The sequence below is a fragment of the Toxorhynchites rutilus genome, chromosome 3, assembly GCF_029784135.1.
Source record: "Toxorhynchites rutilus septentrionalis strain SRP chromosome 3, ASM2978413v1, whole genome shotgun sequence".
Classification (NCBI taxonomy): Eukaryota; Metazoa; Arthropoda; class Insecta; order Diptera; family Culicidae; genus Toxorhynchites; species Toxorhynchites rutilus.
In genome coordinates, this window is record NC_073746.1 from 19,786,314 (window position 1) to 19,858,402 (window position 72,089).

The 72,089-nt window shown below is 38.7% G+C and overlaps 2 protein-coding genes and 1 non-coding gene across 4 annotated transcripts; 1 reads left to right on the forward strand and 2 right to left on the reverse strand.

The window, feature by feature from the left end:
• Positions 1-4,752: 4,752 nt before the first annotated feature.
• Positions 4,753-48,731, reverse strand: LOC129779881 (zinc finger protein 79-like). Of its 2 annotated transcripts, none has more exons than XM_055787626.1 (5): positions 47,805-48,729; positions 18,890-19,172; positions 18,364-18,824; positions 13,950-14,115; positions 4,753-5,536 (listed from the first exon to the last, which is right to left on the reverse strand). In XM_055787626.1, exons 1-5 carry the CDS (start codon positions 47,994-47,996, stop codon positions 5,265-5,267), a joined length of 1,374 nt encoding a protein of 457 aa, XP_055643601.1. In that variant the 5' UTR covers positions 47,997-48,729; the 3' UTR covers positions 4,753-5,264. The 2 variants fall into 2 exon arrangements, with proteins under 2 accessions (XP_055643601.1, XP_055643602.1); XM_055787627.1 differs by having other exon boundaries at positions 5,401-5,536; positions 13,946-14,115; positions 47,805-48,731.
• On the reverse strand, positions 33,517-33,662 carry LOC129780693 (U4 spliceosomal RNA). The gene has a single exon (XR_008744003.1). It is a non-coding gene; the product is annotated as a U4 spliceosomal RNA (small nuclear RNA).
• An 18,743-nt stretch (positions 48,732-67,474) lies between the features above and the next one.
• Positions 67,475-68,731, forward strand: LOC129779884 (putative steroid dehydrogenase 4). Its single transcript, XM_055787630.1, has 4 exons — positions 67,475-67,650; positions 67,716-67,952; positions 68,009-68,457; positions 68,520-68,731. Exons 1-4 carry the CDS (start codon positions 67,488-67,490, stop codon positions 68,619-68,621), a joined length of 951 nt encoding a protein of 316 aa, XP_055643605.1. The 5' UTR covers positions 67,475-67,487; the 3' UTR covers positions 68,622-68,731.
• The last annotated feature ends 3,358 nt before the right edge of the window (positions 68,732-72,089 follow it).

Consider the following 72,089-nt stretch of genomic DNA (forward strand, 5'->3'; position numbering starts at 1 on the left):
TACAAATGAAACACAAATTTCTGCATTACTCGAGAATTAATCAAGCAAATGAAACCAAATTTGGCATGTGGAGGTTTTAGGATGCAATAAATGTTTCTATGGTGTTAAGATACTCCTTCCCCCTCTCTTAGAGGGGGCTGCCGTACAAATGAAACACAAATTTTTGCATTACCCGAGAATTGATCAAGCAAATTAAACCAAATTAGGCATATGGAAACTTTAGGGTGCAATGAATGTTTCTATGGTGGTTAGATACCCCTCCCCCCTCTCTTAGGGGTGGCTGCCATACAAATAAAACACAAATTTCTGCATTACTCGAGAATTAATCAAGTAAATGGGCGGGACGAAGTTTGCCGGGTTAGCTAGTAAAACATATTTGCCATTAAACATTGTTGTATTTATTGAAGAAAATATTTTAAATGGTTCGGAAAGTTCGTACCACCATTGCTGATGAATAAATCAAGACGTTGATCAAGAGTAATCCTCAGTATACGACAAATGAATTAGCAAATTCAATAAAGATATCTAAATTCATCATCGCATTAGCTGAAGCTTGGTTACGTATATCGAGACGATGTGTGGGTTCCACCGAATTTTAATGATGCCTTCAATGGATTGTATATCAATTTGCGGCTCTCTTTATAAATGTAACGAAAATGCCGTTTTGAAACAAATCATCTACGTGATAGACGTCGTCTTTCCATCAGGCCAACGCCAAAATGCATGCCTCGATAAATTACACAATAAATTATTTTGAAGTCATGGTAGGAGATCCTATATCACCATTTCTCAAACTAACCGGTTATTACTCCCTCAACACTATCACAGGTTCAGGTCTCTACAAAATTCATTCAAGGGCATGAACTTCGATTATATGGACAGCATAAAAAATACCTTGAACAGTTTTCGACAAGAAAGCAAACATGATCTGGTAGGATAGAATCTTAAAGCTGCATGAAATTTGAGGATTATGGTATTGATTCAGTAATTGACAACGGGAGGGAAAAAATCCACTGGAAGATGCAGAACCTGCAGAACAGTTACTACCTATGTTTGTAAAGGAGACGTAAGCGACAAAATGAGAAAAATCGACTTTTTCGCCATTTTGCATTCTACGCTATGTATTACGTTTGCTCAACATGCAAACAAACATTTTTTGTTTGAAAACATTTGAGCAATTTTGAAAAAACGTTTCCAAAAAATCACTGTTTGTTCGCATAACAGACGTAGTTCCATGCAGCTTTCATACATCGTTCGAAAATCAACAATTGTCAGTATTATGCAGTCTTCCATGTTTCACAAAAAACACTGCGTCCGGAATAAACATGTCCACGCTGCTGTTCACAGTTTTGTGTTTGAGTACAAACATGATTTTTTCGTACCTATGTTAGAAAATGTGACATGTTTGTATTCGTGGTATGTTTGGACATACGATGTTGAATCCCAATGTTTCACATGATGTTCGAACATGGTGTACAGTTTCTCTTGCATTTTCACCCCAAGCACCGGCAGTGCGTAGAGTAGAAGAAACGAATCGGACACCACACCACCACCACTCAACGCGTGGTGTGTTGGTATGTTGACATGGAAAAAATGCTTTCCTTTCATGACAATGGGTGCTTCATCAAAAATATTGGGCAAATAAAATAAACCTCTTTTTCTGTTCTGAACAAAATAAACATCGATTGATATGAGAGTTTTTTCACATTTGATATCATTATTTAGTACACGCATCAATTTATATATTGAATTCATGTAACATTCGCTATTATTAGTCATTTGAACAAGTACTAAAATTGAATTATTCAGCAGTGACATGTTAGGCGTGACGCTAACCACTCGACCACGGGAGCAACAATTTTGGCTGGATCTTTGAATACAAATGGCCAATACTGCTTGTTCGCGACGATCGCGACCCGAGCTATAAAACGAGCGGAGAAGAGGAGAAGAAAGGATGATGCAATCGCATGGACACATAGCATATGTAGTGCAGTGTAAGTGAAGCTTTTAGTTTTTTTCCTTCATTCAGTTTGTGATAACATCGAGAAATTAATGGTGTGTTGTAGCCGCTGAAATTTCTCTGCTGGTTCTGCTATGTGCCGCTGAAGGTTGCATCTAAAACTAATTTTTGGGTATTTATTTTTTGGTCAGCATTTGTACGACGTCGCCCGCTATGCAGTCGGCTCCCCAGACTTTAATTGCCAACATGCACGCAAAAAAAGAAAGAAAGCTTCTTTCTATTCAGAGAATGTTTTCTTTGAACGAAACCGAGGATTATTTAATCAGACTTGCAAAATGTGCATGAACGATCTATAAACTTTTACTTAGTCGCGGCAATAACACACTCTTTACAGATACACGGGCCGAAGGTTGTGCAGTCCACTGATGATTCAACAAGAGTCAAAGGTTGTAACGCTCATGACAACTCTACACGAGCTGATGATTGCGCCGGCTAGTGACCATTCTATCCTGGATTCCTCGAGGCGAGAAAGACGCACCACGCTAGATATGGGGTGCAGACTAGGGGGTCGTTGCTGATTAACGGTCAGCTGCATCCCAATAGGAAGTATCCCATATCGGGCACACGTACAGAGCACTGAAGCACTGAGCACTGAGCAACATCCAAATTATGAGAACACTTGTAATACTAACCTCGAGCCCACCGCGAGTAATTTACTAACATAATTGTAAGCAAACATTGTCAAAATATTGAACTCCCGGCCCCGTTAGGCTGACGCCATATGAGCCTTAATAAAAATAAGGTACACCGGGGCAAGTTGAAATTCGGGGTAAGTTAAAACGGAAATCATAACTTTAACTAGGAATGATGGATTGACGCGATAAAAATCTATAAAGTAAACATTATCTTTCAGCCCATCTTATGACAGCCATTATCAGAATATAGAAATGTATTAACGCAATCCGCGCCTTTGTTTACTCTTACTTGATCCGTGAAATCAAAACAAACATTTTTTGCGCGCTGACTGAATCGGTCCAAAAACACAATTTTTCTATAAAGTCATCTGTTATACCTTGTACATGCTGCAAACAGATTTCAATTTAGTGATCTAGCGATTTTTTAAGATAACTTTCAAGTTGAACTTCCAAAAAATCGTTCCAACTTGCCCCGGTGTACCTTATATATTTTGGTGCATGAACTTATAGCCTCTTAGTTCGTGCAATTTTTGAAATGCGAACTAAATTTCAAGTTCGTTTCTGTGAAAAAGTATTCTACGAAGAAATGTTTTGGGATGAATAATTTCTTTCCGTGTATGAAAAGAAACGAAACGAAAGCAATGAATACTGCGACATCGGGTGATATGTTTGTACATGATGTTCTTGAATTATAAACATCGTGTTTGTTTTCACATGTCTATGTTTATGTATCATTGTTCGTGTTGGGGATAGACACTCAACACTAGCGAGAAACATGTTTTGGGATGAATAATTTCTTTCCGTGTATGAAAAGAAACGAAACGAAAGCAATGAATACTGCGACATCGGGTGATATGTTTGTACATGATGTTCTTGAATTATAAACATCGTGTTTGTTTTCACATGTCTATGTTTATGTATCATTGTTCGTGTTGGGGATAGACACTCAACACTAGCGAGAAACATGTTCGAATTCAAACAAAAACATGGAATTTTCACATCGCGTGGACATGTGTAAGTGTTTTTCGGAAGACTGGTATTATGTGCTATAAGCTACATCTACATGTGAATCACATTCTTTGTGGAGTCCAAACATGCCTGTCATAGTGTATTACTACTTAGTGTTTCCTAATAGATGAATATAAGAACCATTGAAACACTGCTCATATAATTACTATTTTCTGTACACTGCAGTGTGATGAACAAAGAGAAGCAATTATGTTTTTCAATGTTATAATTACCCGAATTTCTGCATTTGAATCTTCAAGTAGATAATGAAACAATCAGATCAGTAGTTAAGTTTAAATAATCTTGGTTTTTAGTATGATAACTCCTCGGATTCGACATCGAATTATTCCACATACTCAGCATTTACTCATACTCATGTAAGTCACTCCTCCATCTTTATGCGATTGATCGTAATATCGGTAAATCATGTTGCTAAAATTACCAACATTGCAGATTGCCTTTACAAATTCAATTAATTGAACAAACACGAACCTGCTGTTCTTATCATATACCAGAGTATTCAGGAAAAAAGTACTCCAGATATTTCACTAAATTTCTTCCAAACCTTCTTGATTTTATCCGATAACAACTGAAACTACCGACGGAGACGTTTTGACTGTTATCGAAAATGTAAACACTAACGCAACAGACAGGTCAGGAATGAATCGAGTCATTTTTAATATCCTGTTCTAAAATAAAGAGATTTGTGGTAGTGGGATAGTGGTAGTCAAAAGAGAGAAGGTCTCAACCATAAGACGGGACGTCCAGTATTGTAACGATCCCACGATGCGATTATTCTGATTATTTTTCGGATGGTCTTGATCACATGTGAACACTTTAAAAAAAAACATTTTTTCGATGCGGCACGAAATTATGCACGATTAATATCGATTTAGTACCAACCTGAAATATATCTCAATCGTGCGTCAGAAGTGGAATTATAAGCTGCAAATGCTTTAATCTTAGCACCGAAATTCAGAAAATAAAATACTTACCTGCTCCAGACGAAAGACCAGACAACAATGAGCACTGAGGTTGGTAGAAATGAAGGATATTTCTCAATGATTGGACAATAATCAACGCCATGTGTAATATTTCGACAGTTACTGTACAGTTTAATTTATTATCATAAAAATCTCTTTCTCTCTCAGATGCTGATACTGGGATTAATCACAAAACTTAGTAGTTCATTTGTTCCTGTTTTTCCTTAAATTCTTTTGATTTCAAAGTCAGATCTATTTACAGCAGTGCGCCCGGCGACTATATAAAAACACAAATATATCTCCTCTCTTTCTCCGACACGAAAAAGGCTTGGAAAGATCAACGCTCCACATTAGAAAATTAATGTACACGAAATAAAATAATAAAAACCGCGACTCAGGTGAAAAACTAAACGTCGAAGTGCCCTATATTTACAAGTGCAAGTAGTTAGCAGCGCCACACCGTGTGCACTGTTGCTCGCAAGCTCCCTCCCATCTCCCCCTCTCCAATGTTAAGTGAGTGATGATTAGTGAGTGCAACTTTTTTTTAGTTATCTGCCTCTCGCTCTCTCTCTCTCTCTCTCTCTCTCTCCGGTGGAACCCGTTCAACGGATCAAGGGCTCAGCCAACGCCCGACAGCATCTGCTTGGTGTAGTTGGAGAACAGCAGATGTTTGGAGAAATTCAGCCGCTCCTCGGCCTTCTCGAACGCGAGCGCCGGACTCGATTCTTCGCCCTCGCTGTGGCTCCCCTCCTGGCTGCCCGGTCCCCCTCGCTGGGGGGATTCACCCTCGTGCCCGTTCGGGTTCTCCTCGTGGGTCTTCATGTGCGCCTTCAGGTTGCAGGCCAGCGCGAAGGATTTGTTGCACACCTCGCAGACGTGCGGCTTGTCACCTGGAAGGAGAGCGGAAGAAGAAGAAGATTGGAATGTGTTAGCAGCGCATTTGGCCTAGATTTGCAATTGTAATGGGCGGCGAGGTGCCCTCGCGCACTGGCAACAATAACGACATAATAAAAGCGTTATAATAAATTATCATTTGCCCGAGCGTCGGTCCGTTCGGTTGGGTTCGAAAAACGGGACGTCCCGGACGTTGCTCCTAGGATGTTCCCATGTTTACAAGTGCTAGAACATGATCCCCGATGATAACTTCAATCCATCATCCGCGTGCCACAACAGGAAGCGGGGATAGGGATCGTGACAGCAGCAGCACCAGCGCTGCTGACCATTGTGTGTCAACAATGAATGGCCCCGATGGCGGGCGATTCTCAGGTTACCACACCGCAACAGCGGCGTGTGGAAATGCGACGACGGAAATTTATGACCGATGATACGGAAAATGATGGTGATTTATAAGTGTTTTATTAATTCCCGGTGAGCCATTCTTTCGCGAGGAGCAAGCGAAGGGCTTTTTTTTGTCGCCCTGCGACATCCCGAGCAACAACGCGTCCGGGATGCATTCGACCGGTGATAGCTCAGCCCCAGAAAGTGAAGATTTTATGAACTGAAGGATGACCGCAAACATTGTTGTTTTTAAATGTTATTGGATTGGTCAATATGTTTTATCGTTCGATAAAAGCCTCGTTATTATGTTCGTAGTTTTAGTTATGAGAGATTCCATTTGAATTCTGTTTTTCTATTTTTTTTGTATTTTTTTCATTTGGCTCAAATTTTCCAGACGCTTTCTTTATGACCAAAAAAGACAATTTATATCACCGGTTTTCTATTTTGGCTCTAGCCTTTCTTTTGAGAAGCACCTAAATGAAAATAGATTGAGATTTTTTTTTAAATATAACTCAAAAACGTTTATTCCGATTGATTTTGAGTCTTCCACAATGTTTTGTTTAACTCAATTTTCTAAAAAAAAAGCATTTGATTTTCTATATATATCCAATATTAAATCGGACAATTAATGAAGTTTTTGGACAGTGCTCCAAAATGGAGAAATAATGGATAAAAAGATGATTTTTTTAAATTGTTGAAATGTTTTTGTAATTGTTTTAGACACGATTTTATGGAAGTACGCATAATTTGCAGTCAAAAATGTGTGCAACAAAATTTTGCCAACGGTTTCTGAGATACAGTTATTTTAAAATAAAATTTACTGGAAATTCTCAACTTTTGGTAGTTTTCGAATGTTCTTCGAGTCTTTTTAATCAAGAGGTAAATTTTCCTAAGAGACGTTTTACTGCAATACATCAATTAATTAGGTGATGTGGTTAATTTTTATAGTATAACTAGCTAACCCGGCAAACTTCGTCCCGCCCATTTACTTGATTAATTCTCGAGTAATGCAGAAATTTGTGTTTTATTTGTATGGCAGCCACCCCTAAGAGAGGGGGGAGGGGTATCTAACCACCATAGAAACATTCATTGCACCCTAAAGTTTCCATATGCCTAATTTGGTTTAATTTGCTTGATTAATTCTCGGGTAATGCAAAAATTTGTGTTTCATTTGTACGGCAGCCCCCTCTAAGAGAGGGGGAAGGAGTATCTTAACACCATAGAAACATTTATTGCATCCTAAAACCTCCACATGCCAAATTTGGTTTCATTTGCTTGATTAATTCTCGAGTAATGCAGAAATTTGTGTTTCATTTGTATGGCAGCCCCCCCTTTAAGTGGGGGAAGGACTGTCTAATCATCATAGAAACATTTATTGCACCCTAAAACTTTCACATGCCAACTTTGGTTTCGTTTGATTGATTAATTTCCGAGTAATGCAAAAAATTGTGTTTCATTTGTATGGCAGCCCCCCCTTAGAGAGGGGGAAGGAGTATCTTATCACCATAGAAACATTTATTGCATCCTAAAACCTCCACATGCCAAATTTGGTTTCATTTGCTTGATTAATTCTCGAGTAATGCAGAAATTTGTGTTTCATTTGTATGGCAGCCCCCCCTTTGAGTGGGGGAAGGACTGTCTAACCATCATAGAAACATTTATTGCACCCTAAAACTTTCACATGCCAACTTTGGTTTCGTTTGCTTGGTTAATTTCCGAGTAATGCAAAAATTTGTGTTTCATTTGTATGGCAGCCCCCCCTTAGAGAGGGGGGAGGGGTCTCAAAATATCACGAAAACCTTCCCCGGCCCCAAAAACCCCTACATACCAATTTTCATGTCGATCGGTTCAGTAGTTTCCGAGTCTATAAGAATCAGACAGACAGACAGACATCACTCCATTTTTATATATATAGATTTAAAAGTATAAACGCATCAATCCTGAGGATAATTTTTTAAATCTGTTGATCCGTTCCCGCGTTAAATCGTGTCATACGGACACCAAATTATTTTTATTTATTTAAGATATATGCATATTCTACCTGATAATCTACAATTATATTCAAAATAACAAAACTTGAATTTTAGTGTCAATTCCATTTGAAGAAATTAACTCTTTTTTATCGATCTCACTTTCTCACTGCAGTATATATGTGTAGCTAATTTTACCGATTTTTTCTTTTTATTTTGAATATTTTAATTTGGATGGAGACAAACACAATAATATATAGACGATTCAAATCTGATCAGCCATTCTCCTTATTTTATATATAAGATATTAATTCTTTTTTTTTTCGAAAAGAATTGTCTCAGAAATTAATGTTTTGATGTTTGAATTGTTTTGGATGTTGCAGTACATAACAAATATTAGATATTGCAAAGTGCATTAATACGAAAAAAAAGGCGGACAAATATATTCAATGTTCATAAAATAATAAAATCACGAATAAAAGGCAATCAATTTGTGAAATATATTTAAAACGATTTGATATATAGAAACATGTTCAGATCGAAAATAATAACTTGATGATGAGGGGAGCAATTCTGGTTAACAAAACCCGAAAAACATTCGAAACCGAAAATTTTTTTTGACCTTTAATAACTTTATTTCTGTTACAAATTTTATGTTAAAATCACTGTGTCGAAAAAACGGTAACATTTAGCAAATTTTTTCTTTGCACCTATTTGGCTGCAAAAAGTTCGAACTTTCATAAAACCGTATATAAAACCAAATACAAGAAACATTCTAATAAATTTTTAAAAATTCAACTCTATCAAAAAATAATATTTTTTGTCTATTATTTCTCCATTTAGGCGCACTGTTCAACAAATTTCATTAGTAGTCCGCTGCAATGTTTGATATTCATTAAAAGAAATATCAAAAACTCCTTTTTTGAGAAAACTAAACTTGAAGCGTTATTTTCAAAATACAGTGACGTCTCAATTATATCACGCGAAAAAATTTTTACAGATATTTTTTTAACCAAAAATTTTTTTTCTCCAATAATTACGATTCATTTTTTTTTTCGTGCAATGCGCAAAATTTATAGAAAAACATTTATTACATTATTTTTATTCAACAGAATATAACAAAACTATTGTTGCAGCGTTTTTCCCATAGAAATTTCCAGTATTTTTGAAAAGCCAAACTGAGACTAAAATTATAACTCGAAAACTATAATACCTACAAAATTCTGGTCAAAAGATGAAATTAAATTAAAATCACTTTTACAGGGAAAAAGTTTTTCTAACGATTTCTTTCCATGATTTCCAATCCTAATTTTGTTTATACATTTTGTTTAAACAGCGATGTAGTATATTCGACATAGTTTTAGATGTTATCGGAACATGAACTTTTGTCGAAGACGTTAACTTTCTATCTTCTATAGTTTCTGGAATATAAGGCATTTTTGTATGGAGACTTCTGAAAAAATAATATTTTATTCGTTACATTTTTGTGTGTAAATCTTCGCGTTTGACATGTTCTTGACATGTTCCTAAATAGAAAAAAGTTAGCAGAGCATGTAAATTGCAATAATTTATGTATGAAAATGTTACAAATTAAACATATTTTTTTAAGAACATAATATTTCAAAGAAAAACATGAAAAAGTTGTCATTCTAAAAAGTTTTTTCCTGTAAAATTGCCCATCTTCCGATATATGGGTAACTTGTTGGTAATTATATGGACGATTTATATCAATTTTTTTAGAATTTAAAAAAATGAGAAGTATATTTTTTTGAATGATTTTTTTTCTAAAATTTATTTGATTTTTTTAATAAAAGCATAAATAATTTTCTTTATTTCATTTTATGACTTTTGTAGGTCTGAGAGATTTTTTTGTGAGAAATTATGAGTTTTTTTTTCATTTTTTTCGAAAAATCCTAATTTCAAAACTATATGATCTACAAAATATTGGTTAAAGAATGAAATATAAATAATAGCAAACAATTTTTCGAAAAAAAAATATTGGGTTATGAATTTTTGTAAGAAATCAAGAAAGAAATTATGGGCCTTTTCAAAAAGTAGTCAAATTTTTTTTTTTGAAGATTTCAAGTATGCAAAGAGGACGAATCATTGAGGGTTCTTCGGTTAAATGTTATTATGAAAGTTATCCGGTTTCTGTCAGCTTTGATTTCTTGTGACACGGTTGAGTTAATGCGGTTCATTTTGCGTTTGGTATAAAACAGGAAGCTTGTGCGTGACCTGAAAATGATTGTTGTCTTTATAATTCATTTTCTGTTTTACGTTTGTATACAGCGCGTTCTTCAGTGTGTTCAGTCAAGTAATTTTCGGCCTATAATTGGTCACTTCCTATAAAATTCAAATAGTTGGACACCGCTGAAAACAAGCCTCATTATTCAAATTTACTACCGATTTTTCCGTCTCACACTTTTGTTCATTAGTTTGTCTCGATTAATCGCTATACAGAAAAAAAATTCATAAAAGATATCGAAAAAAAGTATCTATTAATAGAACAAAACTAACTCACATAATGAAAATATTATGAGGCGCTTCCAAAAGAAATATGTGATTTACGCTACAAATTCCACAATAAGAAAATTTTCCGTGAACACAAGAATGCTTAAAACATTTTTTATCTTCTTAAATCTCATGTTTTGTCCAAAAATAACAAATCGAACTTTTCATATTACAGCGCGGACTCGATTATATACAGTCCGATTTCTTTTCACTGTATATAATCGAGTAAAAAAAACATTTTTCTTATTTGTTTTTTTTCATGCATGTATTTTTTTGTTCATTGAAATTAGAAGAAGAATTTAATTTTTGATTCATACCCTCAAAGTCAGAAAACATCTTTATCACATGAAGAAAATATTTTTTCCAGAATCTTTCAAGTGGTGATAGATGATCATATTTGATGGAAAAACTCCTTCTACGCATATGTTCGAATTTCAACAATGACAGAGTTATAGAACTTTTTGTTTGTTTCGAACTCTGTTGCCTCAAACTGACTCTACATTAAAAAGTACGTTGCGTAAGCCAATTCTGCTGCTTTCATTTGAAAGATAAGAAAATTTAGTACAGGATATAGTAGTGAAACATCTAAATTAGTGTATTTAAATAACATTTTGGAAGTGAAAAATTTAAAAGTTACTAATTTTTAATGCTTGATTATTAATGTTATCGAAAAAAATCATATTGAACTTGATTCTTCTATCAATCAAATTAAAGCTCTCAAACCACTCTACAATTCGTTCTTTGACGCCCACCTTCTATCTTTCTTAATTTCGCTGCAATATCGATATAAACATTTCCTGGTGAAAATTCAAACAAAACCTTCAAAAATCGCGATGTTTACCCCACTCTACTTATAATAGCCACTTAATTTTCACCTTAACGTTAAAAGGTTACATTTTTTCTTGAAATAAGGCATATTTGAACTATAAAAAAAAATGTTTTTTTTTTGAGACTGTATATAATCGGGTCCAAAATTGTATATAATCGAATCACATAACACATAATCGAATCTGTATATAATCGAGTCCGACCTGTATTTCTCATTTTCCGACAAACGTAACAAAAGCGAAACATTTTCTGTGATCAATTCAAGATATCACATAAGACGTTAATGTAAAATAAAAATAAAATATTTTTTCCACATAGCCCCAATAATAATCTAAAACATTGCGGAAGACACCAAATCAATCGGATCAACCGTTTCTGAGTTATATTTTTTTGATCATTTCTAAGCAATCTTTGTTTAGATCTAGAGACAAAATGGCGATAAAAAAAATACAAAATCGTCATTTGCGGTGAAGCGACTCTTTTACAAAAAAAAAAATAAATAAAAGGAATTACTTTTCAAATGAACAAAATGAATAAAATTTATGAAAATAATCGTCATTTGCGGTGAAACAGCTCTTTTACAACAAAAAAAAAAAAGAATCACTTTTCGAATGAACAGAATAAACAAAATGAACAAAATTGTCATTTGCGGTGAAACGACTCTTTCACAAAAAAGGAATCACTTTTCGAATGAACAAAATTTATGAAAAAAAAAAACATCATTTGCGGCTCTTTTGCAAAAAAAAATCACTTTTCGAATGAATAAAATGAACAAAATTTATTTAAAAAATCGGTATTTTAGGTGGAACGGCTAGAAAAAAAGGAATCACTTTTCGAATATACAAGTGTTATGTTTTAATGCTACTGTCCACACACTCATGTACCAAGTTCTGTTAGCTTTGTTTGAGAGAATCATTTCAGTCATGGCTGAAATACTTCAATAGTTACAATGCATTGAACGATTCCAAAAATAGAATGGAGCCCAGATTCAGTTGCCATCAGATCCGCCACCTCATGGCGAGATCAAGATCGCACCAAGGCTTCCCATATTGAACCGTGATGTGCCATCTTTTGGTACACACGATGATAGGCTTCTGGCAGCGGGCGGTAAATTGCTACTGACTTTTTCTGTGGCTCACCTCGTGCGCGAAACTGCACTGTCATAATCAACACGCTTCATTCACTTGATTCACTCCTAGAATTGCAGCTATCATCTATCTTGCACTGGCCAGGGGCATTCGAAAACGCTTCTGGATTTACCTTCGGATGCCCCACCACCCACGTGGAAAAGACGGGAATCATCATCGATGATGAATCACGCCTCAGCATGCGATAGTCGTGCGAGATTGGAAAATAAACCGTAAAATTCATCCCGAAAAAAGAAACGATCATCCTCTGAAAGCAAAAGCCTCAACGCCGAGATCGATCGCTGGCCCACGAACACCTTTCGCGGTATTTACAATAAAATGTGATGATGATAGTAATAATAGCCGATACTTTCAATTGGCCGTGACTTTAGAGATTTGCTTTTTCCTCAGTTCATTTCATCTTCGCTCCGTTCGACTGTGTGCAATTCAACTATTTGAAATTGATCGGAAATGGCTTTCATTATTCCGCGCTTTGAAGAGAGCCCTGGGATCAACTCGTGCGGTCTCGTGCGAACCATGGCGCGAACTCGGCTCGAACTATGGATAATCGATCCTGTACGGTTCAATTTTCCGCTCCATTAGGGCCCCCAAAATTTGTTATTGAATCTCCGAGTCGCATTCCGGATTTGCTTCGCGCAAGAGACCCATCAAACTTCAGGCTTCCACACAAAAGATCGATCACACAAAGATGGAACCTCTTTCCCACGACACAATCTGCCGCAACCCATTTAAAATCGAAGCGCAGATTTATTCCTACTTCCTCAATTAACGATGGCATAAAAATTGGAAACACTTATCATATTCTCATGGCAGTAAAAGTATTTCCCAACGTATTCATCTGCGTTTGTCTGATTCCTTTTTTTTTTAACTTTCCTCCCTCTGTTTTCAGACAACAGGAGGACAATCGAAAAACAAAACAAAAAAAGACCCCTCAAAGGAGGCAGATCAAACGGGCACGATAAATTCAGAAAACCACTTGACTCGAAGAGACAGGAGTCAGGTATCCTTTTCATTTCGCCTCTCGGTTTGTGGTCTCTCCCCCTCTTTTCTGTGGCTCAACAACACAGGCCACAGGTTGCATATGCCCTCGTCCTCTGTCTCGTTCTCAATAAATTGGTTTATTGGTTTTGTATTTCTGTATCGTATCGACTGGCGGCTCGCTTTCTCTCCCTTCTCTATCTCTATTCCGTATATAAATTATCCAAACGGACCTTATCGAAAGCCAAATGTTCGTTTACACGCAATATTTTTCCCCGCGCTCAAAAAGAACAAATGAAAGGCAGTGCGCAACATGTGCAACATGTCCTTCAAAGAAGAAGCCTCCTGACGGGGACGCTTCTCAATCCTAATTGGAAGGAGAACCCCGCTGGAAACAGGTGATCCGTTTTGGCCCTCGCCAACGGAACATAAAAATTTTCCCCCTAATATTTTTCATTCAAAATTGACCACGCTCGAGACAAAGATAGGCAACAGCAACGGCAACGAAGAAGAAAAAAAGGCGCGAAACGGAAATGTAACGATTTTCCATCGTTACATCGTGTGTGTAACAAAAAGAGAAACTTACTTACCGGTGTGCAGGAAGAGGTGATTTTTCAGGTTGGTCTGTTTGGAGAAGCCTCGGGAGCAGATGTGACACTTGAAGGGCCACGAACCGTTGTGGACATACATGTGGGACTTGAGATCGCCCGGCGTCGGGAAGGACTTCGAGCAGAGGCTGCACTTGTGGGGTTTGTCCTGTGTGTGTTTTTTTTTTTGTGGTGGGAGAAAAATGAAAGAGATTCGTTAGTGATGATTTTTTATTTGTACATTGAAATATATAAGGAAAAATTATGTATCGTGAAACTATGGAAACTGTTGATTGTCATTTCATTTAAGCGCGATGATTTTCACATCTCTACCCTTCTCATCATCCCAAGTACTTATTGAAATAACGGAAACGATTTTTATATTTTATATTTTTAATGTTTTTTTTAATATTTTTTAATGATTTTCGCAATAGTCTACTGTTGGGTTAAGACTTCAAAAATTTTATTTCATTAATGTCATTTTTGGAAAGTTGAGTTTTGTTTACATATCATAACATTCTTTCCGAAAAGTATACAGTGTAAAGTGTTTTGAGATATATTTTTCCTGATCGCTATTTTTTCGCCGATTTTTCCAGTCTTAGAAAATTGTCACGTTTTGAATTACAAGATCAATTTTTGATTGTTTTACAGCAAATGAAACGTATGTATATGGAAATTACGCTGTCGACACCAAAGAGAGCCAAATAATAACAAACGGATTTGAACGTGTTGACTGACATAGATTAATAAAGTGAAAAAGTGTAGCTTTAGTTAGGCTTGGGTTTGTACAGCTGTCTGGACTCATAACATTGGAAAACTACTAGCGGGAATCCAATGGAACAGGATCTCCCTTGTAAGTTCTCAACTAACACTGGTGAAGATATTAGATTCAATCCCGAAAAAACTAAGGGTTCTTCGGAACTTTGCGTTCTCCCAAACAATTTTGTATAGGAAAGCAGTTATTGAACCAAATATACCATCATATTACAACAATTATCATTGTTTTTCTTCTATAGCAGCAGAGAAGAGAAGAGGAACTTGAAAGAAAAAAGCGACAATGATTCGTGGTAAGAAAATGTGTGGTAAGAAACAGTGAAAAAATTGACAGATGGTGTGGAAGTTATAACTTGTTGTAGATTTTATGTCTCCGCTTTTTCGTTCTCCACCATCCATTTTCATTTTTATCACATACTGTTACGAGCAGATCAATTGAATCTTGGTCCCTACGTCAGTTGATAGCTCGAATGAAGGAGCGGCTATTCAATCGAATCAAAAGGCGATTCATCAGAAAGATGAGATTCCATTTGATATGTCGATCCTTGAAATAAGCTCAATGGTTTGAAAGTTAAGAAATAAAATTAATGATTTCTTTTTTTTCAATCAACAATTCAAATGAAATCTTATTCTTCTATGAATCAGCTTCAATATGTCATTCAACAAACTCAGAAATTTAGGACCATAGAAAAACTTTAATCATAAAACCAAGAAAATTTGGGACTTAATTTTCCACAATTCGTTCTTTCACAACAAATTTCTATCTAGTCGTAATTTTAAACCTCTCAAATTGAATGCCAAAATGATAGGTTAAAGAACGAAAGTCAAGAATTTTTTTTTTTGAGATTCAATGTTTTTTTTTTTGAAATTCAAACGAAGAGATCTCATATGTCCAAATTATAAGGATAAATAGTGAAATTTATACTGTATTTATGGAAGACTAAAGCAGAAGTTTATGTGTTTTGATCATTTTTATGTATTAAATATTGGGGGGTTTTCCTAACCACATTAGAGACCTGTTCGCTTACTAAGCGATCGATCGTGAGTACAAAACTCAGGTCCCTCAATTGACCATCTTTGTGTTTCATTGGAGATCGATTCACGATCGGAGGCCTGACCCCTCTCTACATTCACACACGCTCTGTTACTTGCAGCAAGGAACATCAGGATGTTTGTGTTATTAATAACACAACAATCAAATCAACCGTTTTTGCTGTCTTACGGAACTGAACAGTGGAACAGAAGGAATACTCTTCGCTACATGTTACAGCTCATGAGCCTAAATGAAATGGGATTGAAATGTATGGAATATCAATCAGATAGTGACTAAGTTAATCTCCTGCAATACCGCTCATAATATGAACAAAACAAAGAAAAAAATCGATCTGTGATTATTTTTATGATTTGCAATGAAATACCGGCGTATAATACGTAGTCCTAATTCTTACTAAACCTTTGCACATTAAAATTTTCTAATATTTCCACCAAAACTCATCAGTATAATATGAAACTTTCAAAAGTTTTCAAGAGTTTTCTCCACTTGCAAAAAAAACGTGTTACACTCATTACATCGAACACATATTTGATACGAAAAAGCTAATTTTCAATCATAATTTTTTGTATTAAGAATATTTTTAATCCCCCTGCAAATTTATTATCTTGATGCATCAAAGTTCGGACACTTAAGCGCTTACAATGATAACGAATTCCACAAAATCATGTTATGATTGTTTAAAATTTGTAAATTTATTTATTGCGCGTCTCGATTTGCAATCCGGACACTTTTTTATTCATGATTTCCTTTGTTTCCGGACACATTATTATTCTATTGCAATTTTAAACCAAATCTCAATAATGAACAAAAGTAATGTATTTTATACAGCAAACGTTGTTCCGCCATATAAATTATTTCTGGTGAATACTTTGTTGTTGAATAAAAAATAACTGATGCATTGTAAGTGTGCGATGAAGCGGACGCAGTGCCATTTGTCATTTTTGTGAATATTGTGATATAAAATGTATCGAAGAGTAATCAGAGATATTTTTTTCGTGAAAAAAAATTAAATCTGATTGATTTTTTGGTCTGTTTATTGATGTTCTGTTAAGTCGCTTTCACACATTTTTTTTATTGCTGCTGTCCATTTTTTCTTGAATTGCCCTATGCTTTGCATTTGACTGTAACATTCTTCTTGAGAATCCCTTTCACAATTGCCAGTCAGTTGTCCGGAACTGTGGGAAGTTCAGTGGATTGATATATTTTTCTTGGCGAATTGGATATTGCCACGTGAAAAACCCGGACAAACTAAGAATTCACGTAGTGTGCAGATGCTAATTCTGGCCAAAAATGAGCAGAGATTGTATTCTTCTTATAGATTGATTTACTTTCCATGAAGAAAATAGACCACCCTCTGAAAAAAAAATTCGAGTGATTATTACAGAGTGAGGAAAAATCGTACTTGACAGATGCTAAAATGAGCATACCTGTGTTAATGTAAACCTTGAATCGTTACGACAAACGTTAACAACTTCGTTTGAAACTGTTCGCGTATGGGGTCACAATGAGGCCAATCCGCTGTATATTACTATAGTCGGGCTTCACGAGCAAGAAACACGTCCAGTATGTATCACTTGGATATTGAAAATGTCGGCATAAACAGTTCTTGGTGCTATAAAAGGATACAATGAACATGGAAACTTTGAGGATAGTTCAAAAAGAGGCAGAGAGAGAACTGCGAGGACTAGGAAGTCAGTCTAAACAAATGCAAAATCTTTGAGAACCGACCCGAATTCAGACAGATTTTGTGGTTTTAGAATTGGGTTCTCGTATGTTTTCTAAGAACCATTACCTAAATGATAGTGAGCCAATCGGTGTCGAAAATAGAACAATTTGTGAGAGGATTTTGGCGTACTTGACCTCCAAAACGATGCACAGTTCTCCTGATTGAAGGGTAGGCAACGAACAGTTTTACCGCACTGAAAATGTCATCAAAATTTTTACCGAAAAAATGCTATTGTTTCTAAAGAAACCAAACTTTTTACACGTACCTACCGAAGAAGCACTTTCATTGTTAAATTCCACAAGCAAACAATTACTACCAGCTGCACTTTTCTCTTGAATAACAATTATGCAATAAAACTGTTTAGTAAAAAAAAACACATAAATCAAACAATCAAAATGCTGAGTAAGGTACACTAGTCAAGAAGACAATACACCTACTTCTATGGGCAGATATAGATCCGTATATAGGCCAAAGTGATCTCCTTACTCTGAGTGAATATGTGCGTCTCAAGTAATTGAAGGGTTAAATCGACACTAAGTTCGTTACTAATCCGTACGCATACAAAATTACGACATTCAGCGATTGGAATCAAGAAAATCAACATTCCAATCACCGCTTCGAAGCGATCCAGTTGTGACCACCGAAAGAGTCAACAAAATAAATCACCCACCAGATTTCACCGCCCACGCCACGGCACGCACAAACAAATAAAGCCATAAGGTTCAAATCACGACGCGTGCGTTTTGTGTAACCAGCGAGACCCAGCTCCCGAATAACAAACCCCGCTAGTGACACTGATTAATGACAATTGATTCCCAACGGCCCCAACTCCCCATGTCCAATGTGGCGCGAGGAGGCCTTACCTTAATGTGCGTCATCCGGTGGTAGTACAGATTGGAGCTGGCGGTGAACCGCTTGCCGCACACCTGACACTGGTGGGGCTTCTCGCCGCTGTGGATCCGCACGTGGGTGTTGAGCGAGCTCGAGGTGCTGAATCCTTTCCCGCAGACGCCACAGACGTGGGGCTTCTCGCCGGTGTGCGTTCGCATGTGCCTCTTCAGCAGACTAGGACGATCGAAGGCCTTGCCGCAGACCTCGCACGGTAGCATGGCCCGTTCGCCCCGCGAGGGTCGCGCCTTCGGCGAGCTACGGGAGGGCGGTGCGAGTACACTCTCCAGATCGCCCCCACTCGTACTGGCCCCGGACGAGATTGAAATCGAACTGTCGCCCGAGACGGACTTGCGCTCGTCCTCGGTGCCGGAGGGGGGTGAGATCGGTAGCATCACGCGGGACAGTAGCGAGGTGGACAGATCGAGCGGGGAATCTATGTGCGGAAGGGCAGAAGTTTAGCGATTGATTCAAGGGCTGATTGGGCTGAGCGGAACTCACCTTCCAGAATGGAGTCCATCGTCTGCCGGTAGAGCTGGCTCCGCATCCGGATGAAGAACAGCTCCTCGGGTCCCTCGGGGAGGTAGTACACCACCAGCTCCTGGTGGGACGGGATGGGTTTGACGATTTCATAAATCGGCTCTCCTTTGACCTTGGCGCAGACCACGTTCACCTGGGGTCCGTACGTTTCCGACACCCGCAGGAAACGAATCCAGTTGCAGTGGCGCACTCGCCTCCCGTTCGCGGTGGTGATTTCGTCGTACAACCCGAAACGGTGGCGAATCTGTTCGAGAGAGAAAAGGAGGAGAGAAACAAATCTGATTAGTAACCTTTCGCTGGAAAACATGCAACCCAATGGGAGCTCATAAATTGAGATGTGCTTTGGATTGCCAAACCGAGGAAAGGAGCATGGTTCAACGGGGAAAATTTATTGGCTGATACCATTTCGAGTCGCTGACTGGATCGTTTGCATGTCCAACCCGGGGAAAAGTATGTGACATGGAAAAATAGTTACATTCAATTCAAATTTTCTCCCGTTCCCGGGGGCTGCCGCAATCTGTTACCACCATAAAAATGGACACACGAACGCGCCACCGCCACCACCGTTTGGCATGCTTTCCGCTGACTTTGGCAGATTGACTGGAAAATGGCAGCGAGATTGTTGCACCGGCTGCTGCTGCAACGGGTGTTGACACCCTGGACACCTGAATCAACCGAAAAGTAACACGCCCAGACCCCAGCGACACGTCAATTTCACGCCTTGTTAGGCAGGCGCACAACTCGGGTGTTTGATTGGCTGTAACAACGGTAATGCGCGCACCCCTCGCTGGAAGCCGAAGCGTGACTTATGAAAAACCACCGAAGCGCTAAACCGCTGCGGTCGGCGGCGCTGTTAGACGCTCGTTTTTTTCAGGTGGGGGAACACAGCAAAGTGGGTGTGAAGCAACAGTTTTCACCGTCCAGAGAGAGAGGGGGACGATTATCGTGTGGCTGTCATCGTGTAATTTAATAGTGATGTTAATTGGGGTCGATCATTAATTTGACCATAAAACACCATTTCCGGATTCATTTGAAAGGTACCTCAATAATTTCTAGTTTTGGGGGAAAAAGCATCATAATATATGATTTCCCGCACAAACAAAAAAAAAGGGTCACTGGAGGGTTGTGTCCGAGACACGACCGCATAGCTGACGTATGATTCCGTAAGGCTTTCTGTTGCTGATTTTGAATATGTTTGAAAAGTTACATCGTTAAACTCTTTGAAAATGATTTGGTAGCCCTGAAAAGGGCCGTTTTGTTTGGTTGTTGCGTATTGTTTGTTCACTCAACCAGTGTTACAAAAGAATGATGATACCAGAAGGATAGCGATTAGTCGTTGGACAGTGCGTATCACGATAGAAGATGTCGAAGTGAAATGCGATTTGATGATAGCCGCCCTTTGTGGCCCTGGACAAGATGGCTCCTGTGTTCAGTGTGGATGAAACAATGGAAAAACTCACCAATGTAATATTAAATTATTATCATTACGAACACAATTATCAACTATTCTCACCTCAAAAACATGTTACTTTATTATAAAAAAAAACACATACTTGAAATGGAAAAAGTAGTTTACTTTCATAATTTCAACTTTCTGAGTGTGTTTATTCAACCCATTGCCATTTTCACTTCAAAACCAACGGAACACGATGCTATATGCTTCAGTGCGAATTTCAATTGAACTAACAATACCTAATACAGTATGTAGAACATACGGGAAATCACTCTATCGAATATTCCTTCTCTTTTTTCTCACAGCGAAAAAGACAGCTTAAATCGGACGATTCGTTCTCGAGCGCGAACATACCAGGGTTACCATATCTAGAGAACAATCTGTATTTCTACAGATTTTTAAGACTTTTTGAAACCAAGCATCTGTAGATACAGGTTACAGATATTTTGTGGTTCCATACAGAATTTACTGATTTTTTCAAAATAACGTTCCAATTATTTCATTCATATTAAGTTGGGGGAATAGTAATCCATTATTTTAGGGTGAAATTCAAAACTATTTTGATAATGCTTCGGATGGTCCGATTTGGGTCAAATATACACCGTTTTGTAGGAAAATATGTTACCATTCTAAAGGTTACTTCATAATGTGCCTATCATAGAGCTCTTGGTCCGTATTAGCGAAAAACCATAGCAATAGATTTTAACAATCTTCTCTTGATCCTAATTTCATATCACTCTGGAAATTTTCCAATGCGAGAAAAAGGTGATACTCGTTTGGTGCCAGGTAAATAGCAGCCAGAGCTGTCGATTGTATATTTGAATGCGGCTGGTTTATCCACTCATTTCGATCACATTTCTCTCAGCATATATGACATAAAACCTCTAGCGGTGGTAATTGTTGAAACACATTTGACTGATGATGTTAATCTATGTTTATACTCTCTTCTTGGATACCAGATGATAAATTGCATATCACATTCGAAACATACTGGTGGTGTTACCATATATGTGAAAAATGGACATTTGGTAGAGTTAGTTAAAAACGATAAGAAAAATGGAAATTGGTTCCTTGCAATAAAAATTAGAGCAGGAAATCAGAAGTTACTTGTTGGCGGCGTGTATCATTCTCCTAGTTTCAGTGATAACGAATTTTTGAGATTACTTGAGCATGAATGGCTTTCAGATGCGATGAATGATGGTATCGAAAATATAATTTGTGGTGATTTCAATATAAATTATAACAGTATGTACGAGAGTCGTGAGTTGAGACGAGTGGCAGATGTGTGCGGTTTGAAGCAGTACGTTGTACAAGACACCCGAGTAACACAACTAAGTAGCACAGAGATTGATTTAGTTTTTTCTAATCATGAAAACTGCGTGGCAAACGTTTTACATGATTATAGAATTTCAGATCATGAGACTATTTGTGTTAAACCAGGTAGCAATTTTGTTCCAGACACTCAAAATGAGCATGTTTCGATTAAATCATGGGATCGTTATAATCAGGCGAGTCTTTGCAATTTATTAAGACAAAGTTTGTCTATTTCCTCTACTGTCGGAGGCGATATTCATGGTGAAGCGAGAACATTTGATGAAATCTTAGAAAAAAGTGTATCGCAACTAATAGATATCAAAATCGTTACAACACATCCAGTAAACAGCTGGTATTCCAATCATCTGGCTAATCTAAAGTGTCGCCGTGATAGATTGTGTGGTAAGCATAGGCAAGATAGAACAACGCGAAACTGGAATAATTATGTTGCTGCTAGAAATCTATATTCGAGGGCGCTGAGAGAGGCAAAAAATACAATGTTTCAAGAAGAATTGGAATTAAATAAATATGACGGAAGAAAATTATGGAAAACAATTAAAAAACAACTGAATTCCAAGACGACGAAACCGAATATAATGAACTTTGATGACATAGAAATAACAGGCGAACAAGAAATTGCAAATCGATTGAATGAGTATTTTGTTGATAGCGTGATTGAAATACATGAAAGCATTCCTCCATGTCAGACAGTGTTGGTGTCGAATGTGTGTCAGTTGTCAGCGTTAGTGTCAGTGTCAGTTGAAGACGATCCGCATTTGAGGAATTTCTCATTGGTTACAAATGATGAACTCAACGAATTAATAAAGAATTTGAAACGTACATCAGGAATTGGAAATGTGTCAACCCAAGTGTTTAGAGACGCGTCGTTAGTTATGAATGGTATGTTGTTGAAAATCGTAAATGAAAGTCTTCGATGCGGTGTAGTCCCAGAACCGTGGAAAGAATCGATAGTAATACCTATCCCGAAAGTGACAAACACTACTGATGCAAAGCTACACAGACCCATAAATATGTTGAGACTGCAAGAAAAATTTTTAGAGCTGTGTGTGAAGAAGCAGTTGCTGGAATTCATCAACAGAAAAGGCATTTTGATTCCAGAACAATCAGGCTTCCGAAAGAATCATTCTACTGAGACTGCGATAAACTTAATATTACGCAAATGGAAGTCTAATATAGAGAATGGAAAATACACGGTAGCTGTGTTCTTGGATTTCAAAAGAGCTTTTGAAACTTCTTCAAGTATTACAGAACATAGGAATTGTTGGTGTGGTTTTGCATTGGTTTACAAGCTATTTGAATAAAAGAAGTCAAAGAACTAGGTTTGGAAATACTACATCGGATCGAAGACTAAATGATTTAGGTGTTCCTCAAGGTAGTGTGTATTGAAATTGTTTGCCGATGACTCTACAATTTATTGGGTGAATGATGACTTGCCTACAGCAATAGCGGAGGCAAACGAAGACTTGAAAATAATTACGGAGTATTTGAAAATGAAGAGACTTTGTCTGGATATTTCCAAGACGTACTGGATGATAATCGGAAGTCGGAAGAAAGACGGACATCCACCTATGTTCATGGATTGTGTAATGATTGAACGAGTAAAAATTGTTAAATATCTAGGTGTGCAAGTCGACGAGAAGCTAACGCTCATTGAACATGTTGACTACGTTATAAAAAAGGTGGCTGTTAAATATGGTGTGCTTTGCCGGATAAACAGGTATCTAACATTCGAATCTAAGGTGACGTATGTACGGTCTGTTATAATGCCACATTTTGATTATTGTGCTACAGTATTGCTACATGCTTCAGATACGCAACTATAAAGACTGCAACGTTTACAAAATAAGATAATGAGAGTGGTTCTTAGATGTAGTAGGTACACACCAAGTGTTTCGATGTTGGATATGCTGCAATGGTTGTCCGTACGACAAAGGACTGTCCGAAATTGCCTGATTTTTATTCATAAAATGAAACTCGGATTACTACCTGATTATTTGATGGAAGATGTCGAATATGGAAGAGACGTGCACTCTCATAACACTAGGAGAGTAGCTGACTTTAGATTACCATATCTTACAAAAACAACGACACAACGATCACTTTTCTATCATGGACTACAAATTTACAACACATTACCTCAAGACGCTAAAGAAATGACAAATATCGCACAATTCAAAAGGACAACAATTGACTTCGTTAAAATATTTTATTGACCACTGACATGAATGTCAGCGAATGAGAACAAAATGATAATTATATAATGACTACAGAATGTACATTTCATAATTGACTAGATGTGATGGACTTAGAGTGATGGCCACACGCGGGAGTAGACGCAACGAGAAATATAGTACCAGAAAAAATCCGACGACATCAAGTAATATAACATTGAAAAACTAATTATCTACGAGATAATCAGTCCCTCCCACTCCAAAAGAAGCGTATGGGGTGGAGGTAGGACCCAAAAAAAATGAAAGGGCCTCTGGGACCATCACAGAAAAGGTCCGAGCTATATGGTGGATGCATTAAAACATCCCAATCAAGCAATCAATCGATGCAAGTACAAGAATTTTATGTCACGCTTTCAGCAGGGCCAATGCACTCATTTCTGGTTTCAAAAAACGAATTAATTCTCAAACTAATGAAAAAAAAAGTTGAAAAGAACACGTGTTCACCATGTTAGCGAATGACTCATAACACTAACATTTTTTTTTCTTCTGCAAAGGTGTTGCAGATCACCCCCGTCTTCATAAAACGATATTTTTTATGCATAATCATTCGGAAAAACACCAAAAAACTCATTGTTTGTTCCCAGTATTTCAAAAAAACAACATCAAGTTCAATTGTCCCATGTTGTTATTCTAGACAAAACTGTCCCACCACGTATTTTGAAACTCGTAATCAAGTTTGATGAATTCAAGTGAAGGGAATTTTTCACATTTCTTTGCACAATAGTTTACTGCTCATAAAAAACCCAGTGTATTGCCAAACTGCAATGCTTAAAGCTTCTGGTAGACAAATATGCTGGAAAACATTGATTGCGTTTTTTTCAGTTGCTGATTTTGGAACATGGGACAACTATGCGTAGAACGGCAGTATAGGAGTGTTAAACATACAGAACAATTAACTTTACATCTACACGGTGCCGTAACATATAGAGTTTTCTATTAATCCTTTCCTCAAGCATGGATGCCATTTTTTGTTTATACTGAGTACCGTTGTCTATTATTCATAGTAGCACCGTTTTGGTTCGTGAATAAGTTCACAAGACATTAAAATTCGTTTATGAAAAGTGTGAACTGATACATTGTTGCATAAATTATAATTTTAGTATACTTCTTTGCTGTGGTGGCTGAGAGCAGACAAACGACCGCAAGGGGTTAATACAAATTTTGAAATAGATTTTCCGAGAAAAAAACTCAAATAAAAAGATTTTTTGAGTCCAAAAACACAGATTTTATTACGTCTACCCTGATCACAATTTCAGCAGCCTAGCTTGCATTTTGGCATTTATAAAATAAAAAGTGTTAAATGTACCGAATTTTCTCTTTGTTGGCCTCCATTGTTAACACCCTGTAACTCACAACTGAATGGAAAAAAAACCCAATAGAACAAAAGAACTTTTTTAGTGTGAAAAGTCACCTTTACAACGAACCTAAACTTGAAATAGTATGATCGATATTACGCGAGATATTGATCACTAAAGCAAGCCAAGGAGAAAATAATGGATAACTTTTTCCCCAACCTAATATAACCTTTGAATCTGTTCAAATGAGAATCATCTCTGTTCAACATTCATATGTAGCGTGATGTTTTTCAATCTGATGCAAACTTCTGTGTTATGACTGAGTGTTACAATAGATAAATAACATGGTTTTTTTTCCTTGCTAAAGAATAGAGAATGTGAATTTCAAAAGTGCGCTTACACTGTCGTGTAAATATATTTTACTTTGAAAGTTCTAGTTTGTATAAAGCACTCAAAATTGTCCAATGATGTTTTCGTTCTAATCGTTTTAGAAAATCCCCAAAAATTCATTGCAATATAATTATTATATTTTTTATGAATATATGTTGCAATGGCGTTGAAAATGGAGCTTCTAATTTCCCACATATTTGTGAAGACGCACGAACTAGAGAAGTTCAAAAACGGCCGAAACTAAACAGTGAAACAAAGTTTGAATCATTTGAACGACTTGATGACTTGATGATTTTACTGTTTTTGTAATTACGTTTTGCTGTTGATTATTGAATTGAACAAAATAAACGAAACACTCGAATCCACTCAGATTTATTCGAAAACTCGAACACTTTATCTTACTCTATTAAGCAATACATGCCCAGGATGATAAATCGAATCTAAGGTAGCAGGACCAGACTTCGGACATTTTGGAAAGCTTTTAAGATCTTGAGTTGAACCAGCCCAAGAAGCTGAAAATCTCAAAAATAAAGAATTAAAAAAAAAGGATTTAAGACCATCTGTCAAATGGTTGAACGATGAAAGTTCGAAAAAATATATAAATTGAAATAAAAAAAATTAAAAATAAAATATAATACAGTATCAAGTTTCCTACAAAGAATCTTGAACAACATTTTTTTGATAAGGATTTTCAATCACAATGTTGAGCTTTTTTTGGAATGTGAAATACGTCACTACAAAATATGCTTTACGGCTTTCTGGTGTAATTCGTTTGGCTTCTGACATCGTTTGAAGAAATAACAAGATTTATAAGTTCAGGCCTCTCCTGTATATTCGAGGTAATATCACATTTTGCTGCATAAAAAAGCATTTGGACTAATACGAGACTGCACTTAAAAACACCGAACTCACCTCATATGAAAGCATATTTAGCATTATATTAGGAAGCCATTACAAATACTCGGGAGAAGATCCTAATTACTTAATGCAACCTTTCTGGACTCGAGGATCATATCGGACTATCTAGAAGTTCTTGAAACTAAGCGAAGGAGACGAAACCTTACCCGCGAAATTTATAACATCTTTTTAGACTGTTTCAACGAAATGGCAAACATAAAAAACAGTAGTCAGTGACAACATTTCGAGTCGATCGCAGATTATAAGGAGTATAAATAAATGAACAAGATTTGCTGGAAGTTATATTAATTTAATTTTGGGGAAAAATCTGGCCTTTCATTAATTAAACATAGTTTTCAATTATGTATGAATGATGTTAATGAATGTATCTTGTGTCAACGAGATAGTATTTATATTTTCGAATATCCGGTATTCAGCCGGATCATTTATTTAGAATGAAAAACAGATCTGTCCTATTCATATCCTAAGCATTAGCTTCATAGTACCTTTATGTCCCCTTTTTTGAGCGTTGAGTTTTTGAATTGTTGCCTCATTATGCTACCTTTTGATACGTCACAACTATTACATTTTGTGTGTACCAGAAATATATTATAATGAAGGTATTTACGTTACGCAATTTAAACAAGCAAACCCTGGTAACGTAATAAACTTCCATTATACATCAACGAATTTCCAACAAGTCACCCATACATCGGAAGATGGGCACTTTTGCAAGGAAAGATTTTTTCCAACAACAACTTTTTCATGTTTTCTTTGAAAAATAGTATTAATATTCAGCTCGTAACATTTTAATGTATAAATTATCTAATTATCATCAATCTAATTAGCGCAAACATCAAATTGAATAAAAACGCTTATCAAGATGTGAGGAGGAGTGGAATTAAATTTTCCGAATTTCTCTATTTTCCTTGAGTTTTCCTAAATTTTTTTTGGTTGTTAATATGGTTGGTTGAAATGTGTGTAACATTTTTATCGGACCGTAGAAATATTGCTTCCTCCTTAAACACATGTCAAATGTGATTCCATTTGCTTGAGCTACGATTAGTTCTCGAATTGCGTAGACCACGTAAGAAAGACTCGTTAACTGGAAAATCCTCGTAAACAAAACAGGTCACCTAAAATCCATTTTAGATTTAGATGCAGATGCGGCACTAATTTACGTCACAAGCACTGATTACCAGAGATGAAGAAGGATATCTTGCTATTCGGCCGGATACCGGGTATTAGAAAATATAAATAACTTCTCATTAACACAAGATAAATCATAACAAAATAGCTCAATAACAACATTCATACATAACTACATATAATGTTCGGTCCCTGAAATGCCATATTTTGTTTCAAAATTGATTTAACATTCTAGCAAATCTTGTGAATTGGCGATACTCTTTACTAAAGATCCTTACAATAGGTGTCCAAATGTACGGATCGTGATTGCGATCGATTCGAAGTGTTTTCACATAACAGTCGATTTTATTAGTACGGATTTTTTTTTTCCTGAACCCGTCGCTGACTATATGTGCAATCTCGCCTTAGTCCAAATCAAGTAAAATGATAAATTACCTCGAACAAACGAATTGCTTCGTAAAGCCATTTCAAAATTGTATCATCGTTCATTATATTAATGCAAAAATATGTTGATCCTTCTCCTTAGAATGTTCTCATTTTTTGGTTCATGCACACATGCAGTTTCTTCCATTTTCATATTCGTAAATGAAAAGCCGAATATCCAGCTAAACTACTATCCGTTTAATCACTATTAATTACTGTCATATGCTCTTAAGGAGCATGAAGGAAAAAAAATATCTGATGAAGAGATGTGATATTGCCCCGGTGCCGAAATCGATTGACGCGAAAAACCTCATCATTCCATCATGAAATTACCGAAATTGGACATTTTTCACGATGTGATCGATTTTCGTTTTTCAATTTGTACCCCCAAAAAGTTCCCGAAAGACGTAATCCTACGTCAAAAGTCCGTCACGCCCTGGGTTTCCTTCGGATCCACAAAAAAAAGGTATAACGAAGATTAATCGTACGCCCGGTCGTCGTTACTTATTGATCATTATTACCGCCACGATTCAAAAGCCCATATAGAACGGAATGCTCATCCGAAGAAAAAAAAAATCGGAACCCAGTGAGTAATGGTTCTGACAATTTGCGCCGGTTTTGCCCGGCTCTCTTCCCCGCCTGAAACAATCAATCAAGTATTGAAAAATTCCGGAAAAAACCCGAAATACACACTCTCTCTCTCACTTCATGGCCCGAAATTCCAACGAATCAGCACCTCGGGATCAAATCCGAGGCTTCGCCGGGAGTAAAGGTATAAATCAATAAAAACCTTATAATTGCTTCTCTAATTTCACGATTCATACCGGGTCGCGGCGATCCCTGTCCCACCGCGTCTTCCGCAGCCGAAAACCGAGGATCATCCGCAGGTCAACGTCCGCCGGGAGCTAGGGTCCCGCCGCCAAGACCTTCACGCTAATGAGTATTTTTTTTTTTTACTTCGCTCTCCCACTGGAAACCTGCTGCGTCCCTCCGCAGGATTAGCCCCCGCGCAATGCTTTGCGCTGACTCATATTCGGTAACGAACGGCGGCGGCCAAGGAACGTGTGCGCAATATTGGTTTCTCAAAATTAGATGCGAAGCAACGGATGAAAAAAAAAATCCCGAACACCGAACACTGAAGCGGACCAGATTAGCTCTCGGAATTAGTGGCGGATGAGTTGACTGCTTTCGGGGAACTGGTCTTTCTGGGCCAGGTTTTTTTTTTTTTGTTCTCTGATTTTGGTTTTTGGTGGTTTGCGTTTCCCCTTTTCTAGATGTGTCAATCAAAAGCTGGGTTGTAAATCACGGTAAACTGGCCAAGTTTGGCCTGGCTCTAATTTGAATTTTGAAACGCTCTGCGTTTCGACGTCGATTGGGTCACTGTGTGAAGAAACTTGTCTAAAGTTCTTCAAACAAAGCTCACAACGCTTGGCTTGTTCTTCGATCAATTAAAAATCAATGATACCCCAAAGTTGGGCAAAACTTTGATTTGTTGCGAATTGAGACCCAATTTGCGTACATCCTCCGCGGGCAACTTTCGCTTCCCCGAAATCGAAGAATCAATACTCATCATGATGATCTTCGGCATCTGCCGATCGCATCGCGACTGCAGACGGGGATTATTATCCCTTCGCCGAAATGAACCAGATATAAAAAAAACTAGAGAACGAGCGGAGAAAAAAAGTACGATACGTCGTTATGTCACTTTCTTAATGGATCGATTTCTTTCGCTTCGACAGGTGAAGCCTGCCTGCGTGTGATCGAACGAACGATCGAATGAACGACGAGTGAGCCGAAACGGAGCTTCTTCTCACGCGGCTCAGCCCAGGGATCAATGGCGCGACGGCATATCAAGCAAGATATCACTTTTCGTGGCGGGAATTTGTTTTCCCACATCGTCCCTTCCTCCAGACTGCGCTGTCTCACGAACCCTTCGGTCAGAAATTTACGAGGGTATCACTGCACGAGACGGTGGTAAAACGATCCGGTACGGCACCTGACCTTTAGTCGATTTTTTTTGTGTTCATTTTTCGGGTTTGATCCCAAATTGATCCCTTCTAAACCTCCGACCAATGTTACATAAAATCGAAGAATTTATGTCTCGGTTAATCTTGGGAACCTGATCCTTGGACTGAGAAGGCTTAGATTTTTTCGGGCTCAATTGCGCAACCGAAATCAATTTGTTGCTCCAGATTGGGCAGACCAAAAAAAAAAAGGACCACATTTATTGATTGGAAATTATTGCGAGCCATTAATCAAAAACCAAGCCGCCCAGCAGAGCACCTAGGGGTTAAGCGTTTTGGAATTAAAAATCTATCAAGCATCGTGTGCCCTTCGGGGCACTCGTCCCCATTCGCGCTCCAATTCGATCCGAATTAAAAACATTGACGTCATTAGCGCAGCAGCGCTACTGCAGTGATTGACGGGGCGAAAATCGCGCCATCAATTGTGTGTTGTGGGGCTGCTGGACCGATTTCCCGACTCCGCGACAATCCGCGAGCAGAGCGTCAGAGGAACCCACGCATCACTCGCAGCCATACTAATCACCTGTCACGGTGACTTGTGGAGCAAATTGACACTGGTGACATCTTCTCGGATTGGAGCTGCGACTAGAGGAGTGGTTGTGGATTGGATATTGTCCACTATGAATTGAAGGATCTTTGCAGAGCACTATTCTATTTGAAACACTGTTCAAAATGCAGCGGATAATTAAGAGTCAGGAGAGTGAACGCATCTCAGGTATCTTTCAGGTTCATCGCTTTGTGATTTGAGGATTTGGAAATGTATTAAAAATTTGTAGAAAATATCTAGACTTGTGTTTAAAGGGTTACATTTAGATAGTAATCTCAGTAAATCACGGCAGGTCGCATTGAAAACCAAGCTTTGATATCACTCAATGATTTTCCAGTATATCTAAGAAAAAACATTTTTTGAGCGAATTTGAAGAATCGTTTGAAGTTCGGATCTGGAACATTGGCTAAAATACAGGAGAGAATTGAGAGTCAAGACTGAAACTGCATTACCGACATTCTTCAGGTTCGTCGCTTTGTAATTTGTGTCTTTGAAAAAATCATCCTTTTGAAGGAACAATCAAGAACTTCGTGGTTTATACGTTAAATTGAGATACTGAATCTCAGTCAATCAGAACAGTAAAAGTGAAAACTAAGCTTAGGTCTGGCTGAACTAGGCTGTTAAGTCTCATTAAGCTCAGAATCATGAACTAAGTGTGGCAACCATCTCAACGATTTTGTATGAAATGATTCGCTTTGCCGACCAGGAAATCAAAAATCAGAAATTGTCCGTGGAAAATGGCCCAATGCTTCCGGAGAATGAACTGAATAGTGGTGAAAATTGTTAAACATTGAACAGTTACAATTTCTGTAATTTGTATTTTTACACTTCCACTCACGGGTTTTCGACAGGGTTACCATATCTACAGATGTTTACACAGATTTTTCAGACTTTTCGAAAGCAACAATCTTTAGTTACAGATTAGAGATTTTTTTGGTTTCCACTCCAATCACCAATTTTATTCACACTGTAGCGTGATGTAGCGTGAAGTACTGCTTTCTTATGTTCAATCTAAGGCGAAAAGTTGAACAAGCCTGTGTCATCGGCTAACTCTACAATAAATAAGTAACACTGTTCATATTTTTCCTACTAAAGTGAATGCAAATTGCCAATCAATGATACAAATGCTAAGATTATGCTCCAAAACAAAAATTATAAATTTGATACAGATTTCGATACATATTTTCTGAGAAAAAACCAAGATAAAAATCATTTTTGAGGCCAAACACACAATTTTACTATGGCAACTCTGGTTTTCGATACATATGTCATACCAATTACAAATAGTACATCCACCAAGCAGGAATTCATGAAACTCTATTACATGGAAATCAGAAGAAATTGCGAGAAGAAAAAAATCATCACATTTGAGCTTTGCGGTTATTCTCCGTTTTGACCGTTGACATCGAAATCCATTTTATACGATGAAAACGATGGTAAAATAGATGGCAGAATAGAAGTTACAATTTCAGCTGGTGGAGTTTCTTTTTAAAAAAGGGAATCACACCTGCTGTCAAGGGAGTCTAAATCAGAACTGACTTTATTTGTTGCTCGAAATGAATTTACAATAAAATGCTTATTCTACAAAAACCTACACCTGGCGACAAGTCGATCGGACGATCGATTGCGCTTGCCTAACTCAGCACTAAATGTGTACTTTGGTGCACTCGTGCGATGAGTTAATCGGGTCAGCAATATTATTTTTGGTGCCATGTGTATCTGCGTGTAACTTAGACAGAACTTTGCTTCGAATTGCGAAATTTTTCAGTTTTTCTCCCAACAACCAAGAGGCATAACCAGGGTTGCCAACTATAATTTCAAAAAATTATGAAGAATGAAGATAAAAATCAGGATAAATCAGGATAGCTAATATTGATATGGTTGTCCGAAAAGTTAACGTCGATTTTTGGGAAAACAAAAACATAATTTTCAATCAAAGCATCATAATTTAATGCTATATCCATAGTTCTATTTCACAATCTTTCGCCATCTTTCACACCGCTTAACGGTTGATTCTACTGATTGATAATTATATATAAAATCTTTCTATATTGACTGCGGATTTAAAAATTTTCTCTTGAGTAGTTTCACACTCTGAAACGTATTCTGACATTAATAACTCTGGGAATACATCTACATACACATTATCCTTAATAAAGCAATGTTGGTCCTCAAACTTAATCTCGTAATTTCATAAATTCGTCAGGCAATCTGGTTTCATGAAATTTTCTAGCACTATTTTGGAAAGTGCGAGCCGGAGAACTATGATGACAGAAAATTTTGACATGGAAACCAGTATATTTATTACGAATAATGTCAAGAGTACAAAAATCAGGAAAAACCAGGATCATTTCAGAAAAATCAGGGTAAATTGAGTGTTCTTCAGGATATCAGGGAGCATGCCAAAAAGTCTGGGAAATCCTGAAAAATCTGTAAAGTTGGCATCTCTGGGCATAACATCAATTTAATCTTAAAAATGTGTGAGAATTTGTACATCTTGTGACCAAACGCTACGAGACAAATTGTGGTAAAATTGTATTACTTTTTGTAATGTCGGATGTTTTTCATTGTATTCAATATCAAACCAAAATCATAACATATTTTGCATGTTGAATTAATGTGACTTTTTATCAATGCATCAATTTAGTGTAGTGTCATGCATTGTAATTAACTGTTGACAAAAAAATGGCAAAAATCAAAACGAATATTTGTGTTCCACAAACCCATGTCCGGAAAAAAAAAGGCTCATTCAGAAGATAATTTCAAATCCGGACGGCAGAAAAAATGTGAACGATGAAATTTATTATTGCAGAAGTTACATGAGAGTGTCAAGAATTGGTCGGATTTAAATCACGACGTAATGAAGAAATTTGCAAAGTTTGAACAAAGAAAACATGATTTTGTGGAATTCTGTGATTCATTTTTTCAACTAGCAATAATCGCACCTCGGATGTACCTCATTGGTTACGATATCGCCACTGCGCAAAGCTAATTCTGTGATTCATAACTTACACGAAAGTCTCTCTTCCTCTCTTTTCTCTCCTCATATTCTATAGGAACGGCAATTTTTAATGTTATGATATGTCAATATTTTTTAGTAAAGGGTGTGTCACATCAAATTGCATCACGGAAAAAACGCTGTAGAAATTTAATTTTTAGGAATTATATCTTCAGCTTTCCCTTATAATCAGATAAGAGTGTATAGATCACGTTGGCCATGGTTCACTGTCATTTTTTCGTAAATTTGGAAAAATGTCGTCGAACGAAAAAGAGCGTCGTGAATTAATGCTGTGCACTCATTTCGAGAATCCGGAGTTGTCACATCGGGACATCGGTAAGATGCTGGGAATCGTCCAATCCACGGTCAGCAGAGTACTAAAACGATACTTCGAGAACCTAACCATCGACCGGAAGGTGAAGAACGGCAAAAATGGATGCTCCGTCAGTGAAAAAGATCACAAGCGCGTAGTTAAGCAGTTTAGACGTGATCCGAGAAGTTCGGTCCGGGATGTCGCCAATAAGCTGAATTTGTCAAGTTCATTCGTCCAGCGGACCAAGCAGCGGGAGGGCCTGCGTACATACAAGGTTCAGAAGGCTCCTAACCGCGACGAAAGGCAAAACATGGTGGGGAAGACGCGAGCCCGGAAGCTGTACACCGAAATGCTGACGAAGCCGCATTGCCTGGTAATGGACGACGAAACCTACGTCAAAGCGGACTTTCGTCAGCTGCCGGGCCTGTTGTTCTTCTCCGCAGAGGACAAATTCAGCGTTCCGGAGGAGATTCGCAAGCAGAAACTATCCAAGTTTGCCAAAAAGTACATGGTGTGGCAAGCGATCTGCTCTTGCGAAAAGCGGAGCGCCCCCTTCGTGATGATCGGCACGGTAAACGGGCAGGTTTACCTTAAGGAGTGCCTACAGAAGCGCCATCCGACCATCTTCTGGCCGGATCTCGCTTCGTGCCACTATTCAAAGGACGTGTTGGAGTGGTACGAAGCCAACGGGGTCACCTTCGTGCCAAAGGAAATGAACCCGCCCAACGCGCCGGAGCTTCGCCCAATAGAGAAATATTGGGCGATTATGAAGCAGGCCCTCCGGAAGAACCCAAAAGTTGTCAAATCGGAGGCGGACTTCAAGAGAAAATGGATTTCTGTTCAAAAAAAAAACAACAACCTGACGTTGTACAGAACCTTATGGACGGGGTAAAGAGGAAGGTGCGAGCATACGGGCTTGGGCTCGAAATATGAATAAAAAGAAAATGCCAAAAGTTGTTTAATAGTTTTTATTTTACTGTCTAAAATTTTCAAAAGGATCGGTCTACTGGGCGAATTTCTACAGCGTTTTTTCCGTGATGCAATTTGATGTGACACACCCTTTAGTTGACGTTATCATCGTAAGTAAGTGACCGTAACCGTAAGTAATTACCGGATTTCGATGCATTACGATACTGCTGAGATTTTTCCTCTTTGCCATATTTGGAATTTCCAGCACTGCCAACTTCGTTTTAATGATTGCTATATAAGTCTTAACGGTTGTTCTTCATACTTTTGTTTTGTTTTCCTTCATATGTTTGAAGTTTGAACATTCAAGAATATACCACAGAAAGGACTTTTCGAAAATCTCATTATTTACCGTGTTATAGCCACTTCAGTGAGGCGTTATCTAATTTAGTACGGCCTTGCCACAAGACTTTGAAGCATTTTGCATTGTTTCTGGAAACTACTTTTTCCAAACTGTCGTGCACGATATCTCAAGTTTTACTGAGTCGATTTATTCCAAAGTTGTAAATAAATTATTTTCTTCTCTCTATCGCCCAAACCATTAAAAATATTATTTTTAAATTTGACTGTTATTAAAAAAAATAAAGCATCATAAAAACTGGACAAAAAAGCAAGATTTAGTTTTCAAACGTCTGCCATTTTGGTTCCAAGATTTGTACCATAGCGGCATCTCAACTGATTCAGAATCTGTTCAACTTTTTTGTTCCAAAAAACCTGAAGGACTGTAATCGTGTTCGCCAATGCGAACTTTTTTTTAACCTTCTCACTTCGCCTTCGCTCGTACCTATTCTAATTTTGAATATTTTTTCCGTTTAGTTCTTGTTGTATTGTTAAAAGATAATTACAAAAACTAATAATGGATAGTAAAAATATAATGGCTCAAAAAACAACACAATACGAAATGCTATAGACAGAGGGGTTCCGGGACTCGAACTACCTCACCACATTAGTCGATGGTGAAACATTTATCTGGAGGATTTTTGTTCCGCCTCTTGTATACTATAATGCGCCGGATCCCAAGTCACTGAGAGTGCGTGTTTTGAAACTCTAAATCACATCCGTGCCCTCAATCATCAACTCTTCCCACCAGATTTGGCATCATGTTTGTGTTCTATTCTCCCACAAATTAAGACAAAATTGAACACACATTTTTTGATGCCGCTGGATCCATTCGAACGGCTGATTGGTCAAACGAATCGTTGACACCATTTCTGAAAATGAGCTAGAGACCGCATTTGAAATTATCCTCAATCGGAGCAAAAATGTATGAAAGCTGGATGAAACTACTTTGAAGATCAACAAATATTGGAATATCTTGTTGAAAAAGTCCATTTTCAAACTTCTGGACATGATGAATGTGAAAAATGGTTTTCACGAAAAAGAAATCTGTATCAAACGGACGGCCAATTTGCACACCAATAGTAATCATTAAATGGAGAAATTAATAACGAGAAAAAAACAAATTGAATTCGATATGTTGTCGATCTTTAGTATATTTTTTTTCAGTTTTTCGGCAAGTATTTAACCAAAGTTATCTTATTCGACAGAGGCTTTCGTTAGTTTTCAGAATTCACAAATGATTATTGTGAACTAAACGTCTCCTTGAAAGGCAACAGAGCACAAAAAGTCACTCTGTGAAATGTGAACTGACATTCAGGTCAAATCATTTTAAGTTATATTTCAATTATCAATAATTTCAATAATTCGAATGGCACTTCAGGACACAATAGATGAAATTGGCCTGATTGAATCAGATCTATTCGTAGTGAAGCTTCTAGTATGAATAATTCAGGAAGATGGACCAGAGCAAACTACAGTGGACCTCGATAATGAAACCACAGCAGTAGAACTCCTCGGCTCGGGCTGCTCAAGCGCACTCTTTCTTTCAATGAGATCGGAGTGAAACGACCCAAAAAAAATTGAATCTCTGCACGCTGCAACAAGCTCAAAATTAAAAATGTCAGCCGGAGCTCCTTCAATGAAGGCTGTCAAGTCAAAGTCGTTAATGTTTACACAGATGGAGATAAGGAATAGTTTTGTCTCTTAAATATTCATTCTTTGAAAAAAAAAATCCTTAAAAGTGCGAGCCGAAACTTCGTTCCGTCAGATTGGAGAATTTGACATCATCTCTTCATTTTGAATCTAGCACAGAGACTTGTCTTGTGCCACCTTTTTGAAAATTGAATTATCCAGCTAGAGAAATTTTCATTGAACTATCCATGTCAACTAGCAACATTAGTTATTTTTTTCCTCAAAACTAGATTGAAATCATATTTTGAGACAGACCGATATACGCAGCAAGCGAATGGTTGCTTAAAATGTCATAAATATTATTTTTGCATAACATTAAGGCTTCCATCCTAACAATTTTTGAAGAAGTACATACATCATTTGCAACGAGTTATGAGAATGATTTGAAGTTTCGGTTCACATATATTGTATTACTAACTAAATAAACCGAAAATCCATCGAACAGTACAGGTTATTCGATCGGAAAGTTTCAATAATGATGAAGACTTGAATTAACTCAAAACAAAAAGATACTTACTCAATCCTAACATGAGTAATGATAATGAATTTTTGAGTGGCACTGAAAAAAATAACGAATAAAATTCGATTCCAAATCTATTATTTGTTTTGTAGCAAGAAAATTCCCACGGAGCACATAGTACGCAGCAATGCACAAATTATTCTAGTGTCATTATCATAATAGAATGTTCTCTTTTACAGTTGTCTCAGATAACGATATAGAAATAGGAAAATGATCAACTTTTGGAATATATTCGCCAAAACAGGTTTGTCGTCTATCGTACGTAAGTCTCCCTTTGATTCGCGTTTTTCCGCAACAGAGAATGAAATCAGTCCTCGACGGAACGTTTTATCCGTTTTAATAAAAGAGGATTGACTCGATGTCTGCTCCGTTACATTTTTCGTAGAGTGACCCCCCTATATGGAAATCAAAGACGTAGTCCTACGTCAAAATGGTGATATCGAAAAGACTCGTTTCCATAATTCAGAAAACTAAAGATCTAAATCTAAAGAGGAAGACACTTCGAGATAGACTCCTTCCTTCTAGCATCAACCAACCGAAAAAAAAAGTAGAAGGGTCTGAGCCTAGGGGTACGGACGGAAGTTTGACGTAGTACTGTTATTGCTCAGAGCACTTGATTATTTTAAATTCTTTTCATTGTTCAGAAATCTGTTAGTTTAACTCTTTTGAAACTCTAAATAGAAGCCCTGAAAAGGGCCGTTTGTTGTATGTACTCATAACCTTTACACGGTTTGTAACGAACAAAGAAAGACAATAAGCTTCTGATAGGAAGTTCAACTATCTAACTGAAAATGATTAATGAATATCAGTGGGACACATAACAGGGTGGAATGGTAGATGAAGTACATGTGAATCGATAAACAAAACAAATATATCGTCATTGATTACATTGAATATGAAATTTATGGGGAAGAAACGTAAAAACAAGTTGGAAAAATTCACGATTTCGTGATGTTTTGAGGTAAAATACACATGAAATCGTGAATTTAATGGATAGCTATGGTGTTGTGATTTCTTTCCATTGTCTTATTCTTATTATCAGGTATCGGGAGCAGTAGCTTTTTCGGTGAAATAATGTTCTTTTGCAGACTATTACAATTAAGTAATTGAGAATTATAAATCTGCGTCATGAAGAATATTGATATTTCGTTTCGTTTCATTTTTGTGATGCGATGTAATGCCGATCTCAAAAATTCTTCACATGACAATCGATACCTCCTCCTAATTAATGAACGAGCACTGTATGGGTGACACTTTCCTCGTTGCTTTGATGAAATCTTGCATGAAGTGATGCATGAAATCTTGCTTCTGATTGCTTTAATATCTTGCTAATTTGTTAGACAGATCGAATTATTGCACGCAATTTTGTGTTACATACAACATTCATGGGAACGAAATTGAAAGAAAGAATGCGTAATACATGATTTACTTTCGCATCCGCTAGCAAAACATACCTCTTTTATTTGTTAAATTGCTCACTTGTTTCATTATTTACACCGTTGATGTCTCAGGCGAAAAAAATGCTGGATAAATTTTCCGTCTAATGGTATATATTCTAACATATATCGTAAAAGCGATTCTGCGTAATATGCATTTGAAAACTCTTAATAAACGTTACATTTTTCGTAGAGTGACCCCCCTACATAGAAATCAAAGACGTCAAAATGGTGATATAGAAAAGACTTGTTTCCATAATTCAAAAAGCTGACAAACAAACAAATTGTAAAACGACTAGTATCTATTTATTTGGGTAAAGGCGGCTTGCGTAGTAAAAAAATGCGCAATTGGCCGCTTTGACGAACACCGTGCGCACCAATAATGCCTTCAAATCAGCACCGCCAGCTTTCAGCGTTCCTCCGCTGCAACCACCGGCAACCGATTCGAACAATCTCATCTCCGGTGCAACACCTCCTAGGAAGTGCACAAACAGGTTCCCCAATCAATCAACGCACAACGCGATCATCATCAGTTCATTTACACCGCCGTCGCAGGCCGTTGCGTATCTCGTTTTCCATTGTAACTTCCCATCTCGATTAAAAATGATACCTGGGCTCGGTCGAAACGTTCGTCCAATGTGTCCACTTTCAATTTCCAGCCCGAACTCAGGGACATCACGGCGGAGGGATGGCATCAATTAACTCGGCGGTGGCGGTGAAAAACTGCCACAACAACATTCAGTGCCCGGCTGAAGACATTACCGGCTGCCGAAGGTCTGTGTCTCGAACGGAGCGAACTAGTTTTCCCAGTTTGGGAAAATTATGATGCCAATTGAATAATAGCAGAGGCGGCTGAAGCATAAATTCCGCGCGTAGACTCACTCGAAATGGAGATTACTACACATCAATTAAGTAAGCCGAGGGCGCACGTGTGTCCGGACATTCGTGGACATTCGCGACGACAGCTGGCCACGGATAACCGATCGATGAACTTTCACTTGATACACTCTGCGACGAGAGGCTACCTTGAACGCACCCTAATGGCATAAGTGATGTCGCACCAGTTTTTGATGCGCTTTCGCCGCGGAAAGAAACGTCTCATAATTAAAAACAATTACGCCAAATTGCGTCCTGACGAGCTGTGCTGAGCTCGAGGGGGGTGCGAGGGGATTTCTGTCGTCGGTCAACGACAGCGACACCGCGGCAAGCATTAGCATAGCAATTAGCGCCTCGGCGTGATTGCGGGATCTTGAACTTGAGTTGCGGATTGCATTCTATGGTATTTTTTTCTACGAAAAAAAAAAGATTAAAATGTGGCACCAAGGCGCCGATAATTGCTCTCCCACAGAAAATGATTGATCATTACGGGGCTCGATGGCACCTGCCAGTGGCCGTTACCATTCGGGACTAATTGATCGTCTCCTCTGGGCTGCGATGCAGCTGAGGAGTTTTGGGCAACCACGATGCAACAAACGCAAAGGTAGGAAAGAAAACCTTTTGTCCGATAGAGACCACTTAAAAGATCATCCCAAGTCAAGTTCAAAGGCGTGTGAATTTGGTGTGTCTATTGTTTGGGATGATGGAATAATAACAAGAAACGGAGTGACGCAGACGCAGCAGCAAAAAAAAAAGTGTAGCACCGAAATGATCTATTGTCGGTCGGACGGGGGACGGACAGACGAAGAGCTCGAATTTTATGGCATTTTATGATGAATTGAGATGAAAATTGCGAGATAATTTCGGGTGTCTTCCGCTAAAAGGTCTTTGCACCTCTCGGCTGCAGCCAGTGCTGCTGCTACTCTAGTCGCAGGAGTGCAGGAGGAAGACAGAGAACCGAAAAGTTGGTGATTTGATCGGTTTTTGGGCTTGAGTGACAGGAAGGTTCGAAATTCTGGTGTTGCCAGGATGGGAAAGTCAAGTTGTCGGGAGGTCGGATTGCACAAAATTATTGCTTAAAAGTCGAACGCCTCCTCGAAAGGATGTGAAAAGCAAACCATCGTGAATCTGTAGGAGTCGCTGTAAAACTATTTGCGACCAAGCGTTGAATTTGACAACAAAAAGAAGAAAAAAACATCAATCCGATTCATGCCTGATTAGGATGTTTGGAAAATATGAGATCGTATTGCATATTTGCTAGAACCCAGGTGACAGACAGAAAAGATTATAATAGATCTTCAAAGTGATACAAACTTAAAAGACAACCATATTCATATCCACATTATCAGCTCACACGCAACTTTGAAACAAATGTATACAACGTAACGTAATGATGAATGTATTACCTTTAAAAGATGGACAATGAATGAGAGTGGATCATTTGGAAATTCTAATTCGTAGAAAGTCAGAAATTTAACAGCATCAATTAGACAAAAAACAGTAGAATGTAGGCATACGTTTACTTTTGGGTCAAAATTCAATCGATTGGAAGCTGAAAGTTCTACCAAAACGATACAGGGAACAAATGATCCAATCTGTGGACCGAAACGAAATGCAGTTATACTGTTTAATCGTAATCCAGAGGATGCCTTATTTATCAATTCGATATACAGTTCAACTACTGCAAATCGTTGATAAAATTACACCTTGCTGGCTCCAGAAAATCTTTAGATTTATTTTATAGAACAGTCTCTGACTTTTGCACGTTTGATTGACGTTTTGAAAGTATGAAAAAGCCAAGTAATCGACAGTTCAGTTTGTAAAATAATTTCAACATTAAAATAATAACGATATAGAAATATACCTTAGAATTACGAAGCTTAGAAAATTTTCTGAACGTTGGAAAGCAAATCAGATTTTTTTCATAACTGAGGAATGAGAGAGACTCAGACTTTTATATGATTTTCGGATGCTCAAAACATTAATCAAAACGATATAGAGAATCAGGGTTGCCACATCTACAGAATATTCTGTATTTTAGAGATTTTTGGCCAAATTTGAGATACAGAATTACAGATTTTCAGCTAAGATATATTTTTTTAAAAAATTCAATATTTAAATTATTACAGTGCATTTTTTATCTACCTCCTTACTAATAAACTTTTTTTTCATTGATTTATCTTGATTGATAAAAATGTTGAACCATATGCCAAATTTATATTGATAAATTGAGCATTCAAATGGCAAAGTTCAACAAAACCATGTAAAAACACCATACAATTTATAGAATTAGAAAAACAAACATTTTATGATTTATGTTGTTGTATTGATACGATTTTAACAACCCATAAATAAGAATACATTCAAAATGAAGGTTTGTTTAATTTATCATTTTTTCGCTGGTTTTTTTTGATACAGATTTTTTATACAGATTTGTTTTTGCTAAAAATACAGATATACCGGGTTTTTTCAGGAAATTTTAGAGAAATAAATGAGGCAACCCTGTAGAGCATCGATATGTGGATCGAATGGAAAGTTGAAGTTTACCTGTTTACGATTGCTATCTTTTGAATGCTGAATCAAATCAATCAATATTGTTAAAATCAATGTTGTTAAAATCGAATCAAATTTGGAAACTCTCCAGCTGTTTTAGGATGGATATCTTCGAAGTTTGTTCGTCTGATGGAGGCTCGGGAAATATAAGCCATCGTCATTGTTGAGAGAGATCAAATTTCTCAACACCTTCTAGAAGCTAGATTCTTAGAAAGACGAAGAGAGTAATAGAAGAAACAGCGAGTCTTTAAGACTTGATTTTAATTTGTAATGTATTCAAAGGCTGCGAAAAAATATACAGTAGATAAAATCCTAATTACAATAGAAAAATTGACAAATCTGAACCATGAATGCGATGAAAAAAAATCGGATTAAAAATTCGAAAAACCGCATTCCGATTATATTTTTGGCATTGAGATTAACCTGTTTTCATTTTTTTTATCGAACTCATACTTTAGTTTCATCAATTTGTCATTCAAAATTACTGAATTGTATATATCTCTATATCACTTTGAACAATAAATAAAAAGTTGAATTACGATTTATTCGGATATAAAAGTATTTCTACTCGATTCACAGTTTATTTTAAATAACCTTCGAAGTTAATTCTTCGAGAAATTGAAATAACCAATGATTGTTTGAAGCTGAACGACTTTTTAGCATTATAAAGAGAGCAATCCAGAAAAATATTTAAAAATATATAGTTTCGTCAATTTATCATTTTAAATTACTCAATTATATATCTCTTTATATCACTTTGAACAATGAATAAAAGGTTGGATTATGATTTATTCGGATTTAGCGGTATTTCTACTCAATTCACATTATTTTGAATGATTTTTTCAAAGTCAGTTTTTCGAGAAATTGAAGCGACCAGTGATTGCTTGAAGCTGAACGACTTTTTAGCATTATAAAAAGAGCAATTCAGAAAACTATAAACCCAATAAAATTACTGTCAATTGTTCACCATGAGATGATTGATTATTGAAAGTGATGTAAAGTGACAAACAGATGAAAAAAAAAATAAATTTACCAAACAGAATTGCAAATTCGATTAAAGCAAAACTATGTAAAAATCATGTCTTATTTTTAAAAAAGCTGCATCTTGGAATACCTTCAATTTTATTATGAAGAACATCTTTTAAATATCGCGCGGCTTTGGATGAATTGATAAGTACAACATAAGACATTGGAATTCGTTCTAAAAACATTTCTTTAATCTCCTTGCGTCCTCGACGGACTTTCGGATGTATTGTAAAGAACATATTAATTTTGTTTATCTGATGAAGATTAGAAAAAATGGGAAAGTCAAGTGAAGACCATGGCATAATTTTAGATTTGTTCCGAAGAACAATTTCTGAATTTGGAGCGTCAGATTGCAGCTCGAAAAGCATGGAAAATTCAAGTCAAGAATCATATTTTTTCCTCTGAAACACATACTCTATGTATTGGCGCTTAGAATGGATGAAAAAAGTCATGTTATTGAGTTATATTTCCATATGATTTTAGGTAGCCAAACTTAATAAATCGCACATTTAAACTATTTCGAATTATAACTATAAATATAGCTGACTGAGAGAGTCCAATTAACGAAGAATGAAATCATTCGATGATTACTAAAAGTCAATTACATTTTAAGGGAGCCCCTACCTGGAGGGCCAAGATCACATAAGTTTTTGACGATTTCTTATGTCATTCATGTCAAAATACATTCTTATATGCAGGAAACAAAATTCAGCAGAATCAGTCGTAGTGAGAAGATGAGAATATCTTATTTTTTAAAGACAAAATTTCCAATACCTTACCTTAATACCTTAAAACAACTAAAAAAAATCTAACTTTTGTTGAAGCAGACTGTGGAAAGACGGAAATGTATAGGGAAAAGAATTTCTAAATGATCACATGAAGCTTAGCGAGGGAATATAGTGGTACAAAAAACCTTTCATCAAATGAAAATGCAGCCAAATTGTCTCGAGATGGATTACGATTGACGAGTTATGTAAAAGTAGGTACAGTAGAACTACTTCAAATTGTTAACATAATTCAACATAATTGGCTTCGGGAAACCTTCCAATTTTGAGCTGAAACACATCTTCCAAATTTTGCACATCTTATTGGGGCTCAGAACGGGTGGAAACGTCAAACTATCGATAGATTGAATAACCACAAAATTTCTAGAAGCTGAATGTAGCTAATCGCACAATTTAACTATTTCGTATCAAAACTACAAAAGTTCCTTTGTCTGATTCGGGTTTATAGCTGAGCAATTCCACTCCAAATCATTATCATATGACCGATTTTAATTACGACTGGCTTAAGATGGTGTGTAGAAAAATTGAACTTTTTTTCAAAAAACCATAACTAAAAATCAAGATGTGTGATTAACATATGATATGCGGCAAAGTTATTGGAAAATTTTTGAACTATCCAGGAAAAATAATATATTAAATATATTGTTCAAAATTATTATTCAAAAATTTAATTTAATGTTATAAACTTCTGTATCTGAAAAGACCCACCCTTCGATATTTTTAAATATATTTTTATTAGAAAATGCTTTCAATTCAACAAATTTTGACACATTGAAACAAATTTCTAATGAAAATATATTTAAAAATATCGAAAGGTAGGTCTTTTCAGATACAAAAGTGTTGTAATTATGATTTTGGGTAAAAAGTTTGAAAAAAAATCAGAGAGAGTCGCGTCAGAATCGGCCGTTTTTCGGTTGATTCGGCGTGGAAGTGCTCAGCTGAGAAAATCAAGTTATCAAGAAATCAATCTACCAAACGATTGCTAGGAGTAATTTGCTTTTTAAGTTAGAATATAGAATATACATACTCCAAAGTACAATCCATTGAATGATGAATGGTGAATTTTAATTTTAATTTAAAAAGAGATATCTTCGAAATATTTAACAAAGACATTCTTTCGATTTGTTATAAACAAACGTGCAAATTTCGATGATTTTTGAGTCTTGAGAAAGTCTAGCTTTTTGGGAGATAAAATTGCCGAATAAATATTCAATATTCATTCAAATGATTTCTATTGATGCACAAACAATGATTGATAATAAAGTAGACATTATTTAATGCCTTTTGAAAGTGACTCATTAACGCACTGTCAAAGTCGAATGATGAATTTATTCACAAGAAAAACAAGGATATCGTTGACTTTCGAGCCAAACAATCCTCCCCTGAGGCTCGGCAGAGCTGGGGATGTCAAGTTGCTGAGAGTTCGAATTAGCAAATGACTACAAGAAGCCAAGTGGCTTCAACAGGGAGACATATACATATAATCATTATCTTTCAAAAATACTCCGATTTATTGAAACGACCTTTAACACAAATGGGTTGTCTGAAATTGAATTCAAAACTAGAGAACGATGACAAAATCTAGCTTTGAGTGATTGAATTGTAAAATTGTTACTTGAAGCCGAACGTCTTTTCGAAAGGAATAAAGAAAACAGAACAAACGCTCCGTGCATCGAAATAAAATGGATATTACCCATTTCAAATTAAAATGCATTATTAGTTCAAAATGTTGCCCAAATCGAATGATGAACCTTAGGAAATGTTTCAATGGGCATTACAAAGGGTAACGTCGAATTTTACTCATCTGATTGAGACTTGGAAAAGATGGGAAGGTTAAGATGCTGAGAGATCAAATTGCTCGAATGAATGCTACAATTTTAGTGTCTTCCCCACACCTGAGAAAGCAATTCAACGCATTCTGAATCGAATAAGAGTACTGTTAAGCTCCTCCAAATTGTTCAACTATTTCACAACATTTGCAGGACCATATGATAAATTTCATGTAAAATAAAATTTTGTATTTCAAAGCTACCAGTTCTACGATTTTTTTTTTTGTATTTAATCAAAGATCGCATCTGTCTGAGATTGGTTAAGGATGGAAAATTCATGTTGAATCGCCATGAAATACTATTTTTACACTATTTCAAATTGATATCCATTGATGGATGGCTCTGATAATCAGATAAATAGTTTCGGAGCTCGGAACTCGGAGCTTTGGATGGGTGGCAAAGTCGAGTTGTGAAGTAGCATATTAACATAATTAACAAATCAAATAACAAAAAAAAGCGAGCTTCTGATTTATCGTTAAAAAAGCTTCAATTGACATGCCTATATTCAATAAAATCGTTTCTTTGGTTAAGGCATATTTTTGTTTATATTTGTTATACTCGTACCCTTCCTATAATATAATCATGTTTGATAAAAAAAAATCAAATAATTACATCTTCCATCATAGACAATGAAATGGTTGTAGTGAGTAAGATCAAACGAAACATTAAAAAAAGGAGAGGACGGAATAACCCATCATCTGTTTGTCTTTCATTATATATAAATAAATGGTCATGACCATTTAATTTCTATGAATTTCGAAACTGTTGATGTTGATGTTTCATCTGAATCAATTTCAAACAAATCAAGAGTTACAAAATAAGACTTACAAAAAGTTTGCTTTGAGGTTAACAATTAAGGAGGAATACATAATAGAAAACCTCATTTATTAATCTAGTGCTCATTCGATTCTTCATATTGATAATGTATTCTACAACAAATTTAACCACAGAGCAAGGCATGCGAAATTTCTGTCATAAATAACATCAAGAATAAGAAAACTAAATTTTTGAGTGGTATTGTTTATTTTATTCTCATACAAATAACTGGTGATAAACACTAAGACAAGCCCTAATTTGTTGAATTTTCATAATTTCTCACATGCGAAACAAAAGCATCAATACATCATCTTGGATTTGATACAAGAACTTTGATTTCTATTCTAAGAATAAGCTTCAGGCCCGAAATACAGATAATATTATAATTTTCATAATAACGTTTTCACACAATGTAGTGAAGATTAGTGGATCTGTTAAATAGAGCCATTAATCGTTTGAAGAACCTTTGCATACATAATTCCGTTTTTTTTTTTTTTGTAGTTTATCCGACTCAAGAAAATACTTTACGATACTTTACACATGTTTTACGACGCAAACATGTTAGTAAACATATTCCTTATGATGGGCGCAACTACGACTCCCAACTCAATTAAATGGTGCCGGAAAGTTGCTAATTTCCCTCCCCTCGCACAAAAATACATCGGCAGTGAACCTCGTCTAGAAAGTTTCTCCCAAGACACTATCGAAGACGTTCTTTTCCCACGGTCACGGGAGGATGCCCACCCCTTGGCAAATAGCGCCTCCTCGCCGGGGGAATTTTCTTTCACACCCGACTGACTTTCCTCCCAAGAAAGCACCTCACCGCAGTAGTCGTCATAAGAACAACAACAAAAAAGGCGCGGATCGTTCACACGCTGCTCACGGGGGTGTATCCATTCACCGGGGGGCGGCCAAGCGGCAAAATTCCCAAACAGTCAACAACCCATTGCACTTGGCGAAGAATTTATGAACCATATACTCACATCATCCTCATCCACGTAGCTGTACAGCTCCAGATTATCGATCCGGACGGTGCCCTGGAAGGGGTAGCACAGGGTCCCCTGGGCGATCGTCGTGTTCGACCAAACGGTCGCCGTTTGCTCGCGGGAGTTGCGCGCCCCAACGCCGGTCACGGCCAGGGCAAACTCCTGCGGTATCAACACACAGGTCTCCATCGCACAATCACTCCGAAAATCAATCAAAACACTTGCACTGAAGTCATGCACTTGCGAGCCCTTTTATTCTGTTGCTGATCTGTTTCGCTCTCTTTCTTTTGGCACAAATCGAATCACTCAGCTTTCACTACCGGTCACTGACAGCTGACATTGCTCTCAAACGACAAAGTTTGCTCCGGCGGATGATCTTCGATCAGAACCATAAATTACTCTTATCATTTGTGGGGGTGTGTAACAATAATAAAACTTCTTCAACGTTCAGGTACCGCGGAGCGCGGAGTTATTGCACAGTAATTCAGAACCGATGCCGACGGGGTTCGGAAAAAAGGGAGACTGACAAAAACCCAAGACCAAGTCCTCTCGGGCGTCGTGATCACTTCGAATGCACTTTCACGACGCGAACTGACAATAACAACAGAATCACACTGCACAACAAACTGTGTGGACCAGACTGAGAGTCCCAGAACCCAACGACGACCTTTCGGGGGAAAACAAAACCGATGGAGAACAAAAAACCCGAAACGAAACGAAACGCGGAAGGGAGAGAGCCCTGTTAGATAGCCAACCCGCTGGTTCGACGTTTGCACAAACACTGTTCGCTCGAGATCGTCGCGATCTAACCGTGACCTTCTTGGAGCAGCAGACCCGTGTGTGGTGATCGATACAGTTTCTGTTGTTGTTTTCCGATTCTGCTCTCAACGAGCGAGAGCATAAAGCTCGCCCTAACTAAGTCTGCTGTAACTGCTGCCAACCAACCAACACAGCGACACCTCAACAAGTCAGGGAACCTGTCCGGCGCAAAAGCATACAACGCAAGAGAGCAAACCCGCACCCCGTAACCTGTTGCGTACTCAGCACGCGTAAGGTGCTTCTACACCACGATCTCCCTCATTCCACCGCCTTTCCGTCCCGACCAACACCAACACAGGCGCACACCACAAAGATCACCCCGCGGATCACTATGAGCCACTCTGCGGTAAAGTACCTTCTTCTTTCGCTATTCCCTTTGTTTGTTCATCGCGTGGTTCGCTTTGTGTAACGTCTTCTGTCTCCGCCTTGGATTTTTAGTTCAAATACCGAACTTGATCGATTCTCTCTCTCTCTCTCTCTCTCTCCTTTTGCTTCCTTCGTCGATCGGGATCCGTTACCGAAAGCTCTCTCTCGCATCGTTTCTCTCCCGATCACGAATCCGAATCACCTTCGATTCTTTGTGTGTTCCCGATCGTGCTCGAGCCTTGTTGTTGTTGGTCATCGACGCATAAACTTCATTGAGTCTGAGATTTTGTCATCCCTTTCACGCACACGCTCTGCTTCCTCTCGCTCTCACTCGCTCACAGCCAGTGCTCAACCAATCGAACCCTTCGCTCTGATTGGTGCGAATCTGTGTTCCGTCACCGATTTGGGGTGGGATCACATCGATCGTGGTTTTTTGTTTCTCTCACTCTCTCTCCTCCGTAAACACTTTTCACTCCCAACCAGTTTATTGAACACCCTTCGATCGGTGATCACGTTTTGTTCTTCCCCTTCTCGCCTCCCTCGAACCCCCACCAACCGTTCCGCTTCGCCGTACCCGTGAGCAATCTCATTAAAAACACAACTGTGTTTTTCCACCTCGTTTCCCTCCGTTCCACCGAACCCACCCCCCCAAAAGGGATAACGAACCGAAACGAAAGCGCGCTCTCGCTACTGGGATGCGGCCGCTGATTCTGCTGCTAGTGGCTTCCGTTGGTCGGAGTGGTATGCCGAACATAAGCAGCGCGATTAACGTGAAACTGTGGCTCCTTGGCTTACGCTCCTCTTGCGGATTGTGATTTGCTCTGCCCTGGCGGTGGAGTCTTCTTCTGCTTTCCTGTGTTTTGTTGCGCTCAATCGGTCAATCAGTTCGCTTCCTGCCGCAGGAGCAGAAGTAATCACAGCTTCGGTTCTGTGGTTCTGCGTGGTACGCGTAAATGTGCCGGTGACGATCGCGGGTACATGTCGAGGTTGATGAGCCGCCGCGCGTAACTCCCAGCAGTCAATTGAGATTACATCAATGGGTGGGTCGCACGAGGGCAAAAAAAGTTGCGTTATGCGCGAGGGTTCATTCATACTGCGATTGCGCTACGAGTCGTTGTTGCGGGAAATCACACGGGGAGCAGTTCATTGATGGGTTGGGGAGATTTTTTCACTTGATAGGACTAGGCGTTTTTGGTTAATTTCATTTGTATATTTATTCTTGAATTTTTTCTTAGCGTTCAACTAAAACTCGTGGAATCCCAGATCACCTACGCTCCGATTCTATTCCGCCGATATTTTCGGCAGAATATGGGAAAGTTGGATCTGATAAAATGTTCTTTACTGACGGTTCATTCATAAACGGGTCCACTGGCTTCGGCATCTTCAATGAAAATTCCAGTGCCTCTTTCAAACTCAAAGATCCTTGTTCCGTGTATGTCGCTGAACTGGGTGCGATATATTACGCATTAGGGATCATTGAAACATTGGCCATCGACCACTATTTTATTTTTTCAGACAGTCTCAGCTCAATAGAGGCAATCCGCTCAATGAAAGTTGATAAACGCTCATCTTATTTCCTAACAAGAATAAGACATCTATTGAGTGTTTTGGTCGAAAAATTATTCAAGATTACCTTAGCATGGGTTCCCTCTCATTGCTCTATTCCGGGGAATGAGAAAGCGGACACGCTAGCTAAGGTGGGCGCTTTAGAAGGCACTCTTTTTGAAAGGCAAATTGCTTATAATGAATTTTTCCACATTCCTCGTCAGCACACGCTCGTAAGTTGGCAGCGCATGTGGAGTGGTGATGAGTTCGGTCGTTGGTTACACACGATTATCCCTAAGGTCTCGACGAGTGCATGGTTCAAGGGATTGAATGTAGGTCGTGATTTCATTCGCGTGATATCTCGGCTTATGTCCAATCACTACAACCTAAACGCGCATCTTTATCGCATTGGGCTCGCAGCAAACAATCTGTGTGATTGTGGCGATGGCTACCACGACATCGAGCATGTTGTCTGGTCGTGTATCCGGTTCCATGCTGCTCGCTCTCAGCTCTCTAGAGCACTGAGAGCACAAGGCAGACAACCGGAGATCCCCGTCCGGGATATCTTAGGTAGCCGTGATCCTGATCTTCTGCTTCATCTATACCTGTTCCTCAGAAACGCCGATGTCAACGTTTAATGATGTTTCCTTCGTTGTGTCCCCGTTTCATATCCCTCCTATCCGATCGATAAACTTTTACTTAGTCGCGGCAATACATACACACACTCTTTACAGATGCACGGGCCGAAGGTTGTGCAGTCCACTGATCATTCAACAAGAGTCAAAGGTTGTACCGCTCATGACAACTCTACACGAGCTGATGATTGCGCCGGCTAGTGACCATTCTATCCTGGATTCCTCGAGTCGAGAAAGACGCACCACGCTAGATATGGGGTACAGACTAGGGGGGCGTTGCTGATTAAAGGGTGTGTCACATCAAATTGCATCACGGAAAAAACGCTGTAGAAATTTAATTTTTAGGAATTATATCTTCAGCTTTCGCTTATAATCAGATAAGAGTGTATAGATCACGTTGGCCATGCTTCACTGTCAATTTTTCGTAAATTTGGAAAAATGTCGTCGAACGAAAAAGAGCGTCGTGAATTAATCCTGCGCACTCATTTCGAGAATCCAGAGTTGTCATATCGGGACATCGATAAGATGCTGGGAATCGTCCAATCCACGGTCAGCAGAGTACTAAAACGATACTTCGAGAACCTAACCATCGACCGGAAGGTGAAGAACGGCAAAAATGGATGCTCCGTCAGTGAAAAAGATCACAAGCGCGTAGTTAAGCAGTTTAGACGTGATCCGAGAAGTTCGGTCCGGGATGTCGCCAATAAGCTGAATTTGTCAAGTTCATTCGTCCAGCGGACCAAGCAGCGGGAGGGCCTGCGTACATACAAGGTTCAGAAGGCTCCTAACCGCGACGAAAGGCAAAACATGGTGGGGAAGACGCGAGCCCGGAAGCTGTACACCGAAATGCTGACGAAGCCACATTGCCTGGTAATGGACGACGAAACCTACGTCAAAGCGGACTTTCGTCAGCTGTCGGGCCTGTTGTTCTTCTCCGCAGAGGACAAATTCAGCGTTCCGGAGGAGATTCGCAAGCAGAAACTATCCAAATTTGCCAAAAAGTACATGGTGTGGCAAGCGATCTGCTCTTGCGAAAAGCGGAGCGCCCCCTTCGTGATGATCGGCACGGTAAACGGGCAGGTTTACCTTAAGGAGTGCCTACAGAAGCGCTTACTACCACTATTGAAGCAGCACGAGGGCCCGACCATCTTCTGGCCGGATCTCGCTTCGTGCCACTATTCAAAGGACGTGTTGGAGTGGTACGAAGCCAACGGGGTCACCTTCGTGCCAAAGGAAATGAAACCGCCCAACGCGCCGGAGCTTCGCCCAATAGAGAAATATTGGGCGATTATGAAGCAGGCCCTCCGGAAGAACCCAAAAGTTGTTTAATAGTTTTTATTTTACTGTCTAAAATTTTCAAAAGGATCGTTCTACTGGGCGAATTTCTACAGCGTTTTTTCCGTGATGCAATTTGATGTGACACACCCTTTAATGGTCAGCTGCATCCCAATAGGAAGTATCCCGTGTCGGGCACACGTACAGAGCATCGAAGACTGCAACATACTGTAATATGACTACTAGACCACCCGCGCGATAATAAACAAAATTCTAAATTGTTCAATGCCCCTAAGGCTATAAATCCTCCACGAAGACGCCGAGCAACGCAAGCATAAGTATTGTTCAACTACAAGCCTCTTTACTGGGCCAAGGGTCTGTTTATTATTTATGGTTGCGTAACTCGCTGCGAACCAAGCGTGATTGTACATTTGCTTTCTTTCCGCTTTGCCGCTAGCCTCGGCAAGGCCACGAATAGTAAACACATGTGCAAGAACCCCGCTGGGTGCCGGTCTTCCTTGTTATTAATTCTGGCATACGGAAGAGATGTTCCGCACATGGTTTTCTTTAGAGTGCGTCTAACCACGCCTAGAATATGAATATATATATATTATATGTAAAATAGCTAGGTACATAGGAAATAAGACAATTGAATAAAACCAATTGCCGCACAGTCGAGAAAGCTACACCAAACGTAGCAGTTAATTAGCTCGATCCGAAAGACCAAAAAGGGACTAGCGGTTACATGGCGACCTGTGACATCGGACCGCAGTGAGGTCGTGAACGAGTGTGAAAGTGAATTCTAAAATGCATTTTTTAGACCCTAGCGGTTACATTCTGAAGAACGTAACGGTAAAACAGTTAAACTGTTGAAACAATCGAGTGTAGTGTAGCACGAACAAGCAAGCTGCAGAAACAGAGTGAACGTTGAGTGAAAAAAATAATAATCGGTTTTTGTGCCTACACGGAAACACCCCCCCGTCCGAAGCACCTGAGTTGGTGTGGATATGCAACAATTGCTAATTGAGAAGAAATAGAAGAAAAGTTATGGTGAAAAAAAAACAAGATGGATAACATGACTCCAGCAAATATGACAAATTAGTTATCAAGTGTTACGAAGGATTAATTTTCCAACATCGTGGATTGCACGAGGAATTAGATGCTGGATTTTATGTGAGACACATTACATCTAGAAAGCTAAACATGGAGAAACACACAGTTGATGGAAAAATCAATTTGATCACCGTGAAATAGACCCGCCTGTGATTTCGTGGTCATCGTCCATAACACACACATCCTACACTACCAACACCGTGTGAAACAATATCACAACGGTAGAACGTTTGTTCGCACATCAGCCTACAGAACCAGGCGCACTACATCTCGTACAATTTGGATGCTGGATTCACCTGCCAGACAACCCCCCCCCCGGAGTCGAATGCAGCAGCGAAATCAGCAGCAAGGCCAGCAACGAGGACAGCAGCGAGGACAGCAGCGAGGACGGCAGTGAAATAAAGTGGAGTAAGTCAGATTCGATTAAATGAAAACAAAACCATGAAAAGCGAAAACTAAATGTAAAGCGAAACAAAGAAAAATAGTCCATATAACCTTTCTTGCAAAAAAAAAAAAAAAAAAAAAAAAAAAAAAATCGATTTGGTTCTCAAATGGGGATCAACATAGGGTAGGAGCCTGCCTGTTGGTCTCAAATGTTCCTATCTCACGCCTCCACGAAGATCATATGACGACATTTTTAGATCGGGCGTGAACTGGAAACACACACCTGGTCTTGGCTCCGAGAACGGGTGTCGAAAGTGGCTAAGTGAGGGGGTGCGAGCGAGTCAGAGCGCTATATCTCTCCCGGGGAAGGCCTCCCGGGTCATGGAGGCCTTGCCAACCCGCTGTCTCCCGGGCAAAGGAGATACACCCAGAAAATGGAGCTACGTTCACGAAGAGTAATTAGAATGCGATCACCCGAGGAGGGTCCCCGAACTGGAGCTGGTCCTGGAACGGGCGTAAGAGCGAGCGGCCAGCGGCTGGAGGGCGATGTGCAAGAGCGGGCCACCAGCCGGGTTCAACCCGAAGAGCTACCGCCACACGGAAACAGCAGCCATCGACATCACCCAAGAAACGCTGCGCCTACGAGACGTGTTGCGACTGCCAGACGACAGTCGTCCACACTTGTGGGTACCACTAGGCGCCGGATCATGTGGACACACGAAATGAATGAATTCGTGATCCGCGCCTATTACATCTGCACTGCTTTGGAGACGGACATGAGCGGTCGCCCTCGAATACTAACAATGTTCGAGGAAGCGTATCCAGAGTTCGTCGGGAGGCTTGATCAGAACGCGATGAACGCGAGGCGTAGAGCGATAGTACGCAACAACATGCTCTCCCAAACGCAAATCGACGAGATCAAGCAGCAGGTGCAGAGAGAAATAAGCTCCAGGAACAACAGAGCAAGCGATGTGTCGAGACGAAGTTCAGTACGGCTGAGCAATTCATTCGCGAGTGGGGCACGCGAATCAGCACCAGTGGAGGCCACAGTACTACAACCCCCTGAGGCGGAAGACCCACAGCCAGATCAACAACTACTACGCGATCTGGTCTTCCACTACGACGATGCGATCTCACAGTTCCGCGACACAGACCCATTGTCGCGCCCCAGGATCCCGAAGTTGCAGCATTCCCGCAGGCTGACAAGTGCAGTAAAGCTCATGAACGAGCACGTTCTTCCGCTGCACTTGGTTGATGCTGAGAACATGGAGGAGCTGCAACTGAAAGTTTACTGTGCTGCTGTGGCGACCGCCAAAAGTTTAGGATACCGTATTAGGCCAAGAGGCGGACTGCTCCAACATCTCCGTGAAAGGCGTGAGCCTCCATGGCGAAGGAGATTGGAGCAACGGATCCTAAACAAGCGCGCCGCAATTGGAAGACTGATGGCGTACAAAAGAGGCAGCAGATCGGCGAAATTATGTCGCCAAGTTGCTGTGATCGTGCGGCCTACTGAACTTCGCCAGCTGGGAGCTCACCAGCTGACGGAAAAACTCGACACACTGGTACAGCAATTGAGCGTCCTAACTAAACGGCTGAAACGTTACTCTAACTCTGCAAAGCGCCAGGAACAAAATCGGATGTTCAGAGATAACGAGAAAGCGTTCTACGACCACATTAGCGACGAGAAGCCCGACTACCGCGAAGGTTTGCCAGATATTAGCGATGTGACGAACTTCTGGGCTGGTATTTGGGAGACCCCAGTAGAACATCGCGACGGGCAAATGTGGTTAAGACGGGAGGAGGAGAGTTGTGGTGAAATTGGAGAGATGCCAGCTATCATCGTCGGAGAGAACGATGTCCGCGAAGCCTCGCGGTACCTGAGGAACTGGGCAGCATCGGGCCCCGATGGTGTCCAGAACTTTTGGCACAAGAAGCTGACCGTCGCACATCCAAAGATAGCTGAGTGCTTCAACAAGGTGCTACGTGACCCACACAACCTTCCTGAATACGCCACCCCTGGCGTCACCTTCCTCCTCCCGAAAAACAGCAACACATTGAACCCATCAAAGTACAGACCGATAACGTGCCTATCGAGTCTGTACAAAATACTGAGCAGCATAATGACCGCCAAAGTTTCTGCTCACTGCGAACAGCATCACATCATCGCAGAAGAGCAGAAAGGATGCAGGAAAAATACGCATGGCTGCAAAGACCAGGCCATCATCGACGCAGCCATAGTCGGCCAGGCGGTATATAACCAGCGGAACCTAAGTATGGCCTACATCGATTACAGGAAGGCTTATGACTCCATACCTCACTCGTTTCTCGTCCGGGTATTGGAGCTCTACAAAATTGATCCCGTCGTCGTTAGGTTCCTGCAGCATGCGATGAGGCAGTGGAGTACGTCTCTGCACCTCAGTGATGGGGAAAATGTGTTGCAGTCTAGAACGCTGCAGATAAAGAGGGGGATATTCCAAGGCGACTCTTTCAGCCCGCTTTGGTTTTTGTCTGGCACTGAACCCCCTCAGTAGGACGCTCAATAGAAACGGTCATGGCTATAAAATAAGGTTTGGCGACGGCGCCCACGAAGAAGTGACCCATACCTTCTACATGGATGATCTCAAGGTCTACGCTGATTCACGTCAGCGTCTAGGTGTAGCTATCCGGGTTGTCGAAGACATAAGCAGGGACATCTGTATGGAGTTCGGCCTCGACAAGTGTCGCTGTGTCCACCTGCTGAAAGTCAGAAGGACAACTGCTGAAAGAAAGGACAACTTACCGAATCCGGAGGCTACGAGGTCTATGACGACGAGTTTATAAGAGACATGGTTCGTGGCGAATCCTATAAATATCTTGGATTCCGACAGCTCACCGGGATTCGCCACTCCGACATCAAGACGGAGCTGCGAGACAAGTTCTTGAGTCGAGTGAACTGTGTCCTGAGGACTTTCCTCAACGCGGGGAACAAGGTACGCGCGATCAACACATTCGCGGTTCCCCTGCTGACCTTCAGTTTTGGTGTAGTCAAATGGAGCAAAACTGACCTAGAGGACCTTGAGAGGAGGATGAGGAAAGCATTTAAAGAGGCCGAAATGCACCATCCTCAATCGGCACTGGAGAGAGTTTCACTGCCACGCAAAGAAGGGGGACTTGGAATAGTCGACATATCTGCACTGTGTGTTGCCCAGGTACGACAACTGCGCGAGTACTTCGCAGAACGCGCCAACCAAAACGCGCTATACCGGGCTGTCTGCGCCGCCGACAGAGGATACAGCGCTCTGCACTTGGCGCAAGCGGAGTACCAACTCAACTGCAATCTGCAGACAGTGTAGGAGAAGATTGCAGCTTGGAAGCAGAAGGCAGTGCATGGTGCCCACCCCCATCAACTGGATCGGCCACACGTCGACAAGGCCGCATCTAATCTGTGGCTAACGCGTGGTGAACTCTCTTCAGTAGTAGAAGCCGACATGATAGCCATCCAGGACAGGATAATGCCGACGAGAAACTGCAGGCGGTACGTCTGGCATCAAGACGTTGATGACATTTGCCGGATGTGCCATCAACCAGGTGAAAACATAGAGCACATTATGGGAGGCTGTCCCGTTTTGGCCAACGCAGCCTACACCGAGCGCCACAACAACGTGGCCCGTATTGTTCATCGACAACTGGCGCTCCAATGTGCTCTACTGGAAGACAACGTACCAAACTACCGGTACCTGCCTGCACCTTCAAGCTGTACTGGGATCGCACTGTTCTGACCGACCTCTCGATCCACCACAACCGTCCAGATATAATGGTTTACGACAAGAGCGACCGCAAAGTCACCATCATCGATGTCGCTATTCCACTGAACCAGAATCTGGAGGAGACCCACGGTCGCAAAATCTGCAAGTACCGACCATTGGCCGTGGAGCTCAAGGAACTGTGGGGGCTAAGGGAGGTCCCAAGAATTGTTCCAGTCGTTCTCTCTGGAACTGGAATTGTCCCGAAGACACTTCTGGAAGCGCTAAAGGTGTTGAACATGGAGAAGGAATTGGCCGGCATCCAAAAGTCGGTCATCCTTAGCACCTGCGCGATTGTCCGACAATTTCTCGGTCAGGACTGAAACAGCACGAGCATGCAGATACGTGCATTCCGCAGAGCCTAGTCCCCCTTTGGCATTCAGAAGCCCGGGGGCAGGTGAAAATTCTGGCTAGGTGTTCGCCTAGTTAAGAAGTGAGATAAGTCTGCCAAAAAAAAAAAAAAAGTATTATATAAATATACAAATTCCTTTTTTCCTGACATAATTGGATCATTATGGGACTATTTAGTACAAAACCAGTTACAAACACGGGCGATGCCCAAGTTCAGATACTCAACCATCTTGACAACCACAGCACCGTTCACGAGGCTCAAGGAACCATTATTTGTATTATCTTAGCCATAGCTATACTGTTATTAGTAGCCAAGGCATACAAAGCCTACAAAGGATGCATGAATGCGCATGCCATGAAAGCCATGAAGGCGGCAAAAACGTTAGCGACAGTAACCGACTCTGTCTAAATTGTTAGAAAAAAAAAAAAAAAAAAAAAAAAAACAAACAAACAAACAGTAAGGCATAAACAGTAACAATTATACATATGTACGAATAACTTTTCACCATTATTTTTTTTCGTTTCCTTAAATAAACCGATTTTGAATGGATGAGGTCCTTCAACAGATATACACAAACCTGCAACAATTAAAAGCAATTCACGATACAATCCAAAAAGAAGTCGTGAAGAAGTTAAGAAAGTCCACCTTGTTAATACGTATCAGGGAAGCGGAAGCTCTTGTGAAAAATATAAAAAGATTGTCTTCATTCAAGTTAAATGACAAACCAAAACCAGAACTCTTAATCTGCATTGAAAAAGCAAATTCTTTATTAAACGCGATCAAATTAACAATCGAAAAAGGAAAACCAAGATCGTTAAAAGAAATAGTTTTAGCAATTATATTCACGTTAAAATTATCAAGACGTTCTAAAATGGCGAATTTACTTGAAATTATTAAAACCACATCCTCAATTGTGCCACAATTCGATGGAAACGTGGATAAAATTAAGGCATTTACAGACGCCGTAAATTTAGTCAAGACAATAGAAACGGCAGAAAACAGAGCAACTATAATTCAAGTAATCTTAACAAAATTGGAGGGTAAGGCAAGAAACGTTTTTGCCCAAGTTCCAGAATCGATTAACGATATATTGAAAACATTGCAAGCAAAAATTTCTGCGTGCCCTCCGGAGCAAGTCATTGCTAAAATGGCAAATCTAAAGCAAATCGGCCCTATAGAACCGTTCTGCCTAGAGCTCGAAAAGCTGGTTTTCAGTCTGGAAACCGCTTATATAGCAATGGGTATTTCGCCTCAGATTGCCAGGTCAATGGCTACCAAAGAAGGCATAAAGTACTTAGCCAGAGGTTTGAAATGCGAGAGAACTTCTTTTGTGGTGAGAGCTGGAACTTTCGGTTCATACTCCGATGCAATGACAAAAGCATTGGAGGAGAATTTAAATAATCCGAATACGTCCATATTTACGTACTCGCGGGTAAATCAAAGTCGAAACTACAACAATAACTTTCGACAACCAAACACTAGATTCGGCTATAGGGGTCGAAATCAAAATAATAATCACCAACCATCCAATTTTCGTCAAAACTATGGGCAGAATAGGCCAAATTTCAATCAACCAACACCAAACCACCAATACACCCAACCAAACTATCAGAGAACCCAAAACTTCAGAGGCCAGCGTGGAAATAACAATTCCAACCGAACGACACGATTTGTACGGATTGCGGGAAACGCAGGGACGCCGGCGGACAACCTCCAGTCCGTCCCGGAGCAAGAACAGGAGGAAAGGACATTAAGGGAAAGGCCGTTTCAAAGCGAACAATAAATATATATAACATAAACATAACATGTTCTATGTTTGTTACAATAAAATTGAGCATGTGCGCCCTCATAATTGACACTGGAGCAGACATCTCCCTCATAAAGGAACATATAATAGACAGAGACCAACTAGTAAACTATAGCAACAACTGCGTAATAAACGGCGTGACGGAGGGAAAAATCGAAACTCTTGCCAGTACAAATACCACTTTAACTTTGGATAATATGGAAATACCCCACCAATTTCAGGTGGTAACACAAAAATTTCCGATACATACTGATGGAATTTTAGGCCGCGATTTCCTAACTAAATATGAATGCAATTTGTGCCTTAAAACTTGGTTGTTATCCTTCACCTTTGACAATACTTATGTTGAAATACCCATACAAGATAACTGGGACGATCACTATATCATACCAGCCAGATGCCAAATCATCAAAAACATTCAAATACCTGCAGTTCAAGCTGATTCGGTAATCGTAGCACAAGAAATTAAACAAGGCGTTTTTTGCGCCAACTCGATAATAAACCCTGACTCCTCTTTCATCAAAATCATCAACACTAATACCCAAGAAGTATCCGTTCCTAAATCTTTCAAACCTACTATCATCCCTTTAGAGCACTACACAATAAACCATATCAAATCGACACAATTCGAAAATACAAAAATTAGACATGACAAACTGGCTAAAGAACTTCATCTAAGCCAGACCCCACAACAAGCGCAAGCGAAATTGACAAAATTATGCACGGAATATAATGATATTGTCGCACTAGAAGACGATATACTAACAACAAACAATTTTTACAAACAAAAAATTCACCTGCAAGACAACACACCCGTTTATATTAAAAATTACCGCACACCAGAGTCACAAATTTCTGAAATTAGCAATCAGATTAACAAACTACTAGACAATATAATAATTCAACACTCAGTATCGCCCTACAACTCCCCAATCCTTTTAGTACCCAAAAAGTCCAACAACCAAGATAAAAAGTGGCGTCTAGTAATCGACTTCCGGCAATTAAACAAAAAGATTACTCCCGATAAATTTCCTCTGCCCAGAATAGACGAAATATTAGATCACCTGGGTAGAGCTAAATATTTTTCAACACTAGACTTAATGTCTGGTTTTCACCAAATTGAATTAGACAAGCATTCAAAACAGCTAACAGCATTTTCAACGTCAAATGGCCATTATGAGTTCAACAGACTGCCATTTGGACTAAATATCTCACCTAATAGTTTTCAAAGGATGATGACTATAGCACTAAGTGGTTTACCACCAGAGTGCACCTTTTTGTACATCGATGACATCATCGTCGTTGGTTGCTCAGTGAATCATCATTTTAGTAACCTATAAAAAGTATTCAAACAGTTGCGAAATTACAATCTGAAATTAAATCCACAAAAATGCTCATTTTTCAGACCCGATGTTACGTATCTCGTGCACAATATATCAGCATCTGGAATACAACCAGATAAATCAAAATATTCAGCAGTAGTGAATTTCCCCACACCCACCAGTGCAGACGAAGTAAGACGTTTTGTTGCATTCTGTAATTATTACAGAAGATTTATCCAAAATTTCGCAGATATTGCCCATCCGCTAAACAAACAATTACGGAAAAACACAACATTCGAATGGACCACCGAGTGCCAAAATGCGTTCGAACAATTAAAAAATGCCCTTATAAGTCCAAAAATTTTACAATTCCCTGATTTTACTCGGGAATTTACTCTAATAGCAGACGCATCAAAAACTGCATGTGGTGCAGTCCTAGCGCAAACCCATGACGGAGTAGAATTACCAATCGCGTATGCCAGTAAAGCTTTCACTAAAGGAGAAGCTAACAAATCGACAATAGAACAGGAATTGACAGCAATTCACTGGGCCATTACTTTTTTCAGGCCATACTTATACGGCAGAAAATTCACTGTGAAAACAGATCACAGACCAACTCAAAGCATACGAAGCAGTCGAATTAAACGAATGGTATAACTTACCAAAACTCCAATTCGGACGCGTATTGGAGAAAAACGGAACAAACGCTAGCGAGAACATAGATAACCAAGTGAGTCATGAATTTAAGTGCGCACTAACAAAGAAATCAGGTACAAAAGAATTAATGTCGACAAGAATTAAAATTTCAAGCAATAATGAAGAAAACCTAGGGAATGTACTGAAACAAGTAGAAAATATGGCCAAGAAATTGAGAATTAGTGCGATAGCTCTAGCGTTATCAAGCATTATATTCCAAATATGCAATGTACAGCTTTTCAAGAAAAGCTGTAATGACGTGCTAAAAGACTTGCAAATAATATTGTACACACCCAAGCGTGTGATACAGAATCCAGATGAAATTAAAGAAATCCTGATAAATAATCATGACACTCCAACCGCAGGACACATTGGAACCAACAGACTATATAAGAAACTAAGTAGACTCTACACCTGGAAACATATGAAAAACGACATTAGAAATTACGTCAAAAACTGCATACAATGCAAACAGAATAAACATACGATACACACTAACGAAAATTTTACGGAAATCAAAACACCTCAAAAGGCATTTGACTGCGTATCTATTGACACAATTGGTCCCTTTAATAGATCAAATTCAAGAAATAGATATGCACTCACAATACAATGCAATTTATCGAAATACGTAATCATCAAACCCATAGTTGATAAACAAGCAACAACTATAGCGCGAGCATTTGTCGAGAACTTTATTCTCATTTACGGAATTCCAAAAATAGTGCAAACTGATCAAGGAACCGAATATAAGAATGAATTATTCGAAAAACTGTCTACGTTACTGAAGTTGCATCATAATTTCTCCACACCCTATCACCCTCAAACCATAGGAAGTTTGGAACGCAATCATCGTTGTCTCAACGAGTATGTAAGGCAATTTGTCAACCAAGCACATAGTGATTGGGATGAATGGTTACCTTACTATGCTTTTTGTTACAATACAACACCTCACACGGACTTTGCTTATACTCCATACGAATTAATTTTTGGTACAAATGCTAACTTGCCCCAAAATTTGAAATCAGCTACATACATCGAACCAATATATAATATAGACCAATACCACAAAGAATTACAATATAAATTAAATCTTGCATCCAACACAGCTAAGGAAATAATAAACAGAGTTAGAAGTAAAAGAAACGAAGCACAGAACAAGATATCAAACCCCATAGAGGTCAATATTAATGATTTAGTTATGCTTACGAACGAAAACAGAAAAAAGTTGGATAAAATATACGATGGACCGTTTATAGTCAAAAACATAGACCATCCTAATGTAACAATTTCCGCTGGGTGCCGGTCTTCCTTGTTATTAATTCTGGCATACGGAAGAGATGTTCCGCACATGGTTTTCTTTAGAGTGCGTCTGACCACGCCTAGAAATTATTATATGTAAAATAGCTAGGTACATAGGAAATAAGACAATTGAATAAAACCAAACGTGCGGCACTTGGGCCGCACAGTCGAGAAAGCTACACCAAACGTAGCAGTTAATTATCTCGATCCGAAAGACCAAAAAGTGACTTGCTTACAATACCAATTATGAGAACACTTGTAATACTAACCTCGAGTCAACCGCGAGTAATCGGTTACATATTACTAACATAGTTGTAAGACAAAAATTGTCAAAATATTGGACTCCCGGCCCCGTCAGGCTAACGCCACATGTGCCTTAATAAAATATATATTTTGGGAAAAAAAAAACTAAAACTTCCCACATCCAACGATTCACGAGAAATTGAAAGACTTGGCCTGCTTCAAAGACACGAACCTGGAGTATTGGACTGATAGTAACCAAACGAATTGAGATGCGTAGGAAAAGGTGTTATAGTGTATGTGCTTAAGTGGATATGAAAACACAACCTAATTCTGGGGTCTTTCGACAATTAACAAACAAGTCTTCTTAGAAAAAGTTTCGAAAAACATATGTATTCAGGTTAATAAAAATAGCATAAAGTCACTAACAATAATTTTCAAATTTTATCGTCCGCAAATAGATTTGGTATTCCTTTAAGTGGCGAATTCTCTGTATCATTTATATAGGGAAGGAACAAAAGAGGACCAATATTACTTACTTGTAAGCAATTCCAAATGAAATCGACAATTGACAAAACATCAGTATTTTTGATTCGAATGAAAGTTTGTATTCCGTTTGGGTTGGAGGAAATGTGAGTTTTCCACAGTATTTGGGAATTTTTTGACTCATGTGCAACTTTTGATAAGGGCGTATCGTATTTTAGTAAAAGGAATCTTTGATAATCTATATATCAAAAACTATGAGTCCTACCGAAATAGTGTCATAGAAAAAGTTATAGAGTATTGATGTTCAAACGTAAAAAATACGCTGAGAAAAAACAATACAGGTCGGACTCGATTATCCGGAGTATTGATTTTTTTTCACTCCGGATAATCGAGTCAAAACAATTTTTTTTCTTTATTTGTTTTTTTTTTGGATGTATTTTTCGTTTTTTGAAAATAAAAGAGAAATATGATTTTTGATTCATCCCCATAAAGTCAGAAAACACCTTTCTCACATGAAAAAAAAAATTTATCCAGATTCTCTCGGGAGGTGGTAGACGATCATATTTGATGAAAAAAATCCTCCTACGCATATGTTCGAATTTCAACAATGATAGATTTACATATCTTTTTTTGGTTTCGGACTCTGTTGCTTCAAACTGGCTCTACATTAAAAAGTACGCTACGGAAGACGATTCTGATGCTTTCATTTGAAAGATGAGAAAATTTAGTACAGGATATAGTAGTAGAACAACTAAATTAGTGAATTTTAATAACATTTTGGAAATTAAATACTTAAAAGTTAAAATATTTTCATGTGTTATTATTAATTTTTGGGCATTTTTGATAAATAACTGTGTTCTACTAGTCAAGCCCTTTCATTTGATACCCATGTTGAAGGAGTTCTGAGAAAATATGCAATCCGCCATTTTGTAGTGGCCGTCATCTTGGATTTGCATTTTTCATAAATAACTGCATTCTACTAATCAAGCCCTTTCTTTTGATACCCATATTAGCTATTCAATATAGAATTATTATTCAAAAATAGAATACTCCGGATAATCGAGTCCAAAATTTCGGATAATCGAATCCCGGATAATCGAGTCCGACCTGTAGTACTCTTTTTTTATTTACAAAAAAAAACTTCAAATATCCAAAGTACATATTTTCAATGTTTTTTTTTTACTTTTTTTTCATATAAAATAGAAGTCATGTAGAAAATTTTAAAAATGGGTTCAAGGTGGTAAAACCATTTTTGACGAACTTTGTGGAACATCGAATATTTTTGAATTTGGAATTTTTGATTGTAATAATCACTTTTAGGCACAAATTATGAATTACAGGTCGGACTCGATTATCGGAAGGTTTTGGGTTAAAGGTTATGTACTTTTCGCACATAGTTGCTTTAATCCGCATTTATTGTCCAATTATGTTATACAAAATTGAATGAAATTGATGGTAAGTGAGAGCTAATAAATTGAGCTATCATTTGATGTCAAAACCTTACCATATGGTAGCCTTCCAAAGCCATGAAAAATTATTAAAGTTGCTGTTCGATTTTTCGAACCCTTGACCTGAAATGGGTTAAACATTTCTTCATGTTTTTGAGGAATCAATAAATTTCTATTAAATTAATTGATTTCTCAAAAACTTATTTAAATCGGGCAGCAGATTTCAAACCAAAAATGTACAAATTTGTAAAAAATGGTGAGGGTCGGGGCAGCGACTGATTAATTTGGCGTTGAATTATTCTTTAGTAAATTGTTCGAACTTGATAAGTGATGTGTTGATAGGGATTTTACCGGAGAAAACCCAAAGAGCAATACAAATAACTTTTCGGCCAAGGTTAGTAAAAAATCAATGAGTCGCGAATTTACTAATGTATACCCCGGTTCTGCATTCCGCCGGATTTGCAATCCGTTCGAAACCATTATTTCGTTCGAGATATAATTTTGCATTCCCTATTTTTTTGCCAATTTAATGTTCGAAGTGATGCAGATTGAACGAAATGCAAAAACAACTTGAACGGAATACAGAATGGAATTTTATCAAGTCGATCGAAATATTTCGAATCGTTCGAAATACAGAATAGGGGTGGTAGTTTTTCCCCGCGAATATTTTGAAAACTATCTAGACACACAACGGAGAAAAAAATAAAAAATATACATTGAAAATTTTTCCAATAGACTATTAGTACCCTCTGAAAAATTCCCGGAATTATTGCGGAAAAGGTTTCGCATTGCGCTGATGACTTGAAGTGAAGCGAATTTGTAAATGAATCGACATTTCCTGTGACGATTGGTACTCCGGAGTGGGCACAAACTCGACAAATCCACTAGATATCCATATACCAGAAATTTGTAGTTTGAAAATGCTAAATTTTTTGTCTTTATGTCATGATTCATATCGAAAGTACAGGCGTTTCGAAATCACTTAGAAATTTCGACCCTTTACTCTTCAATCCTTTATCAAATGAAGATCTCTTGTGCTCTTGTTCTCTTATTCTCTTGTTCTCTTGTTCTCTTGTTCTTTTGAAGACATGTGGGTTAATACAAAACGTATGATTATATGAAAATCATTATATGAAAAAAAAAATTAAAAACATATATTTCAGATATTGCAAATAATTTTTTTTTGTAAATCAAAAAAGTACTTTTTTCTCTCAGTGTATATTTTGTCCACGTTTGGACATCAATACTCTATGACTCTTTCTATGACAATATTTTGATAAGACTCATAGTTTTTGAGATATAAATTATCAAAGATTTCTCTTACTAAAATAAGATACGCCCTTTTCAAAAGTTACGTTTGAGTCAAAAAATGCCCAAATGCTGTGGAAAACTCATATATACTCCAACCCAAACGGAATACAAACTTTCATTCGAATCAAAAATACTCATGTTTTGTCATTTGTCGATTTCATTTGGAATTGCTCTTTTGCGTCGAAGTTAAAAGTCTATCGTTCTTAATTGTACGTTATGTTACGAAATTCTTTTGCTTTCTCATTACAAAGGATAATTTTTCTTTAAACTACTACTATTATGACCTTTTTATTGATTCCCTAACATTGTTATTAGACTTAAATGGATCAGTGGATACTCTGCATCACTGTTTCTCTAAACAATATTACCATCTAAACCGACTCCGAACGAGCGGAACAATGTGCGAACATAAACAAGCCCTTTTATCATCAAATACTTCACGTTAGCAGCATCGCCTCGCTACATGAAATATGCTATCAGATAAAACGATTGCTCTCGAAGTAATCAAACCGCTGTCAATATCAGCAACGGTCTGCAGCAGATGAGCAAAACAAACGGGAAAATCAGTAGCGTAAACGAGTTTTCCTTTTAACCAAATAGCGAGTGTGGTGCGTTATTGATGTTGTGCAAAAAAAAAAGAGGTGCGTATGTTGAACCGAAAAATAGTTTGTATGAAAGCACATCAGTTTGGGAAAGCATGAGCAACGCACTTTTCAATATCCGTGGGCCGTGGAAAGTCATATCCACTTTCGCTGCAATTGCGCAGTTGCATTCGAGCCACCGATACCGATAGTATCATGATCGGTTTAGGGAGCAATTTTCAATTTTTCCTCACTCTTGTGGGTGCTTATGCGTGTGTTCTATATCTGTACAAACATTTCAAATCTCCCCTGTGCTTGATTTGGAGTGTTTTGTTCCGGAAAAAAGTGCCACTGAAGGAGCGTTATGGACGGTGGGCTGGTGAGTGGAATAGTTGACATCATTCGCTTCCGAATCTTTGAGTAATCATGTATTCAACATTCCAGTGATAACCGGAGCATCGGATGGGATCGGGAAGGAATACGCTAAAAATCTTGCCCGCCATGGATTGAATCTAATGTTGATCGCGAGAACGGAATCCAAACTGGTGAAGTTGGCGGAAGAAATCACCTCGAAGTTCGGTGTGGAGGTACGATGGATAGCCGTGGACTTTTCAAATGATTCTGAGAAGGATTATGAGAGGCTTGAACGTAAGCTTTCCGGAATCGAAGTGGGAATACTAGGTAAGACCGTGTTGCATCAATTCGTATGAACATTCCCACTACTACAAGGATTCCAGTGAACAACGTCGGAATGCTCCACAAACATCCAGCGAAATTCGAGGAAATACCGCTCAATGAAGTACAGGAGTCACTCACCGTTAACATCAGTCCCTCGCTCAGATTGACCCACATGATTCTTCCCGAGATGAAGCGTCGTCGTCGGGGCATCCTGATTAACGTGACTTCAATAGCCGCTTGCGCAGCGATGGCCTACGCCTCGATGTACTCCGCATCGAAGGCTTTCATGAACAACTTCAGCTTCGCCCTCCAGGAGGAGTTACGCGGGTCTGGAGTGGAATGTCAACTGCTATCGCCGATGTTTGTCAATACCACTCTGAACAGTCAGTGGCAGAAGTTTGGATTTTGGAGGTTATTTTTCGTGGGGGTGAAAAGTTATGCGAGAAAGGCCGTGTGGACTCTCGGGAAGACGAGTTTTACGACCGGACATTGGTATCACGCGTTACAGGTTTTATACTCGCATGTTTAATTTTAAATGCTGAAATGGTTTTAACTGTGGCTGTTTTACAGATGACGCTGTTCAGATCACCTCCAAAGTGGGCAATGGAGCGGTTGATTACTTATACGTTGAGATTTTTTAGGAAGAAGATATTTCGGAAGCAACGTCAGTAGCAAGTAATTGTTTTTAATACAGAATGAATATAAGACATACAAGAACTTCCAACTTTCTGTTACGTTACTCAAGTATCTAATAAACAAAGAATATCTACAACTTGATTGAAGATGGCAGCCCGTTTATTATGTATCAGAGGGACGATGTATTCTGAGCTTGAGATACTTGCAGTTTATTGCAATTATTATTCTGTGGATCATAAGCTGATCTAATCTAGCCACTCAACTATTAAATGCAGATTTTCACGCTTGGCTTTTGACGAAGGTTTGTGTAAAAAAGGCGGATGAGTTTGAGTATATTTAAAAAAAAGCTGATAAACGTGGCAACTATGCGACTATGCGACTAGACTAGGTCTATGTGACAAGTATCCAATTTTTCCGCAAATATAATATTTTTTTAAAACAAGACTAATATGTCGATCATCAGTATCGGTGCAGTAGTATAAAAGATATGATTTTTTGTAAAAAATCATTTTTGGATAAAAGAGTAAAACATTATTTTTCGTACCATCTGTTTCTATGCAAAATCATAATTGATGAACGAATAAAAACACCTTCCTGATTTTTAGATATGTTATGGAGAAAAAACCTCCGCTTTCAAGAAAAAAAATATAAAAAATATAGCACCCACTAGTCCAAAGTTATGAAAACAACGAAAATCAAATACAATCAATACTTTCAAAAACAAAATCGATCTTTTAGCAGACATAATATTTTTTTTTTTCAATATGGACTAGCTAATTGGCTTTGATTTAATATGTTGATCATCTGGATCCAGTAGTACAACAGTTATGACTTTAAAAAAAAGTAATTTTAGGAAAAAGAGGAAATTTTTCATTTTCGGGCCACCACCAGAAATGGACATCCTAATGAAAAAAATACAATACAATACAGCTCTAATACAGGGTGGGCCATTTAAAGTGGAAGCATCTGGCAACCCCATAACTTTTGACAGAGATGTCAGATTAACAAATGTCATACCGCGTTGGAAGCGTCATTTCAGTACAATTTTAACCATGGAACAATACACACCTAAACAACGCGCTGAAATTGTTCAGCTGTACATTCAAAATAACTTCTCAATTGTGTTAACTAAACGTGCGTGGAAAAATAAAAATAAAGTTAAAACATCGCCTGGAGACAACACTATACGTCGATTATATTTATTTTATTTTATTTTATTTTATTTAACCAGAATACATGACATAAGACATTTGTCTTTTAAAGTGTCACTAACGCAGCAAAATTGTTCACACAATGACTAGCAACCATTACTACATATTATTCAACTTTAATCTAATCTATTGATTGAAAAATGATAAGCAGCCATTTTTGAACATTACTTCATATTTAATACGTCTTAAATTGGAAGGTAAACTATTCCAGTTCACCACACTCCTCACTATAAATGAATTGCCGTACATAGCTGTACTATGGATAGGTACCACAAGGTTGCAGGTCCGCTGACTTCGAGATAGATGTAGTTTGGAGAACAAGTAGGAAGGTCTCTGGCGATTTAATATCCTGAATAGAAACAAACAAGCACGCATGTTGTAGAAGTTACGGAAGGGGCAACCAATTAGGTCTTTTTGCAAATGGCGCACTGCAGCCATACGATTTAATCTGAACACGTATCTCACACAATCGTTCAATGCCACTTCTAAAGGGTGTGTCACATCAAATTGCATCACGGAAAAAACGCTGTAGAAATTCGGCCAGTAGACCGATTCTTTTGAAAATTTTAGACAGTAAAATAAAAACTATTAAACAACTTTTGGCATTTTCTTTTTATTCATACTTCGAGCCCAAGCCCGTATGCTCGCACCTTCCTCTTCACCCCGTCCATAAGGTTCTGTACAACGTCAGGTTGTAGTTTTTTTTGAACAGAAATCCATTTTCTCTTGAAGTCCGCCTCCGATTTGACAACTTTTGGGTTCTTCCGGGGGGCCTGCTTCATAATCGCCCAATATTTCTCTATTGGGCGAAGCTCCGGCGCGTTGGGCGGGTTCATTTCCTTTGGCACGAAGGTGACCCCGTTGGCTTTGTACCACTCCAACACGTTCTTTGAATAGTGGCACGAAGCGAGATCCGGCCAGAAGATGAAAAACTTGGATAGTTTCTGCTTGCATATCTCCTCCGGAACGCTGAATTTGTCCTCTGCGGAGAAGAACAACAGGCCCGGCAGCTGACGAAAGTCCGCTTTGACGTAGGTTTCGTCGTCCATTACCAGGCAATGCGGCTTCGTCAGCATTTCGGTGTACAGCTTCCGAGCTCGCGTCTTCCCCACCATGTTTTGCCTTTCGTCGCGGTTAGAAGCCTTCTGAACCTTGTATGTACGCAGGCTCTCCCGCTGCTTGGTCCGCTGGACGAATGAACTTGACAAATTCAGCTTATTGGTGACATTTCGGACCGAACTTCTCGGATCACGTCTAATCTGCTTAACTACGCGCTTGTGATCTTTTTCACTAACGGAGCATCCATTTTTGCCGTTCTTCACCTTCCGGTCGATGGTTAGGTTCTCGAAGTATCGTTTTAGTACTCTGCTGACCGTGGATTGGACGATTCCCAGCATCTTACCGATGTCCCGATGTGACAACTCCGGATTCTCGAAATGAGTGCACAAGATTAATTCACGACGCTCTTTTTCGTTCGACGACATTTTTCCAAATTAACGAAAAATTGACAGTGAAGCATGGCCAACGTGATCTATACACTCTTATCTGATTATAAGCGAAAGCTGAAGATATAATTCCTAAAAATTAAATTTCTACAGCGTTTTTTCCGTGATGGAATTTGATGTGACACACCCTTTAGCTTCGATCTCATCGCAGAACTCATGTTAAAGTGTATTACATCTCCATATATAAAATGCGGCAGTATTAACGTTTTAAACAGCTTCATTTTGATGTTTTGCGGAAAATCAGCAGTCGTTGTTCTCAGACTACGAAGGCAAGAATAAATTTTGCCACACTGCAACGAAACAGTTTTTTCCCTTCCAAGGTTGCTCTGGAAGATGACACCAAGATTATTTGCATGATTACTGAAGTCCAAGTCAGTTCCCTCAGTATTCACTCTTGGTAATTCGTCGAGGAAACGAATATTTCCGAACATCAAAGCTTTCGTCTTCGTAGGATTTACTTGAAGTGTGTTCTCTCTTGCCCAATGAATTACTCGTTCTAGATCACGGTTAGTACAGAGTATTAATTGCTCAGCTGACATGCTAGCCTGTATACAGAATAATTGAACGTCATCGGCAAACATTTGCACACGGCAATATCTGAGCACATTGGAGAGGTCATCAATGTAGATCGAGAACAATAAGGGTCCAAGTACAGACCCCTGTGGCACGTCAGAGGTGACCCGCAGGCTATGTGAATGAGCATCTCCACAATAGACAGTTTGAGATCTATCTGTAAGGTATGATTGTATCAGCGATGCTATTTCGCTATTTTTCTGGTGAAAACAAAA

Bases quoted from the DNA above. Each gene is read 5' to 3' on its own strand.
- LOC129779881 (XM_055787626.1), bottom strand. From the start codon at position 47,996: ATGGAGACCTGTGTGTTGATACCGCAGGAGTTTGCCCTGGCCGTGACC. The intron at 18,825-18,889 runs GTGAGTTCCGCT...TTCCGCACATAG, and splicing joins GATGGACTCCATTCTGGAAG to ATTCCCCGCTCGATCTGTCC. The intron at 14,116-18,363 runs GTAAGGCCTCCT...AAACACACACAG, and splicing joins ACCGGATGACGCACATTAAG to GACAAACCCCACAAGTGCAG.
- LOC129779884 (XM_055787630.1), top strand. From the start codon at position 67,488: ATGATCGGTTTAGGGAGCAATTTTCAATTTTTCCTCACTCTTGTGGGT. The intron at 67,651-67,715 runs GTGAGTGGAATA...TCAACATTCCAG, and splicing joins GCGTTATGGACGGTGGGCTG to TGATAACCGGAGCATCGGAT. The intron at 68,458-68,519 runs GTTTTATACTCG...GCTGTTTTACAG, and splicing joins ATTGGTATCACGCGTTACAG to ATGACGCTGTTCAGATCACC.